This window comes from Coregonus clupeaformis, chromosome 15 (genome assembly GCF_020615455.1).
Source record: "Coregonus clupeaformis isolate EN_2021a chromosome 15, ASM2061545v1, whole genome shotgun sequence".
Taxonomy (NCBI): Eukaryota; Metazoa; Chordata; class Actinopteri; order Salmoniformes; family Salmonidae; genus Coregonus; species Coregonus clupeaformis.
In genome coordinates, this window is record NC_059206.1 from 14,983,044 (window position 1) to 15,048,043 (window position 65,000).

General features: G+C 48.2%; 1 protein-coding gene and 1 pseudogene across 1 annotated transcript in view; one reads left to right on the top strand and one right to left on the bottom strand.

Moving 5' to 3' along the window:
- Positions 1-3,005: 3,005 nt before the first annotated feature.
- Positions 3,006-6,961, top strand: LOC123492625 (annotated as a pseudogene).
- A 27,136-nt stretch (positions 6,962-34,097) lies between these two features.
- LOC121548349 (leucine-rich repeat serine/threonine-protein kinase 1) overlaps positions 34,098-65,000 on the bottom strand; it is a 91,580-nt gene continuing 60,677 nt past the window's right edge. The window contains 18 exon segments of the mRNA XM_045224994.1: positions 34,098-34,770; positions 39,123-39,224; positions 40,107-40,598; positions 40,925-41,139; positions 43,059-43,256; positions 46,360-46,473; positions 55,786-55,864; positions 55,866-55,904; positions 57,523-57,674; positions 59,458-59,649; positions 63,217-63,254; positions 63,257-63,353; positions 63,899-63,979; positions 63,981-64,011; positions 64,013-64,037; positions 64,601-64,655; positions 64,657-64,731; positions 64,733-64,803. Coding sequence (XP_045080929.1) covers positions 34,593-34,770; positions 39,123-39,224; positions 40,107-40,598; positions 40,925-41,139; positions 43,059-43,256; positions 46,360-46,473; positions 55,786-55,864; positions 55,866-55,904; positions 57,523-57,674; positions 59,458-59,649; positions 63,217-63,254; positions 63,257-63,353; positions 63,899-63,979; positions 63,981-64,011; positions 64,013-64,037; positions 64,601-64,655; positions 64,657-64,731; positions 64,733-64,803 — 2,234 coding nt within the window. The 3' untranslated portion in view covers positions 34,098-34,592.

Consider the following 65,000-nt stretch of genomic DNA (forward strand, 5'->3'; position numbering starts at 1 on the left):
TCTTTTGTGCTCCCTATCCACTCTACTCTAGTCCCGATTGACCTCTTTTTACCCCTTCTACCCATTTTCTTTACTCTTCTCTCTTTCTCTATCTCGCTCTCTCTCTTTCTCTATCTACGCTCTCTCTCTCTCTTTCTCTCTCTCTCTCTCTCTCTCTCTCTCATCTCGCGCTCTCTCTCTCTCTCGCGCTCTCTCTCGCTCTCTCTCTCTCACTTGCTCTCTCTCCTCGCCCGCTCTCTCTCTCTCGCGCTTTCTCTCTCTAGCGCTCTCTCTCTCTCTCTCTCTCTCTGTCTTTATATCTCCTCCTCCTCTGTTTAGCTCCCCCTTGTCATAGGTAGGGCAGCTGGTGGATTGTAGCTATCTCTTTTGCAGCTTAGGCGTGCGTGTTGACTCAGCAGCGAGGCCGTTGTGTCACTGGACCATCATTTAACATTGCACCTCTGCGCTCAAATATACCAGAACTGGCGCTTAGAATTAAGCACCATGTAGGCCTTACGCACACGTGCGCACATACACACAAGCTGTCTCTCTCTCTCACACACACACACACACACACATTCTCACACACACACACACACACACACACACACACAAATCATGGAATCATAAAAGTCATCAATAAAACAAAAAGACATAGAAAGGTAACCCTTTTTTAGTGTACTTTTCAAAGGTCAAGGTCAAGGAAACCATTATCAGGTCTTGCGTGCTGCTGCTCTCCTGTATCATTGACAGGGATTCGAGTGTGTGGCTATTTGGAAGCCCAGAGCTGTATCCAAACCTGTGAAACTGGGCACTGAGCAATAGACTGGAGTTCCGGACCCTCAGTCTTCCCCGTGGATTCTCTGGCTGCTTCCATAGTGGCACACCTGTCCCCCAACTGGTGCTAATGACCTAATAGTACCTGCATGTTGCCTGGGGCCCCACATTTTTCCAGTCACATACCTGGCCCTGATCGTTGCTGATCAGAAGGGCATATATTTCCCTCAGAGTTGCCCTCCCAGCCAGAGTGGCATTCCAACAGATCTTCACATTCCAACACCTGAGAAGTTTTCTGTACGCCAGCCTGGCTCTATTCTCACCCCTTAATGGTGATTTCAGATCACTTGTCCCTTGTAATATTGTTAAACAGCAGATGGAGTCTGCCATTGGTGTTTCCACTTGGCCATGCTTTGTGTTCGTCCACAGATTTGACTGGCTCTCAGTTTACTCGCGACTCCAGAGGAAGCCTGCGCCCTAGCCAGCGCTAGCCCCGACATAGGCCAGACTGGAACCGTCACTTACGCTTACCCAGCCAGCGTCCTAAATGGCAACCTATCTCCTATGCAGCTCACTACTTGACCAGGGTGCCATATGGTTTCTGGTCAAAAGTAGTGCACTCCCCGGGGGAATAGGAGTGCCGGCTAGGTTTAAACCTCCCAGAGTGCATATCTACTCACATTACTTTGCAGGGTTCTTCCATCCAGGCGTAATGTGTTGATTTAAACCCCTAGTAGCGCGGTCCAAGAAGACAATTATATCACCCGTCTCCGAATGCAATCGCTCCACAATCACTCTTGTTTGTTCGGGGGAGATGTTAGTCCCTCCTGCGATGGTGTTGCCCTCTTGTAATGGACTTGTCGGTTTGATAGCACTGTTTGTTTTTTCCCTCTGCTTTGTTTTGATGGAGTGGCGTCCATATTGACTTTAAGGAAGCTAGGAGATAAACACTTAGCAGGGAAGGAAAGATGACAGTGGCATGACTAATTCTACATTTACAGCACTGAGCTCTCATCTGAATGTGTCCAGATATGATACAGCACCGAGCTCTCATCCTGAATGTGTCCAGATATGATGATACAGCACCCAGAGCTCTCATCTGAATGTGTCCAGATATGATACCCAGCACTGAGCTCTCATCTGAGTGTGTCCAGATGTGATACAGCACCCGAGCTCTCATCTGAATGTGTCCAGATATGATACAGCACTGGTTCTCATCTGATGTGTCGTTGATACAGCACTGAGCTCTCATCTGAATGTGTCCAGATATGATACAGCACTGAGCTCTCATCTGGTCAATGTGTCCAGATATGATACAGCACTGAACTCTCATCTGAATGTGTCCAGATATGATACAGCACTGAGCTCTCATCTTAATGTGTCCAGATACATGATACAGCACCGAGATCTACATCTGAATGTGTCCAGATATGATGCGGCACTGAGAGGCTCTCATCTGAATGTGTCCAGATATGATACAGCACTGAGCTCTCATCTTAATGTGTCCAGATATGATACAGCACGAGCTCTCATCTGAATGTGTCCAGATATGATACAGCACTGAGCTCTCATCTGAATGTGTCCAGATATGATACAGCTACTGAACTCTCATCATGAATGTGTGTCCAGATATGATCTCTTCCTGATTAAGTGCCTGAAGAGATGGTTGTATATTAGGGGAACCTTTTGTCTCTGTTCCTGGGCCGTCTATTCCGACGCCTCTGCTCTTCCACCAGTTGTTGTGATCACTACAATCAGACCTGGGTTCAACTAGTATTTGACGTTTTTCAAATGCATTAAGCGTTTGATCAAGCTTGCTGGCGGCCTTAGATGGGTTTGCACTATTCGTTGGTTACATTGCACCATGCGAACTCAATCAAGCACAGAAAAAAGTATTTTCCCAAGATTTTTGAAGCGTTTGAACACAGAAGGTCTGAATACAATAGGTTGTTAAAACCTGGCATAAAACACATAGGATGCTTTTTCAGCATTTAGCTTATCTGTCCATCACCCGAGAGCTTGAGGTTCTCCACCTTCTTCACAAAGCTCGCTTGATGTGGGTGTTTGCTGACACAACACACGAGGAGCTTAAAACTCTGTGATAACTTACCTTGATTTTTCTTCCTTTTTATTTCTTAATGAGCCATTCAGGGTGATTAGATGAAAGTGGCTTGATGTGAGGCTTGTGAGCGGTGTGTTATGGGGGGTTAATGACTGGAATAATCTATTCTATTGAATCACAACTGCTGATGGAGGCGTGGAAGATCAAAGGTCAGGTGCGTTAGAGGCGGTAATGATGGGGAAGCCCATGGGGGGAGAGAGAGTGAAACATCCTGACTGGCTGGCTGGCTGACTGGCTGACTGGTTGACTGGCCTGGCTGCAGTGCTGAGTGTCTGCTGCCTCACAGCTGGGCACTCAGAACAACCCGACCTGGCCTACCTGCTGGGGGTGCGTCTCAGTACTCTTAACTGGCGCCTTCTAATCTTCCTCCTTCATTTGGCCCACCTCTCAGAGCAAGGAGATCTTCATTTGGCCCCAGCAACTTCATTTGGCCACCTCTCCAGAGCAAAGGAGATCTTCATTTGGCCACCTCTCAGAGCAAAGGGAGATCTTCATTTGGCCTCCTCTCAGAGCAGAGGAGATCTTCATTTGGCCCACCTCTCAGCCAAGGAGATCTTCATGTGTGCCGCCTCTCCAGAGCAAAGGAGATCTTCATTTGGCCCACCTCTCAGAGCAAAGGAGTGGGAGAGGAAATCTAAAAACATCTGAAAGTAGTTGAGCGTTCTCCATGTACCCACCTGATTTCTCCAGTGTATGGAAAGAGATGATGGGAAGGAGGCGTGGAGAGGAAGCCGCTTTATACTATAGAGATGATGGGAAGGAGCGTGGGAGAGGAGGCCACTTTATGCTATAGAGATGAGTGGGGAAGGAGGCGTGGAGAGGAAGCCACTTTACTCACTATAGAGATGATGGGAAGGAAGGCGTGGGAGAGGAAGCTGCTTTATACTATAGAGATGATGGGAAGGAGACGCGTGGAGAGGAAGCCACTTTATGCTATAGAGATGATGGGAGGAGGCGTGGAGAGGAGGCCACTTTTATACTATAGAGATGATGGGAAGGAGGCGTGAGAGAGGAAGCCACTTTATACTATAGGGGTGCACCCTCTCGTCTGGTGTCCCAAAGAAGGCTATTTATTTGCCAGTTACCTCAGAACCAGTAAAACATGGACACACGTGTAAGGGTTGGCTACTGAACCGTATAGTCTATTTCTAGATTACGATTCTTCGACATTCATATTTTTGATATGCTCATTTTAAACATAAATGTGTGTAAGGCTGCCATGCTGGCGGCCCCTTGGTTCTGATGTAATAGCCTACCTGACCCCTCACACTCCTAAAGCTTGGGGTTTTGCTCAAGATTTCCATTGATAACAGACTGCTAGCAGTGTTATGGTTGGCCACGTGCCACCTCCTAGGTGCTGGCAACGCAGGGCAGAGCCATGGAAAGGAAACAGGGGCTTACTCAGTGCAGTTCCTGTGACCTAGCCGTACACACGCTAGTTAGGTATCAGGCCTGGCCTCTGTGCGGTCCTGTCCGATTCATGTGTATTGCCTTTCCCCGGGGGAGTGGGTTTGTGTGGCTGCATTCCAGAGCAGTACCTTTTTTCCGAGCAGTGCCCGTCTTTCACTAAATAGACCTCTAAGGGCTCCCTTCATTGGATTGGTCAACAACACAGACCCTTCCTTCTTGGCCCACGCTGAGTGCGCTGCCTAGGGGCCTCAGCCTTAGCTGTCCCGCATGTTTACTCACACGGCACCCTGTGATTCGGGGGAACATTAGGTTTGTAAAGCCTCAACAGGTTTGCGTGAGTCAACACTCCTTCGAACCGTCGGGGCTCCCGCTCCCCTGGTCAATATTTGCCCAGGGCTCTGTAAGCTCGGAGCTCACCTCAGAAGGCATTCGCCCTTAGGCCTTTCTAGTTTGCCCTTTGCATTAGCTGCGGGGCGTCTGATAAAAATAACATCTCTGTTGGGCTGCAGGAGTTTACATTCATATAGACATCCATCTTAATAAATCGTCAGTGGCGCGGTATACAAGTACAGTGTGCAGCAGAGAGGGGTCAACTGGGATCAAGCTATATTTTTTTGCTATATTCACATTTTAGAGGGCAGATTTTCTTTTCCTAGAGTGCGCTCTGTATGCGTTGTAACTTTTGTACACTCACTCCACACACAGGGCCTAGTCTATATAATGCAACAGTGTTATATTGTGCCACATGTAGTTGATATAACATGCTTACTCACCCGTTGTCTCCCTCTTCCCTCCCCAGATGCAGCAGCTGTTCTCGAGAACTACTGAGCCCAACAAGAAGGGATACATCCGTGACCTCCACAACAGCAAGATCCACCGGGCCATCACCCTGCACCCCAACAAGAACCCGTCCTACCAGTACCGCCTGCACAGCTACATGCTCAGCCGCAAGATCGCCCAGCTGCGCCATCCGCACCGTCCCAGCTCCACCGCGAGATAGTCCAGATGGGGCGCTACGGGGCCGCCGAGCCCAGCCGAGGGACCTGCAGCTGGGCATGCCTCCATCCTTCATGAGGTTCCACCTCGGCTCGCGAGGAGGTCCTGGAGTGGGAGTTCTGGACGGGTACCTGTTCTCCTCGTCTGACGGTCAAACCCCCTCGCGGAATGGACTCCTCCCAGCATCTGGCCCTGGACGACATCATCATGCAGGTGATGGAGATGATTTAACGCCAACGCCAAGAGGGACGGGTGATTGACTTCAAGGAAATCCAATACGGCTACGAGCGGGTCAACCCCATGTATGGGGCGAGTACGTGTTTGACCTGCTGCTCCTCTACAAGAAGCACAAAGGGAAGACCACGCGGTGCCGGTGAGGAGACATGCCTACTCCAGCAGACCTTTGCAGATCCAGTTCAGAGGATGAGGAGATGGACGCCAGGCGCTCGCCAGCAGCATCAACCAGGACTCTGACTCCTGTCCTTCCTCTCCAACTCCCCTCAAGATGTTCGTGCCTTCAAGCTGTCCAGCTCTAGCCAGGACCAGAAGGAGCCCAAGGAGGCCAAGGTCAACATACTGGTGCCGCTATCCGGACGCTTAACGACATCTTTGTCCGCTTTATGTCCAACTTAGAGCGGGTGTGCCCTGATCCCCAACCAGAATCAAGCTGCTCATCACTCCTCTTCAGCACCGACAACAACACAGAGCGGGTCAAGCAGGTGGAGCTGATGAGGGAGTACCACATCAAGTACCCCCGGGCCGAGATGGAGATCCAGCCCGTGTCGGGCTCCCTTCTCCCGGGCCCTGGCTCTGGAGGTGGGCTCGGCCCACTTCTCCAACGACTCGCTGCTCTTCTACTGCGACGTGGACCTGCTCTTCACCACCGACTTCCTCAAGAGGTGCAGGGGGTAACACAGTCCTGGGGGAGCAGACCTACTTCCCCCATCATCTTCAGCCAGTCTGACCAAGGTGGTATACGCCGGCAAGGTGCCCAGTGAGAACCACTATGTGTTCACCGCCAAGACGGGTCTGTGGCGCCACTACGGCTTTGGCATCGTCTGCGTCTACAAGGGCGACCTGGTCGGGCCGGGGATTTGACACCTCCATCCAAGGATGGGGCTTGGAGGACGTGGACCTCTTTAACAAATTTGTCCAATCAGGGATCCGGTTGTTCGAGCACGGACCCGGGATCGTACACGTTCACCATCCAGTAGTGTGCGACCCCCAACCTGAGGCCAACCAATACAAGATGTGCCTGGGCTCCAAAGCCTCGTCGCACGGCTCGACACAGCAGCTGGCTGAACTGTAGCTCGAAAAGAACGACCACGGCTTCGGAAGCTCGGGAGCTCAAATAACGAATCGCTCAGGACAGCGTGAGAAAGCACTCCGGCCAGGACTGAACAAAAACCAGTATGTGGGGTCCCCCAGGCCTGGGTGTCTTTCCCTCTTCTGACTTGTCTTAGCGGCATTTTTAACTACCTAATTTATTTTTTACAGAAACAAAAAATACTTACATGGATATATTTTGGAAATATGCTTTTTTAAGAAAAAAACAACAACACGTGAACATTGAACTGACTGAGACAAACGTGACTCTAAAATATGTTTTAATTAATGCTGAAAAATAAAGAATATCGATGATGAATATTCCTTTGGATGAGCCTACCGTAACTCTGGTAACAAGAAGGAAGTGCTCTGATGTCTTATTCTACCAGTCTAATAATAAAGACCATTCTGTGTTATTTGGACAGTAACCCTCGTCCCCAGGTTATTGCACATATAAACCTGGGATATCAACAATTCAAAGTTTGCCTTAGTGGGAGTGACCATAGAATTCTATGGCAGTGACCTACTGAGTAAAGTACCTGTCGTCATTTAATTTTAGCGAATCACCACGACTGTGAGGCGTGTTGTGGGAGATGATTGGTTGGTAGATTAAACCAATGCGCTGGGAGTTTCTCCGGTCTTCCTGTATTGGCTAATGAAGGCCAAGTTTGACCAGCGTTGGTTCACCAGACTCTTGGCATTTGAGAGTATTGGGCAAATGGTGCAACGTTTGTCTTGTGTGTGGAGAAGATGGACATTGTGGTCTTCACAGACCAGCAGTGCTCTAAACGTAACTGGACTCTTGATTGTGAATGTTTACAGGAGGTTGATACGAACAAACATTTCATTATTGAAAAAGGTTGACTTAGATGAAAGCAATTTTAATTATGACTAAGGGCCATTTTTTGATTCCTTTTGATTTGTTTATAATACAGAATAACACTGTTTTGTTTTTTTCATTGATTTAGATTTTCTTTTTATTTACTTCTGTGAACACAACTGCTGGATTTAATATCTGCAATTCATCTTCCGCTGTCTAATTTATTGAATTTGCAGTCTCCATTCTCTGTTACCTGACTGTTGGAATATGTATATTAGAAAAATTGTATACCCATCTCAGTTGTTGGATAGTGTTGTGTTTCCATTTTCTTTTTCTTTCCCTCTCTCAAACTCATCTGATTACCAAAGAGTTTTTGCACAGTGTGTTTTAGGTGTTGTGTGTGTCATGTTGTTTTCTAGGAGGTGCAGGCACAAACATGACATGTACCGTAGATTACGAGGTATAGTGAGTGAGTGAGGGAGCACCGTCCTGGGCCCAGCTCTCTGCTAGCTCTCATGAGGAATCTAAGGCCTGTTTCAACCAGTCATTCAGATTTAGGAACAAAGGAAGGGGAGGGGCATGGGAATGCTGTGCTCCTTCATAGAACTGGAATTAATTCTAAATCATTTTAGGACTCTTGGATTGAATTCTAGAACCTTCTCAGCACCCATTGGTAGCATGAATTAGAATAGAAATCAGATTTTATACTGAACAAAAATATAAACACAACATGCAACAATTTCCAAGATTCTACTGAGTTACGGTTCATATGAAGAAATCAGTCTTACATAAATTCATTATGCCCTAATCTATGAATTTCACATGACTGGGAATACAGATATGTTGGTCATAGATACCTTAAAAGAAATGGGCCTCACAATGGGCCTCAGGATCTCGCCACGGTATTTCTGTGCATTCAAATTGCCATCAATAAAATGCAGTTGTGTTTGTTGTCCGTAGCTTATGCCTGCCCATACCATAACCCCACCGCTACCATGGGGCACTGTGCAAACTGCTCGCCGCACATGACGCCATACACGTGGTCTGCGGTTGTGAGGCCGGTTGGACGTACTGCCAAACTCTAAAACAATGTTGGAGGCGGCTTATGGTAGAGAAATTAACATTCAATTCTCTGGCAACAGCTCTGGTGGACATTCCTGCAGTCAGCATGCCAATTGCACGCTCCTCGAAACTTGAGACATCTGTGTCATTGTGTTGTGTGACAAAACTGCACTTTTTAGAGTGGCCTTTATTGTCCCCAGCACAAGGTGCACCTGTGTAACCTGACCTGTCAGGTGGATGAATTATCTGGTCCCTGTCCATATAGCTGTCTATTTAGGAGGGTGTCTTCTGTGCTGTAGCACTCCCCTGGTTTTGGGTTCAAATTTAAAGGTCTCCTCTACTCCACACAGTCTCTAAGCCCAAGAGAAGACCCGGATCAGCTGACACTTGGGGCAGGAGGGCCGACTGTGCTCTACCACAATAGTCTTGATTTTCTGGGGCTTTTTAATAATGATGTTGTTCATTCAGCCCTGTCCAACTGGGAAAGGTTTTATATTTAAGAAATAAAATGGGAAAATGTTTATCAAAAATGCTTTTGTTGTGGTGGTGTACTTGTTTTTATATAGGCATTCATTTACAATGTGGCAATATTAAATGATGACAGTTGCATTTTACAGTCAAGCCGTGTCACGGTGTAGCAATAGTAGTTCTAACTTTGGTGATGACTCTCAAAGACTGTCATAGCTTGAATGTGACAGGAATTACAGTAGGATCCATAAATGTAGCTTGGTCCCAGATCTGTATATTCTATCATGTCAACTCCTTGACAAGGAGTTGGCATGATGGCATAAACCAATCTGGGACCAGGCTACCATAATTGGGCCTGGACAAGAGATTTGCTCAGCATAAGTGTCTGCTTATTATTACATGCAAAATCATATGTGCAACATATCAATAATCGTATGATAACCCCGGTGTATTACATTCCCTACCTGACTTCATAACATCACAGCCACCTAATCATCCCTTGACTCCTAATAACCCTCTCCTCTTCATTGTGAAAGCTGATGAGTGGCTTTCTGGTTCACAAATGGCTGCCGTGCATCACCCAGGTTGGGGCAGCACGTTAATTGTGGATGGGGCGACTTTTGCCCCTGCTTTGAGCGCATCTAGAAAAGCACCATCATCAAAACTATTTATTATTATTATTATTATTCCTGAGTAAATGTATTATCAGTGTACTGTATGTTCTCATGGACAACGTGCCCTGGAGTGAGGCTGCCTGGAGACTAGAGTTTGTTTTCTGAATCTCCTCTGAGAGACAACTGAAACCAGGACAATATCAGCTTATGTCCCAATGGCACCCTATTTCCCTACATAGTGCACTACTTTTGACCAGCTCTATGTACCCTGGTCAGAAGTAGTGCACTACATATGGAATAGGGAGCCATTTGGGACGAAGGACAAATGATGAATCATGGCTGTAGCTGATCTCGTAGGCCTAGCTCTATGAAGCATGTGGTGAGCTTTAATAGAAAGCAGCCATATGGCATCCTGTGGCTTTTAGAAATCAGAGAGGAGAGACCCAGTCCACCGTGCCATTCAAATGCACTCTGTGCTCTGTCCTCTTCACAAAGAATCTCCCTCTCAGAAATATAGCTTTTCTAAGGTGGCAAGTCATGTTTTTTTACTCTATCCAGACCTTTGCTAGGCCACTAGCTATATGGCGGCAGGTAGGCTAGTGGTTAAGAACTTTGGACCAGTAATTGAAAGGTCGTTGGTTCGAATCCTTGAGCTGGCAAGGTGAAAAAAAATCTGCTGTTCTGCCCTTGAGCAAGGCAATTAACCCCCAACAACAATTGCGCCGATGACGTCGATTAAGGCAGCCCCACTCACTGATTCAGAGGGTTGGGTTAAATGTGGAAGACGCATTTGGGTTAAATGCAGTCAGCTGTCTAGGTTAGGTTTTTATTTCTTTGAAGGAGTCATGGAGTTATGTTACTTCTGGTACAGGTATCCAGACCTGGGTTCAAATGGTACCTTGAGCATTAGCTTGAGCCTGTCTGGAGTGCCTGATGGGTGGGGCTTTGCTCTTTTGGGACTATTCCATTGGTTCCATTTCAGGCAAGCAATGATCTCAAATACTGTTGGGGGAGCTGACACATGCCGTGTGTGTGTCTGTCTGTGACTGTGTCTGTCTCCTGACCGTGTGTCTGTCTGCGACAGTCTATGAGATTGCCTGTTTGTAGACATGTCTGGGTTTGTGTGTGTGACTACGTCTGTTCATGTGTGACTGCATAAGCCTAAGACATGGCTGAAGCTCTTTTGTCCCCCCCCCATCCTTGGTCTGTGTGTCTTTATGGTCCCAGAGCAGGACACAATAGCGGGATATTGACTCATCCTGCTATTTGCATGGGGCCTGGTTTCACTGAGCACGGTAGGAGCTTCCTGGGGCCCTATAGCAGCCTGTTCCAAATGCACCTATTGCCTTTGTAGTGCACTACTTTTTACCAGGGCCCATAGGGTAATAGGGGTGCTATTTGGGATACAGCCAGAGTCTCTGGTAACACTAGCTGACCAGCTAGGCTGAAATTCAATCAAACCCACCATAACAATATCTACCTCCTGTTTTTGTTTACAAACTTCACCCTGTGTTCACACACTTGTTCTTCTGAAAGATGAAAACATATCTGTAAGGGGGAGTCTACCTACCTGGTAGTTGTTTAAAACAGTACACAAGACCAGTAGCTAATTACCTATCTTATGTCACCATCATGACAGCCTTTGCAAGCTCTTTTTCTCCATTGAGGTCTTCTGACCTCAATGGGATTTGGTTCAATTAAGTTTTAAAAAATGTAAAAAGCCTCATCAAATCAATTGCCCAGATCAAATGCCACCCTAACTGGCCAAGAGTACTGCTGGAGAACGTCTCCCCCTCTCCTGCTCTCTCTAACGCACCGCTGCAGGGGGCCAGCAGCAGCAACGATCTGCATCAGCAAAATACACCTCCCCCTCTCTGCCATGTCTCTTACTATTATCAACCGTTTCTGCACAAAAGAAGAAAACAAAAAACAAGTTGTCAACAAGGGGGGATGGATTGTTCTACAGTATTTATCCTCTGGACAGATGAAACGTTTCGTTGGAATCGCTCCATCTCAGAAGGGTTAGAATTCAGTCTTCCTCCCCACCCTTTTGTTGGTTCGGTTCATTCTGGCCTGGCCACATCTGGTTTTGATTAGGGCAGTAATGGCCGCCTCTGCCGTTCCTCAGGGCGAGAAACTGAAAACAATTTGAAAGGCTTCCTGCAAGGATCTGGGTGTGTTAGGGGGCTATTGTTGAAATGGCAAAGGTGCCTTCGGCTGCATCCCAAATGACACCCTATGCCCATTATAGTGCACTACTACAATAGGGCTGTGGTTTAAATGTGCCCTATATAGGGAATAGGGTGCCCGTGACAGTGCATGGGGTTTAACGTGGTCTGGGGATCGGGCATAGGCAATGACTCAAAGGTAAAGACACAGGAGACAGGAGCGTAGTGCAAACAAAGAGGCTTTTATTTAGAAAAGGCAAATTAAATCCTGTCTCTTCCAGAGCTCTACAAGGTTCAGACTAAACTCATATCCCTTTCATACACATAAAAATCCCACATTTACCATGACTGATTTTTTTAGACCAGCTTTTGCTAAATCTGAAAGGGGGAAAAAATAATTAAAAGCCACCTAAAGACCTAGACATGATTTTTGCATTTTTCACAGACCCTGTAATGAAATTACAGGTATCGAGTCTGGGTGAATGGTTCTCTGCTTTCTTTTCAGGTAAATTCATTAACACTTCCATTGTTTAACGCCTCCCTAATTTGAAATGCAAACAGCACCCACAGTTTAACAAAACCCCCGACCCTCCCAATTTGGCAGTTACCCACTGATAAGCATAAAAGGGTATACAGTGCCTTCAGAAAGTATTCACACCCCTGTACCCTACACACAGTTATCTATAAGGTCCCTCAGTCGTGCAGTGAAATTCAAACACAGATTCAGCCGCAAAGACCAGGGAGGTTTTCCAATGCCTCGCAAAGAAGGGCACCTACCCTTTGAGCATGGTGAAGTTATTAATTACACTTTGGATGGGGGTATCAATACAACCAGTCACTACCAAAATACAGGCGTTCTTCCTAACTCAGTTGCCGGAGTGGAAGGAAACCGCTTAGGGATTTCACCATGAGGCCAATGGTGACTTTAAAACAGTTAAGAGTTTATTGGCTGTGATAGGAGAAAACCGAGGATGGATCAACAACATTGTAGTTACTCACAATAATAACCTAAATGACAGAGTGAAAAGAAGGAAGCCTGTACAGAATACAAATATTCCAAAACATGCATCCTGTTTGCAACAAGGAACTAAAGTAATACTGCAAATAATGTGGCAAAGCAATTAACTTGTTGCCCTGGATACAAAGTGGTATGTTTGGGGCAAATCCAATACAACACATTACTGAGTACCAATCTCCATATTTTCAAGCATAGTGGTGGCTGCATCATGTTATGAGTATGCTTTTAATCGTTAAGGATTGGGGAATTTTTCTGGATAAAAAAGAAACGGAATGGAGCTAACCACTGGCAAAATCCTAGAGGAAAACCTGGTTCTGTCTGCTTTCCACCAGACACTGGGAGATTAATTCACCTTTCAGCAGGACAATAACCTAAAAGACAAAGGCCAAATCTATACTGGAGTTGTTTACCAAGAAGACAGTGAATGATCCTGAGTGACCTAGTTACAGTTTTGACTTAAATCGGCTTGAAAAACTATGGCAAGGCCTGAAAATGTCTGTCTAGCAATGATCAACAACCAACTTGACAGAGCTTAAAGATTTTGAAAAAGAATAATGTGCAAATATTGTACAATCCAGGTGTGCAAAGACTCACTGCTGTAATCGCTGCCAAAGGTGATTCTGACATGTATTGACTCAGGGATATGAATACTTACAAAAAATGAGATATTTCTGTATTTCATTTTCAATACATTTGCAAAAATGCCTAAAAACATGTTTTCACTTTTTCGTTATGGGGTATTGTGTGTAAATGGGTGAGATAAAATATTTAATCCATTTTGAATTCAGGCTGTAACACAAAATGTGGAAATGTATGAATACTTTCTGAAGGCACTGTACCTGCAAGAAAGTGGTAAAAAAAAGGTTATGTTTGAAAAGAAAGAGGGTCATATAAACATAGCCTTATATTGTTTACAGGTAATATACTACATCTTCTGTCTGAAATGGGTATTAGAAATCAAAAGCATGAAACCAACAGAGCTAGCCTAAAGCATGAAGCCAACAGAGCTAGCATGTAGCCAACAGAGCTAGCATGAAGCTAACAGAGCTATCCTTAAGCATGAAGCCAACAGAGCTAGCCTAAAGCATGAAGCCAACAGAGCTAGCATAAAACCAACAGAGCTAGCCTAAAGCATGAAGCCAACAGAGCTAGCATGAAGCCAACAGAGCTAGCATGAAGCCAACAAAGCTAGCATGAAGCCAACAGAGCTAGCATGAAACCAACAGAGCTAGCCTAAAGCATGAAGCCAACAGAGCTAGCATGAAGCCAACAGAGCTAGCATGAAGCCAACAGAGCTAGCATGAAGCCAACAGAGCTACCATGAAGCTAACAGAGCTACCATGAAGCTAACAGAGCTAGCATGAAGCTAACAGAGCTAGCATAAAGCTAACAGAGCTATCCTTAAGCATGAAGCCAACAGAGCTAGCATGAAGCTAACAGAGCTATCCTTAAGCATGAAGCCAACAGAGCTATCCTTAAGCTTAAACCAGCAAACATAAAGGTCCCAGCCATAGACAGTTGGTTGTTTAGCAACAAAACCGACGCGTGTGCAACTATGGGGCAAAACAGACTGGGTTGGCTTAGACCGTTGACAACATGCAAACTATATTTAGTCTCCAATGTTAAAGCACAGAGCTGATTGGACCTGAGTTAAAGCCAAACGTTTTCCAACCCCTTCCCAAACATTCCCCAATCCCTCTCTGGGTTCCATAGTGTTAGCGATAACAACCCTGTGCCCATTTTCTGTTCCCACCATCTGTAGGCCACATGGGACCAACGCTCCTCTAGGGAACGAGGCGTTCTTGGATGTAATCCTTGAGCTGTGGAGTGAGGACATGGGCTACGGGGACGTACGCACACACGCACACCATAGGCTAAGCTATGGCACACACACAGACATTCAACATAGGCTACACTACGACACACACACACACACATTTCCTCAAGAACTGGGGACAGCCCACGACAGATGACATCTGGGGATGTTGCTAACTTGCGACAGATGAGATGATTACAGTATCTGACAGCATTTCTCACATTGTTAAAGTAACTGTCCAGGGTTTCCAGATTTCTATGAAATATGACCTATAATTAATTATAATATAAGTGAAGTTTTCCTTTAAAAAATTGTAATTAAGTATGTTAGAATGGTGTGGGCGTACCCCAACAACAGAATGGTGTGGGTGTATAACGGCGAGTAGAACGCTCATTGGCCAGCTCATTCTGTTGTTGGGCGGCAGGTAGCTTAGTGGGTAAGAGCAAAAAGGTTGCTGGTTCTAATCCCCAAGCCAACCAGGTGAAAAATCTGTCGATGTGCCCTTAAGCAAGGCACTTAACCCTAATTGCTCTGGATAAGAGCGTCTGCTAAATGACAAAAATTTAAATGTAAATTCTCCATAGGATGACATCATCCTCTATGAGGAAATGGCAAGCATACCCATTTTTTAAAAAGTCTGTTTGAGATACAAGTTTGAGGTGGGGTTTTTGAAGTGTTTTTTTCTCTCCAATTTATGCTTTCAACAACATTATTTAGGTATGAGTTAACAGAATAGGAACTTTTTTAACAGAATATGAAAAGTGAGATTTTCATGGGAGACAGCTCCTTTAAGGAAGAGAAGGACCCCTTCATACAATGAGAGGGAGAGGAGAGGAGAGGAGAGGAGAGGAGAGGAGAGGAGAGGAGAGGAGAGGAGAGGAGAGGAGAGGGAGAGGAGAGGAGAGGAGAGGAGAGGAGAGAGAGCTGTGTAGCTCTATTGATATTTCAAGTTCAAATTATGACGTTTTGTCAGTGATTTCATCACTAAAGTGTTTCAATGCACTATATTATATTATAATCCTACATAACTGATTATGAAACCATCTTCAGAAAACATCTCGGCAAATTACTAATTCTTCCTTGAAGGAAACTTGGATCTCTTCTATTCAAATGCAATCAGAAAACAAATGGCTTTTCAATGCTTGAACAGAACACAAAGCTCCTTCAAAACAGATTGCTTTAATCATGTTAATATTGTATGCTTGCCTTGTTTCCCAAATGAACAAGTATGTGCAGCACTATAACCATGTATCTGGTGTTGTGTAAGGTAGAGGGACTACCATGACACACACAGCCAGGGGGTTTGTGTTGGTGACGTCATACTTTTAGTGCAGATTGCCAGGAGCAGCCTATTAAACACACAATCTCTTTCATGGCGCGCGCACACACACACACACACACACACACACACACACACACACACACACACACACACACACACACACACACACACACACACACACACACACACACACACACACACACACACACACACACACACACACACACACACACACACACACAATGACTGATCAGTCTGAGAAACATCAGGGATTCTGTGGAAAAAAACACACACTTGCGCAGACATATACACACAAATGTATGCAGACACACACACACACAAAGTCTTTCACGTCACACACACGCTCCAGCCGTCCTGTCAGAGGGACTGGCACAGCGGTGTGAAAGTGGGGGATCAGAAGGAGAATAGGGGAGGTTCTAAAATAAACAACACCGTAACGTTCCCCTACTGGCTGGGACAATGCCTCTGTTGTTCCTCAGAGCTGCATGCTGTTTAATGTCTCTCTCTCTCTCTCTGGGAGATTTGGCTTAGTCAGGAGCAAAGCCTCCCCAGGACGTTGCTGATTGCCACAAGTGTTTGTGTGTGCGTGCGTGTGTGCATGAGAGAGAAAGAGATCTTTTAGTTGCACTGACATTGAATCCCGGCCCCAGTCTTCCCACGTCCCCAATGTAACTCAACCTAACATGCGGAGGGCCAACGTTTTCCACCGTAGTGTAAAAGATAGCCTGACCCATTTGGTTTAGAATTCAGAAATGGCCTCAAAGAAAGGCTGTAACCACAGTCTGTAGAATATCTCAGTTCAAATTCAATTAAAATTATTTTTCAAGTTTCATGGTCTCCCTCTTTCTGACAGTTGAGAAAATGCTGTCTGATTTCTTTGAGCAACACATTGCAGAATGAACATGTGTTCACTCCACCTACTCCCGATGATTTGTTTTTCAAATCATATGAGCAAAAATATTTTGCTTTATCGGGATGCTAAACCAGACAAGATAAAGCCGATCTATATAATGAATATGACCTGGGTGGGTTGGGATTACATCTAGAAGCACTAAACCTCGCTCTAAAAGCTTCACTTTTACAAAAGTTTTACTTGAACCCTAAATGGTTCTGAAGTAGATTACTAAGAAAAGCTCATCCATTGTTTAAAAATGGCCTTTTTTCCTTTGTGCAGACTGCCATGACTCATTTTCCATTAATTGAAAATGCTACAGTATCTCTCTTTTTCAAACAAGCACTGCAGAGCTGGTTACAATTTGAATTTCATCCCCCTGAAATGATTGAACAAATATTACAACAAATATTACGGCTGAACTCAAATGTGCTGGTTGATAAAAGACATGTATTTATGGAAAATATGTTTGAAAAGGGTATTTTGTTTTTAAATGAAATTGGAATGGTAGAGTTATGTCTTTCATGGAGTTATCAGAATTGTATGGGAAGGTCTGCTCAATCCAAGATTAAAACCAATTGATTACAGCATTACCCCAAAAATGGAGGAGGCAGGTGGCAGTGGGAGGAGGTAGGGAACTGGTCTGTCTGCCCAATATAAAGGATCGAAACTGGTGGAGGAATAAAAATAGCATAAATAGGAAAGTATACTAGTTTCATTTGAGGACTAGGATGTTGACAGCTGTGCCATACAGATTGCAAAATAGTTTGGAAGAGATTTTTGATGTACCAAGTTGATATATAAAATGACGCAAGATTCAAGACTTCGTTGCTTTTCAGCTAAAATTCTTGTACAGAATTCTTGTCCCAACCAAATGTTGAATATTTGGGCATACAATCATCGCAGTTCGGATGGTTGCAGGGCAGCTCTCCAGGAACTGTGGGGGGGATCTTGGTGGCCTGGCGGTTGGGAGCTTGGTCCGGTGGCTGATAGGTCGCTGGTTCGGGTCCCCGTTTTCGACCTTGTGGGAGATCTGTGGACGTGCCCTTGAGCAGGGCGTTGACCCTGGTTGCTTCTGTGGGTCGCTCTGGATGGGAGTCTGTTAGATGACTGAATGTGATGTAGATATTGAGCGGCTTCACTGCAAGTAGATTGTATGTTTTAATATTAAATAAAAAAATCTCCTACACTGGGCACCAAGGACCAGTCAACAAGTCGGAGTTACAGAGTGAAAGTACATTTGACCAAGAAGTACAGCTACCAAAAATATTGAACATTTATATAATTGGCGATGGATGTACAATCTAAATGGTGCAGCTAACCATCAAAATAATACATGCACTCCACTTATGATGTTGATAGTGTCTGTGTGTGCGCAGGTACATTAAGAGGAAGGGGATGGCCTTACATCCAGGAAGTTGTGGGGTCAAACCCCGCCCCTTTTCCCTGAGTGCTTTGTGTTTCAGCATTTCTTCATGACACATTTATGCAGAGAAGTGTTTAGAATGTGAATGGGTTCATGGCCCTGTGGTAAGGCTCTTGCCCCCAATGCATGAGATTGTACGATCAAATCCAAGCAGGGCTAGTCAATGTGGTGGCACTGAGAATTGGGTCAATACCTGGGGTCCCCTCTCATGTGTACAGCAGCTGTTATGGGGAGAAATTTGACAACATTTTTCTTGGAGCTTTTTCCACATAACTGCTGGAGGATACTGTTCAGGAGCCGCAGGGGGGTGACCCCAGGGTTTAACCCCCTCTACTTATCACATCCTTCCGGCCAATGCACACCACTGCCCTCTGGCCATCTTAGTGTTGTAGCCACTCATCCCCTCCCAGTGGCCTTTGCTTCACTCCGCAGCGGAGTCCATGATCCAGAGCTGCAACTGGGTTTGAACGTGCAACCCTGTACTTATGGGGTGAGATCCGTACACCTGAGCAACAGGCTCATTCAGCTTTAAATACTTCTCTTCGTAATTTGGACATAGACATTTCCAGTAATGTACAACAAATGAGGATCGCACTCACAACCTAGTGGATGGAAGGCAGGGATTTAACCACAAATTTAACCATACACTTCTCTTTGTATGGTTGACATCGAGAATTGTGGAAACATACACAAAGCACCGGAGGGAAGATCTGACCCCACAACCTTGTGGATGGAAGGCAGGGATTTAACCCCTGAACCACAGACTTCAGGTTGCTGCATAAGATTTGTGTGTACTACACTATCTCTACTGACCATGAGTACAGGAGATACATTCAGTGTGTTGGTGATGTTTTATCTATCAATTCATGTGTTGGGTTATTCTCCTGTGTCTCACCTTGAGCTCTGACTTTAGTAGGGTAAGGGGGATAGACACACATAAACAGTCACACAGTCATACACAGCGAGAGAGAAGGAGAAAAGGAAAGAGAGAGAGAGCGAAGGAGAAAAGGAACGAGAGAAAGAGAGAGCGAAGGAGAAAAGGAACGAGAGAGAGAGAGAGAGTGAAGGAGAAAAGGAACGAGAGAGAGAGAGTGAAGGAGAAAAGGAACGAGAGAGAGAGCGAAGGAGAAAAGGAACGAGAGAGAGAGAGCGAAGGAGAAAAGGAACGAGAGAGAGAGCGAAGGAGAAAAGGAACGAGAGAGAGAGAGCGAAGGACAAAAGGAACGAGAGAGAGAGCGAAGGAGAAAAGGAACGAGAGAGAGAGCGAAGGAGAAAAGGAACGAGAGAGAGAGCGAAGGACAAAAGGAACGAGAGAGAGATAGCAAAGGAGAAAAGGAACGAGAGAGAGCGAAGGAGAAAAGGAACGAGAGAGAGCGAAGGAGAAAAGGAACGAGAGAGCGAGAGAGTGAAGGAGAAAAGGAACGAGAGAGAGAGCGAAGGAGAAAAGGAACGAGAGAGAGATAGCGAAGGAGAAAAAGAACAAGAGAGAGAGAGAGAGAGAGAGTGAAGGAGAAAAGGAACGAGAGAGCGAAGGAGAAAAGGAACGAGAGAGAGCGAAGGAGAAAAGGAACGAGAGCGAGAGAGTGAAGGAGAAAAGGAACGAGAGAGAGAGAGCGAAGGAGAAAAGGAACGAGAGAGAGAGAGCGAAGGAGAAAAGGAATGAGAGAGAGAGAGAAGGAGAAAAGGAATGAGAGAGAGAGAGAAGGAGAAAAGGAACGAGAGAGAGAGTGAAGGAGAAAAGGAATGAGAGAGAGAGAGCGAAGGAGAAAAGGAACGAGAGAGAGCGAGCGAAGGAGAAAAGGAACGAGAGAGAGAGAGCGAAGGAGAAAAGGAACGAGAGAGAGAGCGAAGGAGAAAAGGAATGAGAGAGAGAGAAGGAGAAAAGGAACGAGAGAGAGAGAGTGAAGGAGAAAAGGAACGAGAGAGAGAGCAAAGGAGAAAAGGAACGAGAGAGAGAGCGAAGGAGAAAAGGAACGAGAGAGAGAGCGAAGGAGAAAAGGAAAGAGAAAGAGCGAGCGAAGGAGAAAAGGAACGAGAGAGAGAGAGAGCGAAGGAGAAAAGGAATGAGAGAGAGAAGGAGAAAAGGAATGAGAGAGAGAGCAAAGGAGAAAAGGAACGAGAGAGAGAGCGGCGAAGGAGAAAAGGAACGAGAGAGAGAGAGCGAAGGAGAAAGGAACGAGAGAGAGAGAGCGAAGGAGAAAAGGAATGAGAGAGAGAAGGAGAAAAGGAACGAGAGAGAGAGCGAAGGAGAAAAGGAACAAGAGAGAGCGAGCGAAGGAGAAAGGGAACGAGAGAGAGAGAGCGAAGGAGAAAAGGAACGAGAGAGAGAGAGCGAAGGAGAAAAGGAACGAGAGAGAGAGAGAGTGAAGGAACAAGCGAGAGGGCTGACATGCCAAGTCTCATAAAACCAAGGGTTATGCTCTGCGTTATTGCATGTTGCTGTCATCATATGCGTGAAATCAGAGAGTACATTTTGGCTGATCTTCTTTCTCCTCCAGTCAGAGGAAATGTGGAATAAATGTTGCGCTCTCTGCTGTCATACATGGGGGCTCGTCTTGTGGAGAACTGGAATTCACAGAGAGCTGTCAAACACATGTATGGATCCTAAAGCTGTTCTTTGCCACCAACTACTGTACAAGAGGTTAACTAAATAAGGTTAAATAAATAAGGTTAACTAAACAAGGTTAACTAAATAAGGTGAAATAAATTAAGGTTAACTAAATAAGGTTAAATAAAGTAAGGTGAACTAAATAAGGTTAACTAAATAAGGTTTAATGCGATAGAAGGCAAGAGAGAGAGAAAGAGTGAGAGTGAGGGGAGGCAGGGAAGAGAGAAAGAGAGATGGGGAGTAGGAGAGGGAGAGGGAGGGAAGAGAGAAAGAGAGAGGGGGGTGGAGAGGGAGGGAAGAGAGAGGGGGGGGAGTAGGAGAGGGAGGGAGAGAGAAAGAGAGAGGGGAGTAGAGAGAGAGGGAGAGAGAAAGAGAGAGGGGGGAGTAGGAGAGGGAGGGGAGAGAGAAAGAGAGGTGGGGGAGTAGGAGAGGGAGGGAAGAGAAAAGAGAGAGGGGGGAGTAGGAGAGGGAGGGAGAGAGAGAAAGAGAGGGGGGGAGTAGGAGAGGGAGGGGAGAGAGAAAGAGAGGGGGGAGTAGGAGAGGGAGAGGAGAGAGAAAGAGAGGGGGGTGGAGAGGGAGGGGAGAGAGAAAGAGAGGGGGGGGTGGAGAGGGAGGGGAGAGAGAAAGAGAGGGGGGGGAGTAGGAGAGGGAGGGAGAGAGAAAGAGAGGGGGGAGTAGGAGAGGGAGGGGAGAGAGAAAGAGAGGGGGGTAGTAGGAGAGGGAGGGGAGAGAGAAAGAGAGGGGGGAGTAGGAGAGGGAGGGGAGAGAGAAAGAGGGGGGTAGTAGGAGAGGGAGGGAAGAGAAAAAGAGAGGGGGGAGTAGGAGAGGGAGGGGAGAGAGAAAGAGAGGGGGGGAGTAGGAGAGGGAGGGGAGGGAGAGAGAAAGAGAGGGGGGTGGAGAGGGAGGGGATAGAGAAAGACAGGGGGGAATAGGAGAGGGATGGGAGAGAGAAAGAGGGGGGTAGGAGAGGGAGAGGAGAGAGAAAGAGAGGGGGAATAGGAGAGGGAGGGGAGAGAGAAAGAGAGGGGGGGAGTAGGAGAGGGAGGGAAGATAGAAAGGGGGGCGTGGAGAGGGAGGGGAGAGAGAACGAGAGAGGGGGAGTAGGAGAGGGAGAGGAGAGAGAAAGAGAGAGGGGGAGTAGGAGAGGAAGGGGAGAGAGAAAGAGGGGGGAGTAGGAGAGGGAGGGGAGAGAGAAAGAGAGGGGGGAGTAGGAGAGGGAGGGAAGAGAGAAGGGGGGTGGAGAGGGGAGCGGAGAGAGAAAGAGAGGGGGGGAGTAGGAGAGGGAGGGAAGAGAGAAGGGTGGGGTGGAGAGGGAGCGGAGAGAGAAAGAGATGGGGGTGGAGGGGGAGGGGAGAGAGAAAGAGAGAGGGGGAGTAGGAGAGGGAAGGGAGAGAGACAGGGAAAAGAGAGAGAAGGAAGTAGAGAGAAATAGAGGGAGGGAAGAGAGAAAGACGTGGAAAAGAGAGAGGGAGCTAGAGAAAGAGAGAGAAAGAGAGAGAGAGGGGTAGATGGAGAAGAGTATCCAGGGTAATGGTGGATTGGAGGGGGGTGTAATTGTTAGCTGTTGTGAGGACCATGAGGAGGGGAGCCTGTGGGTTCAATCCAGGCCGCTCTGCTTCTTCAGGGCTCCCTTCTCTGTGTGTGTTTCTGCCCCTCTTACTTTCTCCCTGAGTGTGTTTCTTCCTTCCTTTCTCCTGATTGGGTCAATGAGTCTGTGTGTAGTATGTGAGTATGCCTCTTTTAGGCTGTGTGTGTGAGTGTGTGTGTGTGACTTTCTTCACCACTTTCCCTCCGTTTGTATTAATGAATGAGTATATGCCTCCTCCTTCCCGTGTGTGTCTAACTCTCTGAGCTTGGCTCAGTCTCTTTTGGCTCATTATACAGAAGGTCTTGGACCGTAAGACTGGATCCTACTGTAGCCCCTTCCCTCCCTCCCTCCCTCCCGCCACTCTCTCTCCTTCTCAACCCTGTTCCTGCCCTCCCTCCTCTCTCATCCCTGTTCTCTCCCTCCCTCCCCCTCTCTCTCTCATCCTTGTTCTTCCCTTCCTCCCCCCCTCTCTCTCTCATCCCTGTTCTCTCCCTCCCTCCCCATCTCCCTCTCTGATCCCTGTTCTCCCCCTCCCTCCCCCATCCCTGTTCTCTCCCTCCCTCTCTCCCTCCCTCCCTCCCTCCCATCCCTGTTCTCTCCCTCCCTCCCCCCTCTCTCATCCCTGTTCTCTCCCTCCCTCCCCATCTCCCTCTCTGATCCCTGTTCTCCCCCTCCCTCCCCCTGTTCTCTCCCTCCCTCTCTCCCTCATCCCTGTTCTCTCCCTCCCTCCCTCCCTCCTATCCCTGTTCTCTCCCTCCCTCCCCCTCTCTCTCTCATCCCTGTTCTCTCCCTCCCTCCCCTCTCTCTCATCCCTGTTCTCTCCCTTCCTCCCCATCTCCCTCTCTGATCCCTGTTCTCCCCTCCCTCCCCCTCTCTCATCCCTGTTCTCTCCCTCCCTCTCTCTCTCATCCCTGTTCTCTCCCTCCCTCCCTCCCTCCCATCCCTGTTCTCTCCTCCCTCCCCCCTCTCTCTTATCCCTGTTCTCTTCCTCCCTCCCCCTCTCTCTAATCCCGGTTCTCTCCCTCCCTCCCCATCTCCCTCTCTGATCCCTGTTCTCCCCCCTCTCTCATCCCTGTTCTCTCCCTCCCTCTCTCTAATCCCTGTTCTCTCCCTCCCTCCCATCCCTGTTCTCTCCCTCCCTCTTCCTCTCTCTCATCCCTGTTCTCTCCCTCCCTCCCCCTCTCTCTCTCATCCCTGTTCTCCCCCTCCCTCTCTCTCATCCCTGTTCTCTCTCTCCCTCCCTCCCTCCCATCCCTGTTCTCTCCCCGTCTCCCCCTCTCTCTCTCTCATCCCTGTTCTCCCCCTCCCTCCCTCATCCCTGTTCTCCCCCTCCCTCCCTCCCCCTCTCTCTCTCCCTCATCCCTGTTCTCCCCCTCCCTCCCCCTCTCTCTCTCTCTCTCATCCCTGTTCTCCCCCTCCCTCCCCCTCTCTCTCTCTCTCTCATCCCTGTTCTTCCCTTCCTCCCATCCCTGTTCTCTCACCCCCCTCCCTCTCTCTTCCATCCCTGTTTTCTCCCTCCCCTTCTCTCTCTCTTATCCCTGTTCTCTCCCTCCCTCCCTCCCCTCTCTCACATCCCTGTTCTCTCCCTCCCCCTCCCATCCCTGTTCTCTCCCTCCCTCCCCCTCTCTCATCCCTGTTCTATCCCTCCCTCCCTCCCTCTCTCTCACATCCCTGTTCTCTCCCTCCCCCTCTCTCTCATCTCTGTTCTCTCTGTCCCTCCCCCTCTCTCTCTTATCCCTGTTCTCTCCCTCCCTCCCCCCTCTCTCTCTCTCTCTCTCTCTCTCTCATCCCTGTTTTCTCCCTCCCCCTCTCTTGCTCTCTCATCCCTGTTCTCTCCCTCCCTCTCTCTCTCTCTCTCTCTCTCTCTCTCTCTCTCTCTCTCTCATCCCTGTTTTCTCCCTCCCCCTCTCTTGCTCTCTCCCATCCCTGTTCTCTCCCTCCCTTTCATCCCTGTTCTCTCCCTCCCTCTCTCATCCCTGTTCTCTTCCTCCCTCCCCCTCTCTCGCACTCTCTCATCCCTGTTCTCTCCCTCCCTCCCTCCCTCCCCTCTCTCTCTCATCCCTGTTCTCTCCCTCCCTCCCCCCTCTCTCTCTCATCCCTGTTCTCTCCCTCCCTCCCTCCCTCCCTCCCATCCCTGTTCTCTCCCTCCCTCCCCTCTCTCTCTCATCCCTGTTCTCTCCCTCCCTCCCCTCTCTCTCTCTCATCCCTGTTCTCTCCATCCCTCCCCCTCCCTCTCTCTCTCATCCCTGTTCTCTCCCTCCCTCCCTCCCTCTCTCTCACACCCCTGTTTTCTCCCTCCCCCTCTGTCTCTCATCCCTGTTCTCTCCCTCCCTCCCTCCCCCTCTGTCTCTCTCTCATCCCTGTTCTCTCCCTCCCTCCCCCTCTCATCCCTGTTCTCTCCCTCCCTCTCTCTCACATCCCTGTTCTCTCCCTCCCCTCTCTCTCTCATCCCTGTTTTCTCCCTCCCCCCCTCTCTCTCTCATCCCTGTTCTCTCCCTCCCTCCCCCTCTCACATCCCTGTTCTCTCCCTCCCTCCCCTCTCTCTCCCATCCCTGTTTTCTCCCTCCCTCCCCCTCTCTCATCCCTGTTCTCTCCCTCCCTCCCCCCTCTCTCTAATCCCTGTTTTCTCCCTCCCTCCCCCTCCCCCTCTCACATCCCTGTTCTCTCCCTCCCTCCCCCCTCTCTCCCATCCCTGTTTTCTCCCTCCCTCCCCCTCTCTCATCCCTGTTCTCTCCCTCCCTCCCCCTTCTCTCTCTCATCCCTGTTTTCTCCCTCCCTCCCCTCCCCCTCTCTCTCTCTCTCTCATCCCTGTTTTCTCCCTCCCTCCCCCTCTCTCTCTCTCTCATCCCTGTTCTCTCCCTCCCTCCCATCCCTGTTCTCTCCCTCCCCCTCTCTCTCTCTCATCCCTGTTCTCTCCTCCCTCCCCCTCTCTCATCCCTGTTCTCTCCCTCCCTCCCCCTCTCTCATCCCTGTTCTCTCCCTCCCTCCCCCTCTCTCATCCCTGTTCTCTCCCTCCCTCCCCCTCTCTCATCCCTGTTCTCTCCCTCCCTCCCCCCCTCTCTCGCATCCCTGTTTTCTCCCTCCCTCCCCCCTCCCCCTCTCTCCATCCCTGTTTTCTCCCTCCCTCCCCCTCTCTCGCTCTCTCCATCATCCCTGTTCTCTCCCTCCCTCCCCCTCTCTCTCATCCCTGTTCTCTCCCTCCCATCCCCCCTCTCTCTCTCATCCCTGTTTTCTCCCTCCCTCCCCCTCTCTCTCTCTCATCCCTGTTCTCTCCCTCCCTCCCCCTCTCTCTCTCTCATCCCTGTTTTCTCCCTCCCTCCCCCTCTCTCTCTCTAATCCCGGTTCTCTCCCTCCCTCCCCATCTCCCTCTCTGATCCCTGTTCTCTCCCTCTCTCATCCCTGTTCTCTCCCTCCCTCCCTCCCATCCCTGTTCTCTCCCTCCCTCCCATCCCTGTTCTCTCCCTCCCTCTTCCTCTCTCTCATCCCTGTTCTCTCCCTCCCTCCCCCTCTCTCTCTCATCCCTGTTCTCCCCCCTCCCTCTCTCTCATCCCTGTTCTCTCCTCCCTCCCTCCCTCCCATCCCTGTTCTCTCCCTGTCTCCCCCTCTCTCTCTCTCATCCCTGTTCTCCCCCTCCCCCCTCATCCCTGTTCTCCCCCTCCCTCCCTCATCCCTGTTCTCCCCCTCCCTCCCTCCCTCCCCCTCTCTCTCTCCCTCATCCCTGTTCTCCCCCTCCCTCCCCCCTCTCTCTCTCTCTCTCTCATCCCTGTTCTCCCCCTCCCTCCCCCTCTCTCTCTCTCTCTCATCCCTGTTCTTCCCTTCCTCCCCCTCTCTCTCTCTCATCCCTGTTCTCTCACCCCCTCCCTCTCTCTTCCATCCCTGTTTTCTCCCTCCCCCTCTCTCTCTCTTATCCCTGTTCTCTCCCTCCCTCCCTCCCCCTCTCTCACATCCCTGTTCTCTCCCTCCCCCTCCCATCCCTGTTCTCTCCCTCCCTCCCCCTCTCTCATCCCTGTTCTATCCCTCCCTCCCTCCCTCTCTCTCACATCCCTGTTCTCTCCCTCCCCCTCATCTCTGTTCTCTCTGTCCCTCCCCCTCTCTCTCTTATCCCTGTTCTCTCCCTCCCTCCCTCTCTCTCTCTCTCTCTCTCTCTCTCATCCCTGTTTTCTCCCTCCCCCTCTCTTGCTCTCTCATCCCTGTTCTCTCCCTCCCTCTCTCTCTCTCTCTCTCTCTCTCATCCCTGTTTTCTCCCTCCCCCTCTCTTGCTCTCTCCCATCCCTGTTCTCTCCCTCCCTTTCATCCCTGTTCTCTCCCTCCCTCTCTCATCCCTGTTCTCTTCCTCCCTCCCCCTCTCTCGCACTCTCTCATCCCTGTTCTCTCCCTCCCTCCCTCCCTCCCATCCCTGTTCTCTCCCTCCCTCCCCTCTCTCTCTCTCATCCCTGTTCTCTCCCTCCCTCCCCCTCTCTCTCTCATCCCTGTTCTCTCCCTCCCTCCCTCCCTCCCTCCCTCCCATCCCTGTTCTCTCCCTCCCTCCCCTCTCTCTCTCATCCCTGTTCTCTCCCTCCCTCCCCCCTCTCTCTCTCATCCCTGTTCTCTCCATCCCTCCCCCCTCCCTCTCTCTCTCATCCCTGTTCTCTCCCTCCCTCCCTCCCTCTCTCTCACACCCCTGTTTTCTCCCTCCCCCTCTGTCTCTCATCCCTGTTCTCTCCCTCCCTCCCTCCCCCTCTCTCTCTCTCTTATCCCTGTTCTCTCCCTCCCTCCCCCTCTCATCCCTGTTCTCTCCCTCCCTCTCTCTCACATCCCTGTTCTCTCCCTCCCTCTCTCTCTCATCCCTGTTTTCTCCCTCCCCCTCTCTCTCTCATCCCTGTTCTCTCCCTCCCTCCCCTCTCACATCCCTGTTCTCTCCCTCCCTCCCCCCTCTCTCTCCCATCCCTGTTTTCTCCCTCCCCCTCTCTCTCATCCCTGTTTTCTCCCTCCCTCCCCCTCTCATCCCTGTTCTCTCCCTCCCTCCCCCTCTCTCCCATCCCTGTTTTCTCCCTCCCTCCCCCTCTCTCATCCCTGTTCTCTCCCTCCCTCCCTCTCTCTCTCATCCCTGTTTTCTCCCTCCCTCCCCTCCCCCTCTCTCTCTCTCTCTCATCCCTGTTTTCTCCCTCCCTCCCCCTCTCTCTCTCTCTCTCTCTCATCCCTGTTCTCTCCCTCCCTCCCATCCCTGTTCTCTCCCTCCCCCTCTCTCTCTCTCATCCCTGTTCTCTCCCTCCCTCCCCCTCTCTCATCCCTGTTCTCTCCCTCCCTCCCCCTCTCTCATCCCTGTTCTCTCCCTCCCTCCCCCCTCTCTCATCCCTGTTCTCTCCCTCCCTCCCCCTCTCTCTCATCCCTGTTCTCTCCCTCCCTCCCCCTCTCTCTCTCATCCCTGTTTTCTCCCTCCCTCCCCCTCCCCTTCTCTCTCATCCCTGTTTTCTCCCTCCCTCCCCCTCTCTCTCTCATCCCTGTTTTCTCCCTCCCTCCCCCTCCCCCTCTCTCTCATCCCTGTTTTCTCCCTCCCTCCCCCTCTCTCGCTCTCTCCATCATCCCTGTTCTCTCCCTCCCTCCCCCTCTCTCTCTCATCCATGTTCTCTCCCTCCCTCCCATCCCTGTTCTCTCCCTCCCCCTCTCTCTCTCATCCCTGTTCTCTCCCTCCCTCCCCCTCTCTCATCCCTGTTCTCTCCCTCCCTCCCCCTCTCTCATCCCTGTTCTCTCCCTCCCTCCCCCTCTCTCATCCCTGTTCTCTCCCTCCCTCCCCCTCTCTCATCCCTGTTCTCTCCCTCCCTCCCCCTCTCTCATCCCTGTTCTCTCCCTCCCTCCCCCCTCTCTCTCGCATCCCTGTTTTCTCCCTCCCTCCCCCTCCCCCTCTCTCCATCATCCCTGTTCTCTCCCTCCCTCCCCCTCTCTCTCTCATCCCTGTTCTCTCCCTCCCATCCCCCCCTCTCTCTCTCATCCCTGTTTTCTCCCTCCCTCCCCCCTCTCTCTCTCTCATCCCTGTTCTCTCCCTCCCTCCCCCCCCTCTCTCTCATCCCTGTTTTCTCCCTCCCTCCCCCTCTCTCTCTCTCATCCCTGTTCTCTCCCTCCCCCTCTCTCTCACTCTCTCATCCCTGTTCCCTCCCTCTCATCCCTGTTCTCTCCCTCCCCCTCTCTCTCCCATCCCTGTTCCCTCCCTCCCTCCCCCTCTCATCCCTGTTCTCTCCCTCCCTCCCCCTCTCTCTCTCATCCCTGTTCTCTCCCTCCCTCCCCCTCTCTCTCTCTCATCCCTGTTTTCTCCCTCACTCCCCCTCTCATCCCTGTTCTCTCCCTCCCTCCCCCTCCCCCCTCCCCCTCTCTCTCGCTCATCCCTGTTCTCTCCCTCCCTCCCCCCTCTCTCTCTCATCCCTGTTCTCTCCCTCCCTCCCCCTCTCTCTCTCTCATCCCTGTTTTCTCCCTCACTCCCCCCTCTCATCCCTGTTCTCTCCCTCCCTCCCTCCCCTCTCTCTCTCTCTCTCATCCCTGTTCTCTCCCTCCCTCCCTCTCTCTCATCTTTGTTCTCGCTCTTCCTCCTTTCCCTGCCTAATTGTCTCTCTACTCCTCTTATTCTCTCCTTTCCTCTCCTCTCCTAAACCCTTCCCTCTAACCAGTCTTCATTCTCTCTTCCCCCTCTGTGTCTTTCTCCTCCTTTCTGTTCTCCCCCTCTCTCTCCTTCCATCTATCCCTCCCTCTTTCGCCTTCCTCCTCTATCTTTACATCCATCTCCTCTCCTGCCCCCTCTCCCTCCTCCCCTCCCCCTTTCTCCCTCCGGGCTTGGGTCCTTTCTCCCTGCAGGCTGTGTCCCAGAGAGCTGGCAACCACCTGGAGGTTATTAACCATTAACCAGTCATCAAGCTGCCTGTGTGTGTGTGTGTGTGTGAGTGAGAGAGAGAGTCTTTCCCAGCCATGCCCCAGACCCAGTCTTTTCTTGTCCCTTCAGCCTGACTGCCATGTCCAAGCTGGGCCTTCCAGTCAGCGCTGTGTAGATTCATTCATCTCCATTACATAATGAGTGGTTACAGGGATGCATAAAGATTTGTAGATCAGTGATTCTGCACAGGCCAATCCTCTCAAATGGAGAACAATTTTGCGTGCCCCTCCAGTTAGCCTTTTGCTTAGCGCCACATAGGAACACACACACACACGGACACACACAGTCCCACCCCCACGACATAGGAAATCAACACACACTGCCAAACCTTCCACTCCACAACTATACCACTGACTCAACCATTTAAAACATGCTGATGGCTCCACACATCAGAGATACAGGGTACTAAAGGACTTTTCCATCGCTGCACGCATAGCAGCTCTTCTGAGGTCATTGGGAATGTATATGGCGGTATTCTCACACTTACTTTGTGGTGTGTGTGTGTGTGTGTGTGTGTGTGTGTGTGTGTGTGTGTGTGTGTGTGTGTGTGAGAGAGAGAGTACACAGCTAGATAGTGTGACTGCTATAAGGGTGCAAGGTACCCTTCCAGGTGAGGGGAAGTAACACCTATGTGTCTAGCTATATAAATTCCCTCCTGCAATGTTGGATGTAAATACTTGTAGGATACTCTAGGAGAGACACAGCTATTTAGGTCCACGTCTCAATCCTTCCCTCGTCTTGAAGTAGGATAAAGTTGACTTTAGACACTGATCTAAGTTTAGATTAGTGTTTTTTTCCCTCTAATAGATGAGGTTAGGATTTTGGGAGGGTGATCTTTCTCCAAGGCTATTTCTCTATATTTTAAAGGATCAAGGCCAGTATTTACAAAGAGACCGATTCCAACTTAGGAAATGTACGCTTTTCCTACGCACGCCTTTCCTACGTACTTCTCAGTAGTTGGTATTCAGACTTACCTTATGCAGGTGCGTAACGGGCTTTGCAGGAGTGGTTCCCTTCCACGCGCTGAATACATTTAATAAATCCCCTGAGAATCCTCCTACTTGCGAGCCAACAGATTTTGGCGTGGAGTTTTCATTCAATAGGGTTTTCAGTACATTTATTTTAAGCCATCCCTTTAAATACGGTGTACCTTTAATTCGAATTTTGACGACGGACTCACTAGAAAACATAAGAGAGAACATGTTCAGAATATAGGGATCAATGAAAAAGTAATCTATGCATATTTCTCTGTTTCAGCATCAACTTGAAACTGGTAGATTTAAAAATAGGTATGTGGGTATTACTGTCGGTGGCTGCCTATAGTGGCTAATATTTAACATGATACAAATTGTAAAATAAAATGGAGAAAAGCCAGAATATATAATTAAAACATTCTAAAGCACACACATCAACTAGGCAGGTTCAGCCCTACAGAAGCCTGTAGCTCGGGTCTACGAATTTCATCCACGCTAATTATGAGGGCACACAATTACAATTCTGAATAATGGAACAGTTATTTATAGCCTACTTCACTGTGGAAAAGGGGCTGCAATACATGTCATGTTGATATGATTTTTTGTTTGCTTCCATATGACTGGTTTCACATTCGTCTCCAGGGATCATAAGGAAAAATCATCTAAAACAATTGCTATGTGAATTTACAAATCTCCTTCTCCAAACGGATTACTCATTTACCTAGCTCTTATCAATAGCTCTTATCAATTTAAGTGCATGGAGAATGGTGTTATTTCTATCGGGAAAAATAGAGTAGATGCTGTTTCCACTTGGAACTGGCAGGTTTGCTCGACCTTATTCTTGATTTCCTCACGAGTAAATGTGGTGGAATTATGAGGGACTTAAATCAAGGTCAGAATACGGTGTATCTGTAGACACCTCCAACACACCTTCATTTCTGTGATCTCCACCCCAAACGAATAGCGGGTGAATAGCATGCTATTCTCATGCTTAAATTCAAGGTCTGAATACGCAGAGAGAGACCAGTGCAGAAAAGGGAATTACGTTCCATTTACACGCCCTTAACTTGGGTCAGAATCGGCCCCAAAGCATCTCAGAGAAGGAGTGCTGAGTCTTATTCATTGTGATCTGAAAAGGCAAAACTGATCTGGAAGAAACAGAAGAAAACACCCGGAAACGGAGTGAAACAGGGAGGTATTACCTGAACTGAAATGCTCATTTTTGTTTTCCGTTGCAATGAGTTTTGAAATGTTTTGCTGTGCACGGTGTGCCCTAATGAGCATGACCCATGTGTATTTCATTCAGAAGTAGAGCTGTGTGACTGACTGGAGATCAGATCAGTATAGGATTCTACACTGCCCTCTTCTGTCTGACTACCTGACAAACTGATCCATGTTGAAGGGTTCCCAACATTTCATGTAATTAGATGGTGCCAATCTTTCCCATTCAAAAAGTTAACGTTTGTTATTCCTCAACAGTTTGTGGCAGGGGTTGTAACTTTATGTAGGCCAGGGGATGTCCACTTACCCCGTTAATTCTGTTGTTGCTATCCTTAACATAAGCCCTTACGGCATCCGACCGTAAGGCGCTACAGAGGGTAGTGCGTACAATCCAGTACATCACTGGGGCCGAGCTTCCTGCCATCCAGGACCTATATACCAGGCGGTGTCAGAGGAAAGCCCAAAAAATTGTCAAAGACTCCAGTCACCCAAGTCATAGACTGTTCTCTCTGCTACCACACGGCAAGTGGTATCGGAGCGCCAAGTCTAGGTCCAAAAGGCTCCTTAACAGCTTCTACCCCCAAGCCATAAGACTGCTTAACAATGAATCAAATGGCCACCCGGACTATTTGCATTGACTTTAGTTTATTTATTTTTTATCAATATTTTCTTAACTATATTTTCTTAAAACTGCATTGTTGGTTAAGGGCTTGTAAGTAAGCATACTGTTGTATTCGGCGAATGTGACAAATAAAATTCGATTTTATTTCATTTAACCCAGGTTAAAATACTAGCAATGTGGCCTCACGAGTGGCGCAGCGGTCTAAGGCACTGCATCGCAGGGCTTGAGGCGTCACTACAGACCCAGGTTTGAGCCCAAGCTGTGTCACAACCGGCCGTGACCGGGAGTCCCATAGGGTGGCGCACAATCGGCCCATTCTGTAGGCTACTAAAAAGCCTGATCTAGATTGCACTTTATGACTGACTGAGTCCAGGCCACATTTAAAAGCAAAGCAAGAGTTAAAGTGGTTTAGTAGAGGTAGGTTATAAGGTGCTTATGGGGTCATCTGTTAGGGGAAGAGATGTGTTGGAGCAAACCATAGGCTACGGTTAAGCTCAGAGGCCCATACACACTGAGGTTGCACAACTGATGAACAACACATTTGACACAATGGTTGGGATGCAATGGATATTTTAGTGATACAGCGGAGAGTTTGCCTGCATAAAACTTTTCACACAATTGTGTGCTGTCGCCACAGCGGTTGCAATTTTGTACAGAAAAACTCTTGGTTGTATTATCACCGCTATGTCAGATGTTTTATGGGCTGTGTGTATACGGGGCCAGAGGTTGCATGAGCACACCCCGAGATTTGAGTGAAACCAATTCATATCAGGGCAACAGACTGCCAAGTGTTTTTAGATGACAAGAGCAACATTCATGTTTTTCTCTGTGCCACCATGTTTTGATTTAAGTAAACCCTTGGCAGAGACTGTCATCTTGTTTACGAGATGCTTTCGCGAGCAAATCCAAGAAAACCTCCATCAGTACTGTAGCTTCTGTTCAGGCCAGGGTCACTGGATCGCTCTGATGTGAGAAAGCCAGTAAGGTACAGCCTCTTGCTGATCCGTGATGCTTTATTCAGTACGTTAAGAGATTTGATCTGGGTTAGATTCCTGAGCTGATATGCTTAATTGGTTTTCAAATAATATTGTTTTCTAGGAGGTTGCATTTACCACACTATGCATACATGCTGTCCAGAGTTGGCGCACTGTGTGTGTTTGTGTAGGTTCAATGTTTTGTGTGTGTGTGTGTGTGTAAAGGTTCAATGGTGTGTGTTTGTATAGGTTCAATGTTTTGTGTGTGTGTGTGTGTGTGTGTGTGTGTGTGTGTATGATTCCTGTCAGCTTGTGTCATAGTATGGTACAAGCCCCCTGTATTCCTCCCTCCAGGAGGGGCCCCTGTCATCGCTCCCTTCATTAATCCATCATCCCTTCCCTCCCTCCGTCCATCCATCCATCCATCATTCCACATCAGCGGTCAGGGTCAGGTTATAGCAGGGCTGTGTTGGAGAACTTACCTGCCCCCTACCGCTCTCTCTCTACACGTATCCCTCGCTCTACCTACCTACCCCCTCCCATCTCTCCCCCCGTTCCCCTCTCAACGTGCCCCCTGTACCCCTCCCTCTCTCTCCTTCTCTCAATCTGCCCAGAAGCTTCCCTCCTTCCCTTATGTCTTCCCTGAATGAGGGGAGAGGGTCGGTTGAAAAAGAGAGGGGGAGAGAAGGAGAGAGAGATTGGGAGAGAAAGAGAGGATACTCAAATGTACGAGATGGAGGGGTGCAGGCAACTCTCTTACATTTGATAGACACAGCAGGCAGGTTTGATAAGAGGTTAATAAAGCTTCCATTCAACACAGACTTCTACTATTATGAGAAGTTTATTCACGGTCGTACAGTATATACACAATACAGTCTATTTACACTGAAGAGGATTTTAAGATATTACACCATAAATTAACACCATCTCACTAACACAGCAGTGAAGTTAGAAAAACCTCCCATGCTGGTATCAACACTCAGGGTGTGTCCCAAATGGCTTTCCTATTCCCCTGTCTATGTAGGGAATGTGCACTACTTTTCCTCAGGTTCAGGTTTAACTGGTGGTCAGTCCATCTTAGTGATGCTCCAGAGGGGGAAGTGTGGGGTGTGTTGGGGGGCACCAGAGGGGGAAGTGTGGGGTGTGTTGGGGGCACACAGGGGCTTTTGACTGGGTCCCTGGGGGTTTGGGCCCAAGCTGAGACAGGGTGAGGCATCCTTCCCCCTTCCCTGTGTCTCCTGTCAACATCTCCCAATCTCTCCTGTCCTGTCCTCTCTTCTGCTTCCCCATCTCCCTCACCCCTCCTCTCCTCTCCCTCTCTTCTCCTCTCCCCGTCACCTGAACACTGGGGGCCTGTGAGTGTGTATTCCCCCTGGCCGAGTTCTCTCTACACACACACACACTCTCTATCTCCCCCTCCTTCTCCCTCCCTCCCGCTCTCACACAGAGAGCTGTGATTCTGTGACTGCTAGCCCCTGCCTGGGCCACTGCGGCCGGTGCCGTACAACGGCTACCTTCTTTTCCTCATACTAGTCTCCAGCCTCCCCAGATCCTCGTAGGACTGGTAGAAGAGCTCCAGCTCTCGGGGGCCCCAGCCCCGCCAGACACACAGGCACCAGGCCCTGTTTTCGTTGCGAAAGCCACACACAACAGTGTCCTTTGCCACTAGTGCGGCCTCCTCCAGGGTCCTGGGAGAGAGAGAGAGTTGGTAGAGAGAGAGGGGGAGAGAGGAAGAGAGCGGGAGGTATAGGGGAGAGAGAGGGGGAAGAGTAATAGAAAGAGAGAAGGGTGAGATGGGGATAGGGAGGAGGGAAAGAGAGAGTTAAACATTGAAATTAGTATGTGTGGATTCTTCCTAGAAGTAGCCAGGCTTTACTGAGAAGAGGTTCCCTGGAGGGCTACTGAGGAGAACACACATATGATTTATACCTCCAGGTAGAAGGTGCCCTTAGGCACAGATCTAGGATCAATTTACCTTCCCTAAAACCTGACTAACTCAAAACCTTAGATCAGTGTTTAAAGTGCCATTGACAGGTTAATACATACTTTCCAGAAATGACACAAACAGGTAAATCATACGTCATCCCACTCCTGATTTATGTAGGACATGACACAAGCACTCTGGGAAGAGGGAAGGCTTCCAAATAGCTTGTTGCCGTGTTACGTGCCAAACCAGGCATCATATACACACCCCCATATTATCTTCCTGCCACTGTTGTTTCATGTGTTGTAGCTAACCAAGACTATTATCATCCTCTCTGGTATGCACTGTAATATCCAATACGGATGGTTACATGTAATATCCAATACTGATGGTTACATGCAATATCCAATACTGATGGTTACATGCAATATCCAATACGGATGGTTACATGTAATATCCAATACGGATGGTTACATGCAATATCCAATACTGATGGTTACATGCAATATCCAATACTGATGGTTACATGCAATATCCAATACGGATGGTTACATGCAAATCAATACGGATGGTTACATGCAATATCCAATACGGATGGTTACATGCAATATCAATACTGATGGTTACATGTAATATCCAATACTGATGGTTACATGTAATATCCAATACTGATGGTTACATGTAATATCCAATACTGATGGTTACATGTAATATCCAATACTGATGGTTACATGTAATATCCAATACTGATGGTTACATGTAATATCCAATACTGATGGTTACATGTAATATCCAATACTGATGGTTACATGTAATATCCAATACTGATGGTTACATGTAATATCCAATACTGATGGTTACATGTAATATCCAATACTGATGGTTACATGTAATATCCAATACTGATGGTTACATGTAATATCCAATACTGATGGTTACAATCAGCATAAGGCCACTCTGGGGTAAAGGTATTTTGTATTGAAATATATACACTACCGTTCAAAAGTTTGGGGTCACTTAGAAATGTCCTTGTTTTCCATGAAAACATACATGAAATTAGTTTGAATAGGAAATATAGCAAAATGCATAGGAAATGTAGTCATTGACAAGGTTAGAAATAATGATTTTTAATAGAAATAATTATTGTGTCCTTCAAACTTTGCTTTCGTCAAAGAATCCTCCTTTTGCAGCAATTACAGCCTTGCAGACCTTTGGCATTCTAGTTGTCAATTTGTTGAGGTAATCTGAAGAGATTTCACCCCATGCTTCCTGAAGCACCTCCCACAAGTTGGATTGGCTTGATGGGCACTTCTTACGTACCATACGGTCAAGCTGCTCCCACAACAGCTCAATAGGGTTGAGATCCGGTGACAGTGCTGACCACTCCATTATAGACAGAATACCAGCTGACTGCTTCTTCCCTAAATAGTTATTGCATAGTTTGGAGCTGTGCTTTGGGTCATTGTCCTGTTGTAGGAGGAAGTTGGCTCCAATCAAGTGCCGTCCACAGGGTATGGCAAGACGTTGCAAAATGGAGTGATAGCCTTCCTTCTTCAAGATCCCTTTTACCCTGTACAAATCTCCCACTTTACCACCACCAAAGCACCCCCAGACCATCACATTGCCTCCACCATGCTTGACAGATGGCATCAAGCACTCCTCCAGCATCTTTTCATTTGGTCTGCATCTCACAAATGTTCTTCTTTGTGATCCGACACCTCAAACTTCGATTCGTCTGTCCATAACACTTTTTTCCAATCTTCCTCTGTCCAGTGTCTGTGTTCTTTTGCCCATCTTAATCTTTTCTTTTTATTGGCCAGTCTGATATATGGCTTTTTCTTTGCAACTCTGCCTAGAAGGTCAGCATCCCGGAGTCGCCTCCTCACTGTTGACGTTGAGACTGGTGTTTTGCGGGTACTATTTAATGAAACTGCCAGTTGAGGACCTGTGAGGCGTCTGTTTCTCAAACTAGACACACTAATGTATTTGTCTTCTTGCTCAGTTGTGCACCGGGGCCTCCCACTCCTCTTTCTATTCTGGCTAGAGCCAGTTTGCGCTGTTCTGTGAAGGGAGTAGTACACAGCGTTGTATGAGATCTTCAGTTTCTTGGCAATTTCTCGCATGGAATAGCCTTCATTTCTCAGAACAAAAATAGACTGAAGAGTTTCAGAAGAAAGTCCTCTGTACGCCGTTTCCAGCTACAATAGCCATTTAAAAACATTAACAATGTCTACACTGCATTTCTGATCAATTTGATGTTATTTTAATGGACAAAAAAATTGCTTTTCTTTCGAAAACAAGGACATTTCTAAGTGACCCCAAACTTTTGAACGGTAGTGTATATATTTTTCCTCTGCCACACACACCTGCACGCACTCACACAAGCACACACACACGCACCCACAAAAGTCTTCCTCAGACAGAACAGTCAATTGCTACCGGTATCGCCATAGAAAATGATGAAGACTTTCCTAATGCCCTATAAAGCCTTTGTAAGTTGTAGTTTGTTTCAAATGGGATGAAATCGATAAACAGAGACTGTGTTCGATAGCATTACATCTGTGGTGCATTGTGGGTAATTGTGACTGACTGATCTACAAATCATAATGACTAGTTATTTAGGATGCAAGGTGATTTGTAGATCAGTCAGTCTGCAGTCTCCAGTTGATGTGAAACAAGCTCAGAATCTGCAGCGTGTTTCTCACAGCCTTTCATGTCTTCCTGCGACCCTATGGCCTGACCTCAACCTGTCCCTGGTGCTACTAGTCTAAACGGGATCTGACGTCAACCTATTCAAGTTGAAATTTAAATAGTTAAGGCAAGGGTTAATGTTATTGTTAAAGTTAAGGTTTGGGTAGGGGTAGGGGTTAAGGTTAGGGACGTCCCTAAGGATCCCGGATAGCACCAGCCCCTGACAACCACTGCTTATTAAGGACCCCGGCTTTGGGTGGCCCTTTTATTGCCTGCTGCTAAAAGCTAAAACCTCACGCACGCACACGCATGCACTTCAGACAGAAGTCCTTTTCTGCTGTACCTAAAACAGCTGCTGGGACGTTTATAGGAATAATTACAGAGTGGGGAAAACCCTGTTAAGCACATGATGAGGGATCTCTGCTGGGTCTTTATTGAAGCTGAATCAGCAAATTAATCTCCAGCTCCTTTTCTTGCTGTGCCAGAAAGGGTGTGCGTCCCAAATTGCACCTTATTCCCTATGTAGTGCAATACCTTTGACCAGGGCACTACATAGGGAATAAGGTGCTACTACATATGGAATAGGGTGCCATTTGGGATGTAGCCAGACAGTTCTGCTGGCCTACTTTGCTACAGCTGATAAATAGGTCCCACACAGCCACACAACTGGCTTCCCAGCTCTAGGTCAGCTGTCTATCCCACACTATCGTGCCGACCCAAACCGTACTGTGTTGGCTCAGACCGTCTTTTCCAGCACGGTTCAAGCTATTATGAAGCTACTATGGTGGATACGTAACCAGGCAACCAGGCCAGCCCAGTAAGGCTCTGCTTGGCACTGTGTCAAGGGTATCGCTGAAGGAGAAGCAGTAGTCAGCAAACACTGTGGCCCTGGAAGGCTAGGAATGGGATCCTGCTTTAGAGCATGAACTCCTGCGGTAGCCTCTACCCTTGGGTACTTCCTATGGATCCCAAAGGAAATACCATATAGGCCAGTGCTACTCAACCCTCTTCCTGGAGATATACCGTCCTGTAGGTTTTCAGTCCAACCCTAACCTGACATACCTGATTCAGCTAGTTAAGGTCCTGGTAAGCAGCTAATAAACTAAGGTGTGCTAAATAATGGTTGGACTGAAACCCTGCAGGACGGTAGAGCTCCAAGAACACAGCCCTGACCTAGCTTAGGGCAAGGGAGGAATATTACGATATCACAATACCTATCCAGACTTCTCAGATTTAAAAGCAGTGTCTAGGGGGTGCGGCTAGGTGTGGCTTTATAACTGGCTGTTCCATCAGCATGGTGGAAGCTGATTGGACAGAGTGTACACACCTCACTGGCTATCAAAAAGAATAGATGCATCTCAAATTGTCCCATGTAGCCACTTTAGACTATTGAGACACAGCCTTCCTGACAGGATATGACCTCACCCGTAAGAGGAAGTTCCAGGGGGCCTGAGCACAGCGATGACACGCCCCCTGAGCTGTCCTGTCTGCCGCTGGACCTCGATCACCATCACGTCACCACCACTCCTGGAACACAACACAGTAGTGACTAAAGATCTCTTGTTGGCACAGTCAAATAGCTAGTGTTCCAGTTGGGCTGACCACAAAGATTCTACTCATTTGGATTTGATTGGTTTTACTGTGATTCAAATCACTTTTTGCTGATTCGAGTATTGGCAAAATAATGACAAAGCAGCCCAAAACGTGTCTGCTGCAGAGGGACAAGACAAAGCCAAGATAAAATGAGTTTTGATCAGTCATTAAAATATATTGGCTCACCATTTACTAAAAAGTTATCAGATGGAGAACAAGCTATAGCTGACTAGCGTTACCAGCGAACGTTAGCAATCATGGTTACTTAGCAAATTTGTCATTTTTATGTTTTAAATATTTGGTTAGCTGAATACTATTTTCTAAATGACGAACCTTATTCAAAACTCAAAATTATGATTTGAGGTCAGACCTAAGTTCCATCTGTTGGCCCATTTCCACCATAAGACTTTATCCCAGTGTTTTTTTCCTAAAGACACAGACCTTAAGTGTTTCAACCTCTGAAGCCTGGCCCAAAACAAGTCTCCTCAGGGCCAGAAAAAGACCCTGACCTGGCACCAGACTGGGCCATTTGGGACTTTCTCAAAAGCATTTTCCTTCTCAAAAGCAACTGTTTAGATGACTCAGAGGTTGTTGATTCTGCTCTTTACAAGTCTTTAGTGTCAGCCCTAGCTAGAGTGGGACCAGACAGACCAGATGGAAAAGGCACGATCTCACAAAGCCTGGAGGAGTGTTAACGTCTCAGGAACCATGTAAATATTATATAGGAATCTGTTCTTGACTGTAAAAAAATATGCCCCTATGTCTGTTGTATGACAGTGTGACATGCTGGGTTTGTGTGTGTTGCATTGAGGGTACCTGGGGATCCAAAGGGTTCCATTGACAGCCAGCACAGTTAGGGCCTGCAGGTGGGGGGACGTGGGGCTAAAGGTCGTGGTGGGGTCAGAGTTCACCACAGGGTCAGGGTTGGCTGGGTGGTCCTGAGGCCTCTCTTCCTCCTCAGTGGAAAAAGGCATACTGCTGGAACTAGCTAATGAGCTGAGAGCGTAGGAACTGGATCGGTCCAATCCCAGCGGCTCTGACGAGGGGCCGGAACAGGATTGGTCAAATCCCATCGAAGGGGTGGAGTCAGAGGACATGGAGCAGTAGTCCGTCAGCGAATCCTGGTGCTGGATGATCTGAGTCCCTGCCTCCGCGCTGTAGATCAGCGTCACTTCGCCGTTAGGACACTCCTCCTCCTCCTCCTCTAGACCCTTCCTCTTTGAGTCAAGGTCAGGGGTCGTATCCATGGTAACCCCTGCAGGTCGCTGTACAGTGAACACGTCCCGGAGAGGGTTGGCGTCGCCACAGCTGGAATGATGAAATGACATTTGTATTATGTGTATGTATTGGTCACATGGTCCGTTGCATAGTGAAATTGTGTCTTGTCTGTGTATTAGTTAGTATAGTATATTATAGTATAGTATATTAGTATAGTTGATTCAGTACACAAGACATTGGTTGTATGGGCCATGGTGTTCTAAAGTAAAGTTTGAATATCTTTCCCATCAGTCAAAGCCCTCTCCAGTCACAATCACCACTCACTCACCCATTCTACTGCCAGCATATACTATAGCAGTGTCCTATATATTAGCATAATACTACCTCACCCCATCCCCCACCCACGTCTCACACACCTGTACGTGGCACAGAGCTGGTAGGTGGCAGCGTGGTAGAGCTGTAGGGTGTTGGTGTGGTCGTCCAGGGTCCACACTGCCTCATCCCCTGACAGACAGAGGCTGGAGGCCAGGGCCTGTATGGAGGATGGGGGGTCGTAGGGGTCCAGACGACGCACCGCCTGGAGGGTCCGGCAGTTGATCACCAGCAGGCCTGGACCATGGGAGTACCACAGCTGGGAGGAAGAGCAAGAAGGTGGAGATAAGACTTACACTTTTTGATAACCATTCATATTACCAGAGTTTGTCCTGACTACATGACTGTAGTTACTTCATACCCAGTAACATTGTAATAAGGTTACTGGTCTTTCACTACTGTATACAATTATTTACTATTTCATCATTTGACACTGTGGTATACAGGTACAGTGGGGGAAAAAGTATTTAGTCAGCCACCAATTGTGCAAGTTCTCCCACTTAAAAAGATGAGAGAGGCCTGTAATTTTCATCATAGGTACACGTCAACTATGACAGACAAAATGAGAAAAAAAACAACAGAAAATCACATTGTAGGATTTGTAATGAATTTATTTGCAAATTATGGTGGAAAATGAGTATTTGGTCAATAACAAAAGTTTCTCAATACTTTGTTATATACCCTTTGTTGGCAATGACACAGGTCAAACGTTTTCTGTAAGTCTTCACAAGGTTTTCACACACTGTTGCTGGTATTTTGGCCCATTCCTCCATGCAGATCTCCTCTAGAGCAGTGATGTTTTGGGGCTGTCGCTGGGCAACACGGACTTTCAACTCCCTCCAAAGATGTTCTATGGGGTTGAGATCTGGAGACTGGCTAGGCCACTCCAGGACCTTGAAATTCTTCTTACGAAGCCACTCCTTCGTTGCCCGGGCGGTGTGTTTGGGATCATTGTCATGCTGAAAGACCCAGCCACGTTTCATCTTCAATGCCCTTGCTGATGGAAGGAGGTTTTCACTCAAAATCTCACGATACATGGCCCCATTCATTCTTTCCTTTACACGGATCAGTCGTCCTGGTCCCTTTGCAGAAAAACAGCCCCAAAGCATGATGTTTCCACCCCCATGCTTCACAGTAGGTATGGTGTTCTTTGGATGCAACTCAGCATTCTTTGTCCTCCAAACACAATGAGTTGAGTTTTTACCAAAAAGTTATATTTTGGTTTCATCTGACCATATGACATTCTCCCAATCCTCTTCTGGATCATCCAAATGCACTCTAGCAAACTTCAGACGGGCCTGGACATATACTGGCTTAAGCAGGGGGACACGTCTTGCACTGCAGGATTTGAGTCCCTGGCGGCGTAGTGTGTTACTGATGGTAGGCTTTGTTACTTTGGTCCCAGCTCTCTGCAGGTCATTCACTAGGTCACTCCGTGTGGTTCTGGGATTTTTGCTCACCGTTCTTATGATCATTTTGACCCCACGGGGTGAGATCTTGCGTGGAGCCCCAGATCGAGGGAGATTATCAGTGGTCTTGTATGTCTTCCATTTCCTAATAATTGCTCCCACAGTTGATTTCTTCAAACCAAGCTGCTTACCTATTGCAGATTCAGTCTTCCCAGCCTGGTGCAGGTCTACAATTTTGTTTCTGGTGTCCTTTGACTGCTCTTTGGTCTTGGCCATAGTGGAGTTTGGAGTGTGACTGTTTGAGGTTGTGGACAGGTGTCTTTATACTGATAACAAGTTCAAACAGGTGCCATTAATACAGGTAACGAGTGGAGGACAGAGGAGCCTCTTAAAGAAGAAGTTACAGGTCTGTGAGAGCCAGAAATCTTGCTTGTTTGTAGGTGACCAAATACTTATTTTCCACCATCATTTGCAAATAAATTCATAAAAAATCCTACAATGTGATTTTCAGGATTTTTTTTCTCAATTTGTCTGTCATAGTTGACGTGTACCTATGATGAAAATTACAGGCCTTCTCATCTTTTTAAGTGGGAGAACTTGCACAATTGGTGGCTGACTAAATACTTTTTTCCCCCCACTGTATATACACACACACATACATATACACACACACACACATATATATATATATATCTATAGCAATATATCGGCATATCGTGGTTATTGATATATCTCTCTTCGGGCCAGGTAGCAATACATCTATTCCTACCTGGGAGCCACTGTGGACCAGGACCATGCTCCTGACTGGGTAGGGTCTCTGTCTTGGGTCAGAGTCCTCCATCCCAAACATGGTCGTATTGAGGGTGTGAGAACACAGATAGGTCTCTCCTTCTACAGGCATGTCATCCACCAGGGAGTACACTGCCACCAGACCGTCTGACATCCCCATGAAGACACGCGCCTGGGTCTGCATGGGAGGAGACCAGAACGTTAGGTTGGCGGGGTGTGTACATGGAATGGAGAGCGAGACAGAGAGAGTGAAGATATCAATAACACATCCAAACCACTATGCAGACTGAAAAACTGGATCAAAAGCATGAACGGAGGTGAAAACATTCTTGTTGCTAAGTTAAAATAGTGAGTGGGGGCAGTAAAAATACTGTTGTATGCACTGCTACAGTAAATAATACAACTAGTAAATCAATCTACTGTACGCTCTTCTAATTTAAATTTAAATATGCGTTTGATTGTGTCGTTCATCATTCCCAACACATATTTCCACGTGTAATCCATCTTGTCATCCAACCAGGTCAGCGGCTGTTTGCCCCAGAGTTGTTCCTCCCATGACCTCGCAGTCCCCTAGCAACTACCAGCTGTTGTTCTACTGTTGTCCTACAGCGGGGCCTGACTGTTCTACCTGTACAGCTGACTTCAGTGGATGATGGGTTTCTGGGAAGGAGGGAAAGGGGGCTCCACGTCTGCAGTGTGGGGACCCTGAACAGCTGACGTGTCAGAAATATGTTACATAGAATTATCCAACACTTCTGCGCCCTTCTTCGTGGCAAGCAAATCAAAGTGCCTTGCAGGTATAATGTGAGAGAGCCTTTAGCTCTTTAGCCCCAGACAGACAGACAGACAGACAGACAGACAGACAGAGGCTCCACTAGGTCAGCCTCAGCACCTGGACTACCCCAGCCACAGGACACTTCAAAGGCCTGAGGGTCTAGGGGTGAAGGGGAGGTCAGGTCAAGGGGCCCAGCCTGTTTAACACTAGAAGTTAAGTTTCAAATTCTCCTACAGCAGGGGTAGGCAACTAGATTCAGCCGCGGGCCGATTTTTGTCGAAGCGGATGGTGGGGGGGAGGAGCAGAACATTATTACAATAATTTGTGCACCACAAATGACCACAACTAAGCCCAAAAACAAATTGTTTTTGAAAAGAACAATCATTTCATACCTTGATTACACTGAGACATGATCACGTCTCTTTTTTCTTTTTTCTTGGTGGGAATACTTTGGAACAGATTTCCTAAATCAAACACATTTTTAGCTGAATGGTGATTTTAGTCTCTTATTACAATAGAGAGGGGCAACAACAAAAATGGTTTGCAGGCTGGTTTTGGCCTGCAAACCTCCTGTTGCCGACTCCTGTCCTACAGAGTCACATGCAGGTAAGACGTTTTGATTTCGGTATAGTATCAGAAAGAGCCGATTCTGAGGTTTCCAAAACAATTCTCAAAATTGAAGAGATGAGCTCTATTTCAAAATATCTATTTTGCCTAGAATAACCGCTGTTCCATGCGCTCCACAGCCCAGGCTACTAAGCAAAGACTAGTAACATAATACAACGTATAATATGCTATTCTGTTCTTCTTCTTATTTCCATATGTTTCTTAAGACCTGCCAAAAGAAATTATAATGGTTGTGATGGATTTAGCACTTGAATTGTGGTGTTTCTAGTGGTTTTTCGTTTTTACATATAGCCTACAGTAACATACTAATGAAAATGCCATTATGTTCTTAAAAATAAAAAATTAATAGGATTCAATATTACCTTCATAAACCCAACCACATGATTATTTTTCAGATAGCATATATGAAATCTATTGATTAGACCGTTTGAATGTTGACGTCAAAAAGACCCGTCATTGGCTTAGAGCGGGACCGCTCAAGGGCCGGCATTTCTACTGTTAAGAGGACCGTAAAACCTATTTTACCACAGTAGCCGAGTTAGTTAATGACGGTCAGACCGCAAATAAATCACTATAAAGGGTCATGGGCTGGTTTCGAGGGCAGTTAGCTTGTTACCGTATTATTGTCAACTGCTGTATTGCTACTGTATAAACACTTTACAGTACAGCAATAAGAGAATACCGATTATCCAGTGTATCAGGGTTACAATGGGGTTTAGTAGATGATGGAAGTGGCCCAACAATGGGTTGGGTTCCCAGAATTCTTTCTCACAGAGATCTATTCAATCACGTATGGTTGTCCAGGGCTACAACAGCAATGTGTATTGTTGGGGTTACTGGTGGACCAGTTAGGGATCTACTGGTCTAGGAGATGATTTGAGACAGGGCAGTAGGGTTGTCATGATAGCAGTATCGTGATAAGTCTCGTGGCAAGGAAACTAAACATGAAGCGGATTTAATATCTAAAGGAAAACAATCCTAATCTTGGAAACAAAGAGCATTATGTTATCACACAGAGTCAAATGTGTTTACTTTCCAAGCTATACACAATATTGGAATAAAGGTTCCTAAAGGACCAAATAGTTGAGCCTGCTTCATGTTTTCGCATTGGAAAATCCAGTATGGTATTATTGTGAAACTGGTATAATGACAACCCTACAGGGCAGTAGTGTACAGTATCCTGGTCTCTGGCGGGCACGGGGAACAGACAGGTGACTACAGGAGAGTTACCTGGTCTCTGGCGGGCACAGGGAAAAGACAGGTGACTACAGGAGAGTTACCTGGTCTCTGGCGGGCACAGGGAAAAGACAGGTGACTACAGGAGAGTTACCTGGTCTCTGGCGAGCCCGGGGAACAGACAGGTGACTACAGGAGAGTTACCTGGTCTCTGGCGGGCACAGGGAAAAGACAGGTGACTACAGGAGAGTTACCTGGTCTCTGGCGGGCACAAGGAAAAGACAGGTGACTACAGGAGAGTTACCTGGTCTCTGGCGAGCACGGGGAACAGACAGGTGACTACAGGAGAGTTACCTGGTCTCTGGCGGGCACAGGGAAAAGACAGGTGACTACAGGAGAGTTACCTGGTCTCTGGCGGGCACGGGGAACAGACAGGTGACTACAGGAGAGTTACCTGGTCTCTGGCGGGCACAGGGAAAAGACAGGTGACTACAGGAGAGTTACCTGGTCTCTGGCGGGCACAGGGAAAAGACAGGTGACTACAGGAGAGTTACCTGGTCTCTGGCGGGCACGGGGAACAGACAGGTGACTACAGGAGAGTTACCTGGTCTCTGGCGGGCACGGGAACAGACAGGTGACTACAGGAGAGTTACCTGGTCTCTGGCGGGCACAGGGAAAAGACAGGTGACTACAGGAGAGTTACCTGGTCTCTGGCGGGCACGGGGAACAGACAGGTGACTATAGCAGGACAGGAGAGCTGTTTCTGGGGCTGGCTCAGTGGACACATCTCCTTTAGACTGTAGATGAACACTTCCTGCTCCTAGAACACACACACACACAAAAGTAAATACACACACACGCGTGCATGTAGACGCACGCAGACACACTCACAGAAACAAAATTGATTCAGATCTACATAATCTACTCAAGGTGGATAATGTTATAAGCTTCCATTTCATGGGCAGATCAATACTTTAAACATATTGGCAATTATAATATTTTATATAAACACCCATTTATTCCCAACGACACTCCCCATACATGTTTTCATTAGACTTTGCATAGCCTCACCAGGCAACGTGACAGCAACAAAACTCACCCTGAGCTTACACACTACAAAGTGAAGGGCACAGGTTAGACTAGAGATTAAAATACTTATGATATGGTGAGAGCACTTGTACTGACATGGTGTCACCATGTACATTGGTTACATTACGAAACCCACTTAAGAAGGCTTATGTCTGAGGTTTCATGTCATGCTGAGTGGCATCCAGTGTTTGGTATTGTTTGGCCAACCTTAGCAGCATCACTGTGTAAACTGTCAGATGCAAAGACAATGGATAAATATAAATATAGGTCATCTATTCTGTTCTACAGCATTTGGAAAGTATTCAGACCCCTTGACCTTTTCCACATTGTTACGTTACAGCCTTATTCTAAAATGAAAGAAAAATTGTTTTTAGAACTGTTCGCAAATTTATAAAAGAAACCCCTGAAATATCACATTTACAAAAGTATTCAGACCCTTTACTCAGTACTTTGTTGAAGCACCTTTGGCAGCGATTACAGCCTCAAGTCTTCTTGGGTATGACGCTACAAGCTCGGCACACCTGTATTTGGGGAGTTTCTCCCATTCTTCTCTGCAGATCCTCTCAAGCTCTGTCAGGTTGGATGGGGGAGCATTGCTGCACAGCTATTTTCAGGTCTCTCCAGAGATGTTCGATCAGGTTCAAGTCTGGGCTCTGGCTGGGCCACTCAAGGACATTCAGAGACTTGTCCCGAAGCCACTCCTGCGTTGCCTTGGCTGTGTGCTTAGGGTCGTTGTCCTGTTGGAAGGTGAACCTTCGCCCCAGTCTGAGGTCCTGAGCGCTCTGTAGCAGGTTTCTTCAAGGATCTTTCTGTACTTTGCTACGTTCATCTTTCCCTCGATCCGGACTATTTTCCCAGTCCCTGCCGCTAAAAAAGATCCCCACAGCATGATGCTGCCACCACCATGCTTCATCATAGGGATGGTGCCAGGTTTCCTCCAGACGTGACGCTTGGCATTCAGGCCAAAGAGTTCAATCTTGGTTTCATCAGACCAGAGAATCTTGTTTCTCATGGTCTGAGAGTCTTTAGGTGCCTTTTGGCAAACTCCAAGCGGGCTGTCATGTGCCTTTTACTGAAGAGTGGCTTCCATACAGGCCTGATTGGTGGAGTGCTGCAGAGATGGTTGTCCTTCTGGAAGGTTCTCCGATCTCCAGAGCTCTGTCAGAGTAACCATCTAATTCTCTCTCTCTCCCTCCCATCCCGGAGGACCTGAGCCCTAGGACCATGGACTACCTGGCCTGATGACTCCTTGCTGTCCCCAGTCCACCTGGTCGTGCTGCTGCTCCAGTTTCCATTCTTCTACCTGCAGCTATGGAACCCTGATGTCACGGTTCAGACAGACGACAAGAGGACCACAATTGCGTCACACCAGAAAGTTTATTAAAACTTAAGGGAAAAGGGAAGTAGGGAGTGAGTGAAGGCTCCAGGGGTTATCCCGTCCAATGTGCTGGGTCTGTGCCCCCCCCCAGTGGCAGCGATGCGTCCGATGACGCCGGTGGTTGGTGGTCCAGAAGTCCTGGGGGGGGAGGAAACACAGACACAACGGGGCGGATGAAACAAGGCAGAAGTACAGTTCAAGGGAAATCCAAATACGTTGTAGCAAGGCAGAAGGCTGGTCAGAGTTACCGGGGTCGAAGAGTAGTCAGGAGTCGTAATGGCAGAGAGCAGGTCTGGTTTTCCTGGGGCAGAAGAGTATCCAAGAATCAGGCAGGTCCGGGGTCACAAAACAAGGGTGAGCCAGAAGCGCGAGCACACAGGTTCCGGGTGTGAGCTTTGCAGACGATCTGACAAAGGAGAGCTGAAAGACGGGACTTTAAATACTGGGAGAGGTTAGTGGGTAATGCAGCGCAGCTGGCAGAGTAATTAGAGCCGAGCAGAGCAGGAACAGGTGGAGCTCGTTAGGCTGAGTAGAGAGAGAGAGATGAGCAGAGTGGAAGATAGTGGAAACACATTAAGGTGGTAACCCGGTGGAGTGAGAGGGCTCATGACAGAACCCCCCCCCCAAGGGACGGCCCCAGAAGTCCCAAGAGCAACACCACGCCGGGCGGGAGGAGGGGAGCCGGAGGAGGGCTAGAACTCCTCCGAACGGTCCGAGCGAACGCCCTCATCCTCGGAGGAAGCCGGAGGGCCGTGGTCGGGAGATGGGACAGGTCCCGAGACAGGATCAGGCACAGGACAGGAAGCCGAGCGGGCAGGACGGTTAGGGATCCCTCTGGGGCGGCCCCCTACGGATAGCAGGTTGATCAGGATGCCGTTGGTGGAAGGCGGTGATGAGAGTCCTATCCACAATCCGACTAGCTGGCACCCAGGTCCTTTCCTCAGGTCCATAGCCCTCCCAGTCAATGAGGTACTGGAGACCCCTACCCCTCCGTCTGGACCGAAGCAGGCGGCGGACGGTGTAAACCAGACCACCATCGACGAGCCGTGGAGGAGGAGGACAAGGCGCAGCAGGGACCAGCGGACTCTCATGAATGGGCTTAATCTTAGACACATGGAAAGTGGGGTGCACCCTCATGGAATTAGGCAGTTGGAGCCGGACAGCAGTTGGGCTAATCACTCTTATGATAGGGAATGGGCCAATGAACCGAGGTGCCAACTTCTGCGACTCCACCCTGAGTGGCAGGTTCCTTGATGACAACCACACCCCTTTGACCAACATGGTAGGTGGGAGCAGGGATTCTCCGACGGTTGGCCCCGGTAGTGTAGCTGGCAACGGATCTGAGAAGTGTGGCTCGGGCCTGTGACCAGGTGCGGCGACATCGACGGGCAAACGCAAGTGCAGATGGGCAAGTAACCTCCCCTTCCTGACTGGCAAATAGAGGAGGCTGGTATCCATAAACACATTGGAAAGGGGACATACCGATGGCAGAGCAGGTCAGAGAATTGTGTGCGTACTCCACCCATGTCAATTGCTGCGACCAGGAGTGGGGGGTTGCGTGAAGTCATGCATCGCAGTGCCTTCTCGAGCTCCTGATTTGCCCGCTCTGACTGCCCATTGGATTGGGGATGGAATCCGGAAGTCAGACTGACTGTGGCTCCCAGCAGGTGACAGAACTCCTTCCAAAAAGCGGAGGAGAATTGTGGACCACGGTCAGAAACTACATCCTTTGGCAGTCCGTGGATCCGGAAGACGTGTTCCAGGACCACCTGGGCGGTCTCCTTGGCGGTTGGGAGCTTGGGGAGGGGAATGAAGTGTGCCATCTTGCTGAATCGGTCAACTATGGTGAGAATGACGGTCTTGCCCCTTGAAGGGGGCAGCCCCGTGACAAAGTCAAGGGCGATGTGAGACCAGGGACGTCTGGGCACAGGCAGGGGCTGCAGCAATCCGGCTGGGGGGCTGGCAGGACGACTTGTGTTGGTTGCAGATGGGGCAGGCTTGGACGAATTCCCCGTACATCCTTTCTCAGAGCGGGCCACCAGAACCTCTGGGCGAGCAGGTTGTAAGTGCGGGTGGAGCCAGGGTGACAAGCTAGGCGGGAGTCATGTCCCCACTGAACGACCTGGGACCTTAGGTTTTCGGGGACAAAAAGGCGGTCAGCTGGGCAAGTGCTGGGACCGGGCTGGTTACGGAGAGCTTCCAGCACCTGTTCCTCAACAGCCCAGGTCAGAGCTGCTACGATGCAGGGACTTGGCAGAATCGACACAGGATCCTTGGAGGGGTTGTCATCCTTCTGGAATTGACGGGAGAGGGCGTCTGGCTTGGTGTTGCGTGATCCAGGCCGGTATGACAGAGTGAAATTAAACCTGGTGAAGAACAGGGCCCAGCGGGACTGCCTGGAGTTCAACCGTTTGGCCGTGCGGATGTACTCCAAGTTCTTATGATCGGTCCAAACGAGAAATGGAATGGTGGACCCCTCCAGCCAGTGACGCCACTCCTCCAAGGCAAGCTTCACAGCCAGCAGCTCTCGGTTCCCTATGTCGTAATTGCACTCAGAGGGGGACAACCGACGTGAGAAAAAGGCACAGGGATGGAGCTTCCTATCCTCCGCAGCCCACTGAGAAATCACAGCACCAACTCCCACATCCGAGGCGTCCACCTCCACAATGAATTGCCGGTCCACGTCAGGCATCTGGAGGATGGGAGCGGAGGTGAACCTTACCTTGAGGGTACTGAAGGCCTTGTCGGCTGCTGGGGTCCAGGTGAAGGGTTGCTTGGTGCTGGTTAGAGCAGTGAGAGGGGCAGCAACGGTACTGTAGTTCCGGATAAACTTTCTATAGAAGTTAGCAAACCCCAGAAACTGTTGCAGCTTCTTTCTGTTCTCCGGAACTGGCCATAACGTGACTGCTGATACTTTGGCAGGATCCATTTGGATACTTCCTCTGCCACTATGTACCCCAGGAAGGCCACTGTCTTGACGTGAAACTCACATTTCTCTGCCTTGGCGTAGAGGGAATTCTCCAGAAGACGATGAAGGACTTGCTGGACATGGCGGGTGTGTTCAGACAGGTTTCTGGAGTAGATTAAGATGTCATCCAGGTAAACGAAGACAAACTTGTTTAACATGTCCCGAAGTACATCATTCACTAGAGCCTGGAACACAGCAGGAGCATTGGTGAGGCCAAAAGGCATAACCAGATACTCGTAGTGGCCTGTTGGTGTATTGAATGCGGTCTTCCATTCATCTCCCTCCCGGATCCGCACTAGGTGGTAAGCGTTTCTGAGATCCAACTTGGTAAAAACAGTGGCTCCCTGGAGCAACTCAAAAGCAGAGGTGAGCAGAGGGAGAGGGTAACGGTTTTTCACTGTGATGTCGTTGAGTCCCCTGTAGTCGATGCAGGGGCGAAGAGATCCGTCCCTCTTCCCCACAAAGAAGAAGCCAGCACCAGCCGGAGATGAAGATGAACGGATCAATCCTGTGGACAGAGAGTCATTGATGTAGTCCTCCATGGACCTTCTTTCAGGAGCAGACAACGAATAAAGACGGCCCCTTGGAGGGGCTGTTCCAGGGAGGAGGTCGATGGCACAGTCGTACGGTCGGTGAGGGGGGCAGAGATGTGGCTCTTGCTTTGTTAAACACTTCTCTGAGACCATGGTAGCATTCTGGGACATGGGAGAGGTCAGGGGCGGAGTTAGTAGGTACTGGCCGAGGGGGTAGGCGGCAGCAAGCAGGCAGGTTCGGTGGCAGTCCTCTCCCCACTCCCTGATCACCCCGGTCACCCAGTCGAGCTGAGGGTTGTGCCGGGCGGAGCCATGGGTAACCCAGGATGAGGGGTTGGCCTGGAGAGGGGAGCAGGTGAAACTGGATAGTCTCTTGATGGTTTCCGGACAGACCCATCAAGACCGGGGCCGTGACATGAGTGACCGATCCGAGTAAGTGTCCGTCCAGTGCCCGGGCAGGAATAGGAGGTGTCAAACGGAGGTTCTCCAGTCCCAGTTGGCGTGCCAGCTTGATGTCCATTATGTTGGCTTCGGCGCCAGAATCCACCAGAGCAGCCAGGGTGTGAGTAGAGTCAGAGAGGCGGAGGTGAACTTGCAGCAAGGGTTTGCGGTCGGAGGACTGGATGGTCATTGAGCTCAACCGGACTCCCCTATGCCCGGTGAGCTTCGGCTTTTAAAGGGCAGGTTACCACACGATGTCCATCACCTCCACAATAGAGGCAGAGGTTTGAGGTGAAGCGGCGCTGGCGCTCTGCAGGAGTGAGAGAGGCTCGCCCAATCTCCATAGGCTCAGACTGATCAAGCTGACTTGGGTGAGTGGCAGTAGCTGACAGGAGCCCAGTCGGATCTCTCCGAATGCCGGTAGTTGGTGGACCTTGGCGCCCCCTCTCACGACGACGGGTCTGTATCCTTCTGTCGATCCGGACAGTCAGTGCGATGGCTTCATCAAGAGTGGAAGGCAGTTCATGGGAGACCAACCGTCCCTGATATAGTCAGCCAAGCTATGGAAGAACGCGTCCACCAACGATGGTGTGTTCCAAGAACTTCGTCTTGCCAGGGTTCGGAAGTCGATGGAATGGTCTGCGACTGTACGTCTGCCTTGTCGAATACTGAACAGTTCACGAGACGCCTCTGCGGTTGGTGAATCCAGGTCAAACACCTTCAGCATCTCCTCAGCAAACAGGTCGAAGGTTGCACATGCGGGGGTTTGACGTTCGAACTCTGCTGTTCCCCAGAGTCGAGCTCGGCCCGTCAGGTGAGTGATGGCATACCCGACCCTAGCCCCCCTCCGTGGCGAAGGTCCTTGGCTGCAAGGAGAACTGAAGTCGGCAGCTAGTCAGGAATGGCCGGACCTGGGTAGAATCGCCGTTGAACCGCTTCGGGGTTTCCAATCTTGGGTTCCGGGCAGCGGCTGAAATGACCGGGGCAGGTAACTCGGAGGCAGGGCTGGTGGGCAGACTGGCTGGGGTAAGGTTGGTGAGGAGTTGGATGATCCTGGCGAGTTGTTGTTGCTGCTGCTGGGACTGCTGCTGGTGCTGCTGGAACTGCTGATGCTGTTGGTGGCCGACCTGAAGCAGAGAGGTGATGTCGCCGCTCATGCGACCTAGCCTCTCTCAGTGTGTTCCAGGCGAGCATGGCGGTGGGTTGCTCAGGTTCTTCGGTTTCATGTCGGGGGAAGTGTGCGCTGAGTCCATGATGGTCGAGATCGTACTGTCACGGTTCAGACAGACGACAAGAGGACCACAATTAAGGCGTCACACCAGAAAGTTTATTAAAACTTAAGGGAAAAGGGGAAGTAGGGAGTGAGTGAAGGCTCCAGGGGTTATCCCGTCCAATGTGCTGGGTCTGTGCCCCCCCAGTGGCAGCGATGCGTCCGATGACGCGGTGGTTGGTGGTCCAGAAGTCCTGGGGGGAGGAAACACAGACACAACGGGGTGGATGAAACAAGGCAGAAGTACAGTTCAAGGGAAATCCAAATACGTTGTAGCAAGGCAGAAGGCTGGTCAGAGTTACCGGGGTCGAAGAGTAGTCAGGAGTCGTAATGGCAGAGAGCAGGTCTGGTTTTCCTGGGGCAGAAGAGTATCCAAGAATCAGGCAGGTCCGGGGTCACAAAACAAGGGTGAGCCAGAAGCGCGAGCACACAGGTTCCGGGTGTGAGCTTTGCAGACGATCTGACAAAGGAGAGCTGAAAGACGGGACTTTAAATACTGGGAGAGGTTAGTGGGTAATGCAGCGCAGCTGGCAGAGTAATTAGAGCCGAGCAGAGCAGGAACAGGTGGAGCTCGTTAGGCTGAGTAGAGAGAGAGAGATGAGCAGAGTGGAAGATAGTGGAAACACATTAAGGTGGTAACCCGGTGGAGTGAGAGGGCTCATGACACCTGACCTGTTCACCGGACGTGCTACCTTGCCCCAGACCTGCTTTTTTTAACTCTCTCTCTCTACCGCACCTGCTATTTCAACCTCTAAATGCCCGGCTATGAAAAGCCAAGTGACGTTTACTCCTGATGTACTGACCTGTTGCAACCTCTACAATCACTGTGATTATTATTTGACCCTGCTGACCTCTATGAACGTTTGAACATCTTGGGAGAAAAATCTGACCTTAATGGCCAGATACTGTTATAATCTCCACCCGGCACAGCCAGAAGGGGACTCAGAGCCTGGTTCCTCTCTAGGTTTCTTCCTAGGTTTCTGCCTAGTTTTTCCTAGCCACCGTGCTCCTACATCTGCATTGCTTGCTGTTTTGGGTTTTAAGCTGGGTTTCTGTATAGCACTTTGTGACATCTGCTGATGTAAAAAGGGTTTTATAAATACAATTTGATTGATTGATTGATTGATTGATTGGTCACCTCCTGACCAAGGCCCTTCCCCTGATTGCTCAGTTTGGCCGGGCGGGCCAGCTCTAGGAAGAGTCTTGGTGGTTCCAAACTTCTTCCATTTAAGAATGATGGAGGCCACTGTGTTCTTGGGGATCTTCAATGGTGCAGATATTTTTTCGTACCCTTCCCCAGATCTGTGCCGACACAATCCTGTCTCTGAGCTCACGGACAATTCCTCAAGTCATGGCTTGGTTTTTGCTCTGACATGCACTCTTCAACTGTGGGACCTTATATAGACAGGTGTGTGCCTTTCCAAATCATGTCCAATCAATTGAATTTACCACAGGTGGACTCCAATGAAATTGTAGAAACATCCTCAAGGATGATCAATAGAAACAGGATGCACCTGAGCTCAACTTCGAGTCTCATAGCAAAGGGTCTGAATACTTATGTAAATACGTTTTATTTAAATTTTAAAAAATTATATACATTTGCAAAAAATTTCAAACAACCCTTTTTTCGCTTTGCATTATGAGGTATTGTGTGTAGATTGCTGAGGATAATTTTATTTTTAAAAATCAATTTTAGAATAAGGCTGTAACGTAACAAAATGTGGAAAAAGTCAATGGGTCTGAATACTTTCCGAAGGCATTGTATACTAATCGTCCATAGGGAACCCAGTGTTAATGATTGTTTGGACACACATTCACTACCAAATTATCAAAGACTCCAGCCACCTAAGTCATAGACTATTCTCTCTGCTACCGCACGGCTAACGGTACCGGAGCGCCCTCTTTACGCGTGTACTCTCGTTTATTATCTATGCATAGTCACTTTAATAACTCTACCTACATGTACATATTACCTCAATTACCTTGACTTACCGGTGCCCCCGCACATTGACTCGGTACGGTTCCCCTGTATGTAACCCGCTATTGTCATTTTCACTGCTGCTCTTTAATTATTTGTTACTTTTATTTCGTATTATTTTATATTGTATTTTTTGTGAATATTTTTGGTATTCTTTCTTAAAACTGCATTGTTGGTTAAGGGCTTGTAAGTAAGCATTTCACTGTAAGGTCTACACCTGTTGTATTGAACGCATGTGACAAATACAATTTGATTTGTTTGGCCGACCCGAAACCCAGTGTTAGTGATTGTTTGGCTGACCCCTACCCCAGTGTTAGTGATTGTTTGGCCAACCCCAACCCCAGTGTTAGTGATTGTTTGGCCAACCCCAGTGTTAAAATTTGGCCAACCCCAACCCCAGTGTTACTGATTGTTTGGCCAACCCCAGTGTTACTGATTGTTTGGCCAACCCCAGTGTTAGTGATTATTTGGCCAACCTCTGTGGGGTCCATAAGGTGTTGTCCATCTTCATCTGACAGCTCAGCCTGGATCCGGACACGGCATCCTCTTCACTCTACCTGACCCTTCTCTACGTTCACCACACTGTAGTTCCTATAGGACAACACACATTCACTACCACAGTGTAGTTCCTATAGGACAACACACATTCACTACCACAGTGTAGTTCCTATAGGACAACACACATTCACTAATACAGTGTAGTTCCTATGGGACAACACACATTCACTACCACACTGTAGTTCCTATAGGACAACACACATTCACTACCACACTGTAGTTCCTATAGGACAACACACATTCACTACCACAGTGTAGTTCCTATAGGACAACACACATTCACTACCACACTGTAGTTCCTATAGGACAACACACATTCACTACCACACTGTAGTTCCTATAGGACAACACACATTCACTACCACAGTGTAGTTCCTATTGGACAACACACATTCACTACCACACGTAGTTCTATAGGACAACACACAGGTATTACAGGCATTCACTAATCGCAGAGTTTCTAGACACACACACACACAGTCCAACAGGTCATACGGAGACACAATATACACCATTTAACCGTGTTACCCAGACACAGAGTTAGATTGAATACTGTCTTTTTCTCCCCCTTCCCCTAGCGGAGTAGAACCTGCTGACAATTATCCTGTCATTCTCATGGTCAGTTCCCATGCTGGAAGCCCTGGCACTATACCCTATGAGGGGGGTATTAGAATTACAAAGGATCTCTATGGGGTTAACAGCAGGACAGCTGCAGGCAATAGCAGTCATTAGCACCAGCTGTATGGAGCGATGAAAGCTGCCTTTATCATAGGGAGGTTATCTCCCAGTCCCTAAACAAACACAGTCACACACAGGGGGGAGAGCAACACTAAAGCAATTACTTTCCACCTGGGAGCCTTACTACAGGACAGGAGTGTGTGTGTGTGTGTGTTACTCTCATAGAGGTATGTGCAGAGTGTGTGTCTGTGGCATGTGTTGTGTGTGTGTTACTCTCATAGAGCTATGTGCAGAGTGTGTGTGTGTGTGTGTGTGTGTTACTCTCATAGAGGTATGTGCAGAGTGTGTGTGTGTGTGTGTGTTACTCTCATAGAGGTATGTGCAGAGTGTGTGTGTGTGTGTGTGTGTGTGTGTTACTCTCATAGAGGTATGTGCAGAGTGTGTGTGTGTGTGTTACTCTCATAGAGGTATGTGCAGAGTGTGTGTGTGTGTGTGTGTGTGTTACTCTCATAGAGGTATGTGCAGAGTGTGTGTGTGTGTGTGTGTGTGTTACTCTCATAGAGGTATGTGCAGAGTGTGTGTGTGTGTGTGTTACTCTCATAGAGGTATGTGCAGTGTGTGTGTGTGTGTGTGTGTTGTACCTCCCCTGCTCTTTAAGAGACAGTCCAGCATAAGCAGCTTAAATCCCCAAACCTCCTGTAGCTCAATTGGTAGAGCATGGCGCTTGCAACGCCAGGGTTGTGGGTTCGATTCCCACGGGGGGTCACTAACTTTAAGTCGCTCTGGATAAGAGCGTCTGCTAAATGACTAAAATGTCAATGTTAAATACACCCTCAGATCCTCATGAAATCTACACTGAGACTCTCTCTAAGGCCAAAACATGCAAAAAACGTGCCACAGTCCCATTTTGTGGAAAACCTCTGAAATCCACAGACGAAGAGAAACAAATAAAGTCCCAAACTGACACACCAACCTGTCGTCCTTGTCCCCGTCCCAGAAGACAGCGCTGTGTCCCTGCAGGTGGGACAGGAAGAGCTGGGAGTGTGTGTCACAGGACAGCAGGTACCTCAGACACGGGAAACTGGGCTCCTGCATCTGCCTCACACACTGCATGGCCAGGGGTCTCTGGATCAAGAGAGAGACACACAGTCACTATGTCATACTGTAAGCTAGGGTTCACCAACTGGTGGCCCGTGGGCTGGTGATTTTATTTGCGCCCCCAAAGTTTTCGGAGAAAAAAGAATGTTAGACATAAAAGACCGTAAAAACACCAGCAAATCAGTGATTTACATTTAGGAAATATGTTCCAAAGTATTCCCATGCATAATAGAGAGATAACATATATATATATATACAAATGTATGTGGACACCCCTTCAAATTAGTGGATTCGGCTATTTCAGCCGCACCCGTTGCTGACAGGTGTATGAAATCGAGCACACAGCCATGCTATCTCCATAGACAGACATTGGCAGTAGAATGGCCTTACTGAAGAGCTCAGTAACTTTCAATGTGGCACCGTCATAGGATGACACCTTTTCAACAAGTCAGTTCATACAATTTCTGCCCTGCTAGAGCTGCTCCGGTCAATTGTAAGTGCTGTTATTGTGAAGTGGAAACATTTAGGAGCAACAACTGCTCAACTGCGAAGTGGTAGGCCACACAAGCTCACAGAACGGGACCGCCGAATGCTGAAGCGTGTAGTGCGTAAAAATCGTCTGACCTGAGTTGCAACACTCACTACCGAGTTCCAAACTGCCTCTGGAAGCAACGTCAGCACAATAACTGTTGGGAGCTTCATGAAATGGGTTTCCATTGCCGAGCAGCCACACACAAGTCTAAGATCATCATGCCAAGCGTCGGCTGGAGTGGTGTAAAGCTTGCCGCCATGGACTCTGGAGCAGTGGAAACGCGTTATTTGGAGTGATGAATCACACTTCACCATCTGGCAGTCCGAAGGACGAAACTGGGTTTGGCAGATGCCAGGAGAACGCTACCTGCCCGAATGCATAGTGCCAACTGTAAAGTTTGGTGGAGGAGGAATAATGGTCTGGGGCTGTTTTTCATGGTTTGGGCTAGGCCCCTTAGTTCCAGTGAAGAGAAATCTTAACGCTACAGCATACAATGACATTCTAGACGATTCTGTGCTTCCAACTTTGTGGCAACAGTTTGGGGAAGTTCCTGTTTCAGCATGACAATGCCCCTGTGCACAAAGCGAGGTCCATACAGAAATGGTTTGTCGAGATCGGTGTGGAAGAACTTGACTGGCCTGCAGAGCCCTGACCTCAACCCCATCGAACACCTTTGGGATGAATTGGAACGCCTACTGCGAGCCAGGCCTAATCGCCCAACATCAGTGCCCAACCTCACTAATGCTCTTGTGGCTGAATGGAAGCAAGTCCCCATAGCAATGTTCCAACATCTAGTGGAAAGCCTTCCCAGAAGAGTGGAGGCTATTATAGCAGCAAAGGGGGGACCAACTCCATATTAATGACCATGATTTTGGAACGAGCAGGTGTCCACATACTTTTGGTCATGTAGTGTATTGTGATCGTATACATATGTAAGCAAGGTTTGAAATTATTACGTTTTAGTCAAACATTATATCTGTTTGGGCTTCTTGTGGTCAATTTGCAGTCTACAAATTATTTGTAATTATGTTTCTGGCCCCCTGACCATCCGCTTAAGAAAAATAAAAATGTGTCCCTACAGCACTGGAATATCAATTGTTATTACACATCTAGATGTATGAAAGATAGCATGATAGCATTATAGTGGTGTGGATGTGTCATCACACTTTCCTATTTCTTCTGACAGAAAGGACGATTTAAAAAGAGCATATCCAAGCCAGCACAGCTCGGCTCACTAGTGTGAAAAGTGTATTGGCATCCTGGCCCACAGTCCCTCACCTTCTCAGGCTTAGTGTCCCAGCACTCGATCATCAGGCCGGCAGACAGTGGAACTGGACTTCCTGGGCTCCCCAGGGCCGGACGGATCCCTTTAGACAGCTTCTTAGCTATCTGGAGCTGGTGCTGGCCCAACGCAGGCCTACAACCTGACAGCAACTCATACACAACCATCCCATACGAGAACATATCCACCTGAGTGAGTGAGAGAGAGGGAATGAGAGATTGATTTAATATGTTATCTACACACTGTACAACACATTAAGTACACCTGCTCTTCCCATTATATAGACTGACCAGGTGAATCCAGGTGAAAGCTATGGTCCCTTATTGATGTCACTTGTTAAAATCACTTAAAATCAGTGTAGATGAAGGGGATGAGACAGGTTAAAGAAGGATTTTCAATCCTTAAGACAATTGAGACATGGATTGCGTATGTGTGCCATTCAGAGGGTGAATGGCAAGACAAAACATGTAAGTGCCTTTGAACGGGGTATGGTAGTAGGTGCCAGGCGCACCGGTTTGTGTCAAGAACTACAACGCTGCTGGGTTTTTCACGCTCAACAGTTTCCTGTGTGTATCAAGAATGGTCCACCATCCAAAAGACATCCAGCCAACTTGACAACTGTGGGAAGCATTGGAGCCAACATGGGCCATCATCCCTGTGGAACGCTTTCGACACCTTGTAGAGTCCATGCCCCGACGAATTGAGGCTGTTCTGAGGGCAAAAGGGGGTGCAACTCAATATTAGGAAGGTGTTCTTAATGTTTTGTACACTCAGTGTTTATATATCTATATTGATTTAATTGCTTTGCCAATAAAGCTTCTTCAATTGAATTGAAACGCACACACAGCAGTCATCCCATTGTTATAATCAGTCTAATGTTATCTATGAAGGCCATTCAGCTTGGTGATGGAACACAAAACAGCATATTTTCAGTCCAAGAAATAGCCCAAGTTGAATTCCTTTCTATGAATGGCCATGAGCTTGAGATGAACAGCCCACTGTGGCTGTCTTCCCAGCGTATATTTAAAGCAGCGCAGACAGATGGGGCCAAAAAGCACCGGAGTGGTGAGTTTCACGCTCTGTTAGCGCTACGGTAGCAGCTCTGGTCCTCGCCATGATGACATCACTTGGCAACTATTCTGAGTATGCTCAACGTCCGTGGTACTCTGCGTCAGAGGGGCTGATGTAAGGGCCATGATATATTCTCTATGGTATATTCTTATAAGGCACCCTCCCAGTCTGTCATCAATCTCTATCATTGGTATGACAGGGGAAATCCAACGATGCCAAAGAAAATATAGTTTGTTGAATATGATACTATTTATATTACACACTATTTATGTATACCCCATTTATAGATTAGCTAAGTACACAGAATGTCTGGTATTCCACTTCTGTCTTTCCATTTTAATCTCTCCCTCTTTTTCCATCTTTCCATTTTACTCTTTCCATTTCTCTCTCTCCCCCCTCTCTCTTTCCATTTTAATCTCTCCTCTCACTCTACCTCTACCTCTCTCTCACCATCTCTGTCTTTCCATTTTTACTCTCCCCATCTCTCGGTCTTTCCATTGTACTCTCTCCATCTCTCTCTCTCTCCCTCCCTCTCCCACCCTCTCTCTTTCCTCACCATCTCTTCCTGCAGTATTACAATAACTAAATCCTGAAACCTCATTTGAAGTCAAATCAAAGAGCAACCAAATAGGCTGAAAGTATGGTAGGAGGGATATGATTGGCTGAGAACAGCAGAACAGGGTCAGAGTATTGACATCAGGGTTTAAAGTCACCTCTCACTTCCCTTTGAAGGGATCCTCAATTGAGTTGGAGGGTTAAAGGAGATTTAACCCCATGGAAAAACAGTCAAACCAGTGTGTGTGTGTGTGAGTCCAACCACTTAAAACCCCTGCTAAGCCAGCCCAGACCCCCTAGAGAGAGTGGAGCCCAGAGATGGTAGACAGCCATGTTGGAAAGGCTCATTAAAATGAGGACATAAAAGCCCATAGGATTAAAGTACACAGAGACAGAGTTGGTTGGTTGGCTTCATACCGTAGTTGGCCAATTCATGGTTGGCTAATACATATCAGAATGGGAGTCGATTGGCTGATGAGCAACCGCAGAGGGAGAGCTGATTGGATAATTAATACCAGGACGAGAGATGATTGGCTAATGAGAAGAAAAAAGCAGGAGCTAAATTGGCCACCTAACCAACACAGAGGCCAAGTTGAGTAAATTCCAGTATACGTAGAATATATTCCACAAGAAACCTGCCATTTACGGGAACACTTCAGACGGGTAGGCTATGGGACATTCCTGTACGTCCAGTACAGTCAAACAGGCATTAGGAATGAATGCCTTAGTCATATACATGTGGTAAATGATACACACTACATGCTGTAGGGAACATACTGTGGACACATATGGTATCCAGACATACTGCACAGTAAAACACACACAGATCTAATGTTCTTACCGTTGACTTACAGCAGCACACGTTACTAATCAGACACTAAAGGGACATGCCCAACAGAGGAAGTGACCAGTCATAATAACACACGGCCACCTTCCCATAAATCCACACAAACTACGATCTGACTCTACTCTGTGGTCAGAGCCTTTTCTCTTAGGACCGCATACCCACATAAAACAGGCGCTGTACAGTGTAACATAGGGACATACTAATTATATAAGTGTACACCGAGTGTACAAAACATTATGAACACCTGCTCTTTCCATGACATAGACTGACCAGTTGAAAGCTATGATCCCTTATTGATGTCACTTGGTCAATCCACTTCAAATCCGTGTAGATGAAAGGGAGAAGACAGGTTAAAGAAGGATTTTTAAGTCTCGAGACAATTGAGACATGGATTGTGTATGTGTGCCATTCAGAGGGTGAATGGGCAAGACAAAAGATTGAAGTGTCTTTGAACAGGGTATGGTAGTAGGTGCCAGGCACACCGGTTTGTGTCAAGAACTACAACGCTGCTGAGGTTTTCACGCTCAACAGTTTCCTGTGTGTATCAAGAATTGTCCACCACCCAAAGGACATCCAGCCAACTTGACACAACTATGGGAAGCATTGAGTCAACATGGGCCAGCATCCCTGTGGAACGCTTTCGACAACTTGTAGAGTCTATGCCCTGTTCTGAGGGCAAAAGGGAGAGGGGGTGCAACTCAATATTAGGAAGATGTTCTGAATGTTTTGTACACTCAGTGTTTATAGATTCTGCATGGAATTAAATAAATAATGTAAATATAAGTCAGGCACGTTACCCTAAATGATACAGTCAGTAACATTACCCTAAATGATACAGTCAGTAACATTACCCTAAATACAAGGAAATGTTAGTCAGTAACTTTAGAACGTTATACTAAAACAACTGAACCATGTCTATAGAACACATAAAGACAGTTTCACCGTCGCTTGAAGATGGTAGTGAGTCCCTGTTGGGACTATTCCATTGGTTCCATTGTACCAGGCAAACTAAATCAAGTACAGATGAAGTATTTGTATGTATTAGAAGTATGTAGTTGACCCCAGGTGTGGTAGGCAGTACCTTACATTTCACATTGACATTTTAGGTATTAAGCAGACACTCTTATCCAGAGCGACTTACAGGAGCAATTAGGGTTAAGTGTCGTGCACATCGACAGATGTTTCACCTAGTCGGCTCGGGATTCGAACCAGCGACCTTTCGGTTACTGGCCCAACACGCTAACGGCTAGGTACTGCCACCATAGACCTCCTCATCATCTACCTTCTCATCATAAACGATGCCTGGGCGTATCTCGGGGCCTGGTATCCCGGCGTGCCCTCCACCCCCAGTGCCCCCTGGTGGAAGGACTGGCGCGAGATGCCGTAGTCCGACAGCTTGATATTCACCAGGTCACACACCTAGGATGAGACAAAGAATGATTATACCATTTTTACTACGGGAGGGCCAAAACACTTCTGGTCTTCATCCTCTCCTAATCAGGGACTGATTCAGACCTGGACATTTACATGTTAGTCATTAGCAGACGCTCTCAGAGCGACTTACAGTTAGTGAATACATATATATATATATATATTTTTAACTGGGTGGAAACGAACCCACAACCTGGCGTTGCAAACGCCATGCTATCAACTGAGCTACATCCCTGCCGGCCATTCCTCCCTACCTGGAGAGGGAATTCGTCTGGGGGCTGCGACAGAGCCTGGATTCGGGATCTCTAGTGGCACAGTTAGCACTGCGATGCAGTGCCTTAGACCACTGCGCCACTCAGAGACAGACCACTCGCCCCAGGGACACCAGGTGAGTGCAATTAACTACCAGGTAAAAACAGAAAGACAGAAGTGTTTTGGCTTTCCAGGACTGGAATTGAACAACCCAGGCTTAGGGGCTAGGGAATAGTGGCTAGGGTCGATTTGGAATTCAGCCCTTCATACTAGTCACCTACCTCCAGGGACCACACCAGGATGTTGTCTGACTTGAGGTCACAGAAGATTATGTTCTTCCTGTGCAGGTAGGCCAGCCCCGTCTGCGATCTGATAGGCTGCCCTGAAGGTGAGCATGACCCAGGGGCATGTACCTGGAGCCTGATGGGGAGGGAGAAGGGTGGAGTTAAAAGGGGAAGTTGGAAATGTTTTCAGAACTTGTCTCTCTCTCTCTCTCTCTCTCTCTCTCTCTCTCTCTCTCTCTCTCTCTCTCTCTCTCTCTCTCTCTCTCTCTCTCTCTCTCTCTCTCTCTCTCTCTCTCTCTCTCTCTCTCTCTCTCTCTCTCTCTCTCTCTCTCTCTCTCTCTCTCTCTCTCTCTCTCTCTCTCTCTCTCTCTCTCTCTCTCTCTCTCTCTCTCTCTCTCTCTCTCTCTCTCTCTCTCTCTCTCTCTCTCTCTCTCTCTCTCTCTCTCTCTCTCTCTCTCTCTCTCTCTCTCTCTCTCTCTCTCTCTCTCTCTCTCTCTCTCTCTCTCTCTCTCTCTCTCTCTCTCTCTTCTCTCTCTCTCTCTCTCTCTCTCTCTCTCTCTCTCTCTCTCTCTCTCTCTCTCTCTCTCTCCCCCCCCCCTCTCTCTCTCTCTCTCTCTCTCTCTCTCTCTCTCCTCTCTCTCTCTCTCTCTCTCTCTCTCTCTCTCTCTCCCTCTCTCTCTCTCTCTCTCCCCTCTGTACCTTTATGTCGGTCCTCCAGCACAGTGTTGAGGCTGCCCAGGGGAGCCAGCTGCAGGGGCGAAGCAGAGCGGGTGGATACTGATTCCCACCAGGGCCACGATGCACGGGTGCTGCAGGGAGTGGAGCATGCTGAGCCTCCTGGCGGAACTCTGAGAAGCTCCGGCACGCGTCCATGGACTGGAAGTGCTTCATCATGGTGTCTGGTGGAGGGAGGGGGGTCAGGAGAGGAAGAGGTGGGTGTGGGAGGGAGGAGAGGAGAGATAACAGTCACACATCAAATCAAATTGTATTTGTCACGTGCCGAATACAACAGGTGTAGACCTGGGGGGGGACATCATGTCTCGCTCCATCCACCAACGCCACGTTGCACCACAGACTGTCCAGGAGTTGGCGGATGCTT